The 71,917-nt window shown below is 39.9% G+C and overlaps 2 protein-coding genes, 1 non-coding gene and 1 pseudogene across 5 annotated transcripts; 1 reads left to right on the forward strand and 3 right to left on the reverse strand.

Annotated features, from left to right (window-relative positions):
• Positions 1-519: 519 nt before the first annotated feature.
• Positions 520-21,579, forward strand: CSTF2 (cleavage stimulation factor subunit 2). 2 transcript variants are annotated; one of them, XM_050775259.1, is made up of 15 exons: positions 520-626; positions 1,693-1,771; positions 2,415-2,584; positions 3,461-3,597; positions 4,055-4,174; positions 4,289-4,426; positions 6,882-7,005; positions 8,304-8,366; positions 11,053-11,112; positions 11,760-11,901; positions 12,959-13,134; positions 13,406-13,698; positions 17,660-17,770; positions 18,572-18,697; positions 21,358-21,579. In XM_050775259.1, the coding sequence occupies exons 1-14, from the start codon at positions 569-571 to the stop codon at positions 18,692-18,694; spliced, it is 1,794 nt and encodes a 597-aa protein (XP_050631216.1). In that variant the 5' UTR covers positions 520-568; the 3' UTR covers positions 18,695-18,697; positions 21,358-21,579. The 2 variants fall into 2 exon arrangements, with proteins under 2 accessions (XP_050631216.1, XP_050631217.1); XM_050775260.1 differs by lacking the exon at positions 11,053-11,112.
• On the reverse strand, positions 2,784-2,916 carry LOC126947026 (small nucleolar RNA SNORA9). The gene has a single exon (XR_007722880.1). It is a non-coding gene; the product is annotated as a small nucleolar RNA SNORA9 (small nucleolar RNA).
• Positions 21,580-22,804: 1,225 nt separating the features above from the next.
• Positions 22,805-52,916, reverse strand: NOX1 (NADPH oxidase 1). Its single transcript, XM_050775870.1, has 14 exons — positions 52,848-52,916; positions 49,082-49,195; positions 45,713-45,808; positions 40,407-40,517; positions 40,078-40,162; positions 39,591-39,742; positions 39,314-39,495; positions 39,093-39,225; positions 32,326-32,418; positions 31,296-31,531; positions 30,917-31,079; positions 30,427-30,573; positions 29,719-29,843; positions 22,805-24,740 (listed from the first exon to the last, which is right to left on the reverse strand). The coding sequence occupies exons 1-14, from the start codon at positions 52,914-52,916 to the stop codon at positions 24,614-24,616; spliced, it is 1,833 nt and encodes a 610-aa protein (XP_050631827.1). The 3' UTR covers positions 22,805-24,613.
• Positions 52,917-61,933: 9,017 nt separating this feature from the next.
• LOC126945971 (heterogeneous nuclear ribonucleoprotein A1-like) lies at positions 61,934-65,004 on the reverse strand (annotated as a pseudogene). The gene has a single exon (XR_007722566.1). The product of XR_007722566.1 is annotated as a heterogeneous nuclear ribonucleoprotein A1-like (transcript).
• Between the last annotated feature and the right edge of the window lie 6,913 nt (positions 65,005-71,917).

Raw genomic sequence — 71,917 nt, forward strand, 5'->3', positions numbered from 1 at the left:
CCCACGGACTACACCAGGACAGAAAGAGGTCTGTTTTCCCTTTACCTCTCCCATTTCTTCAACTATGCTTCTCTCGGCTAGCATACCCTTTCCTCATCTCACTCCATACACGCACAGCTTTAGCAAATTAATATGCACGCTGCTGGGACGCGCCCAAGCATTTCCCTCCCTTGATAGGGCGGAACTAAAATGCAAGCGCCACAGTTGTCAGCAAAAGACTTCCCTGTTACCATGGTAAAGCCGCTGCGCCATCTTTATTGTGGTTAACGAGTACTTGCATCAACCTAAGAGAAAATAAGAAGGAAGTCTGCAGGCTGAAACCCTTCAAATTAGCCTGGACTCGCCTGCATCTGGCTCGGAACAGAGTTAATCTCAGGGGTGGGGGTTGAGTCCTCCGGTGGACGCAACTCGCGCCTGCGGCTAACAGAAGGTCGCCAGGGGAGGGGCTCTGCGTCCGTTCCACCCAGGCACTTCCGGCTCACGCGCCGTACGGAAGCGTGCTCAGCGCTGGGCTTGTGCTCCGTACGGAAGTGTGCTTTGGCGCACCGGAAGCCGACTCAATAGAGCTATGGCGGGTTTGACTGTGAGAGACCCAGCGGTGGATCGTTCTCTACGTTCTGTGTTCGGTGAGAGGAATTCGTTGGAGCCAAGCTTCGGGGAGGGACTCCCCTCTGCACCTCCTATCTCATGAATCGCTACCGGAGCCGCTGACGGTTCGGACATGCAGTTCTCCCTGCCTATCCTGTAGGGCGTCCAACCTGGTGGACTCGTGAGCAAAGAGATGTTCCCATTCTGCCGAGGTCTCGTAGGCTTTCCGCAATATCACTGGGGAAGTTAGACTAGCGTTCAGCTTCTGTGCGTGTCTCCTTTCATGAGCTTTAATTATTCTCTAGAGGAGAGGGCGCATGGCAACAGCTCCTCACTGTCCCGTACTACTTCTCATCCTCTGCCCCAGAATACAGACTATATGCTGAGGGTATAGATCCTAGTGTCCACTTCCTGTTCTCTCGTAAGGACTTTCATCCTTTGCTTTTTATCCGTAACATTTTAGTTCATCAATAGTAGTAGAGGCCACCTGGTGTCCTGAGATGTCTTGTAAATGAATGAATGAATGAACTGTTAAGACCTCCTCAGAGGAATTTTAAAAAGGATCGAAATGATTCTGAATTATCTTTTTGGCTGAAATAAGTTGTTTTTAAAAATACGTGTGATTATTTTAGAGTGCCATTTGAAAGGGACATGACAAAGTAGTTCAGAATAATTTTTAAACATCCTTCACTACATTCATGGTCATTCTCCCTTAAATGTTGTATGTGTGGAAATACATATGAACCTGTTTTAAAAATTATATTAGATAACATTGATATTTTTTGTAGTCACTGATGAGACTTGCAGATCTTTAGGTAAATACCAGTGCCGAAGTATTTATTTTCACCAAAGTTAAGGAAAATCTAACACTTGTCAGATCAGTCTGAGAATTAACATTTAAGAGTACCTACACATTTTGTATTTAGTTTCAGTGGTACATTTCCTTTGTTAAGAGGTCTAGAGAAATACAGTGGAATTGGGATTGGAGAACACTATTTTGAGCCTTATATTTGATGATATAAGTAGATACTCTGTCATTTACTTTCTCACTAAAGATCTATGTTATAAACTCGGAATTTTAATGTTACCTGTTTTCTTCCTTAGTGGGGAACATTCCTTATGAAGCTACTGAAGAACAGTTGAAGGACATCTTTTCTGAGGTTGGACCTGTTGTTAGTTTCAGGTGAGATCCCCTTTTACTTCATGGTGGGAGCTTCTTAAAAATTACCACAGATTTGGCTCTTAGTAATGGCAGGTTTTCTTTACTGGTGACTTTTCACATACACTTTATTCTTGTAACAGCTTTATTTAGATATAATTGATATACTATACAATTGACATTTATTCTTACCTAAAATATGTTTTTTTCATTAAAAATGTTTTTTAGGCAGGGCGTAGTGGCTCTTGCCTGTAATCCCAGCACTTTGGGAGGCCGAGGCAGGTGGATCACCTGGGGTCAGGAGTTCGAGACCAGCCTGACCAATATGGTGAAATCCCGTCTCTACTAAAAATACAAAAATTAGCTGCTGTGGTATCGCATGCCTGTGTCCTAGCTACTCAGGAGGCTGAGACAGGAGAATTGCTTCAACCCAAGAGGCGGAGACAGCAGTGAGCCAAGATCGTGCCACTGCACTCCAGCCTGGGCAACAGAGCGAGACTGTATCTCAGGGAAAAAAAAAAGAAAAAGTTTTAAAAAATATTTCTGTGAGGCTGTCAGAGCTGTAAAGTTATTTATGTTACAGTGGGCCCAATTAAAGCATGGCAATGTTAGCAGGAACCCTGTATGTGTGTAACATTTGTTCCTGACGCTTGGTTCTGCTCTCCAGATTGGTATATGATAGAGAGACAGGAAAGCCAAAGGGTTATGGCTTCTGTGAATACCAAGACCAAGAGACAGCACTTAGTGCCATGCGGAACCTGAATGGGCGTGAATTCAGTGGGAGAGCACTTCGAGTGGACAATGCTGCCAGTGAAAAGAACAAAGAAGAGCTGAAGAGTGAGTACAAATCCAACTTGGATGCAGTGTGAGTTAGTAAAGATGTAACAATGAAGATTTTCCGTTTCTGCTATGTTTTAGAATATGCTGAAATGGTTAGCCACACAGCTTGTTTATTACTTGACTGATCTGATGTGCCTGAGTTAGGCAAGTATTATATATATCTTTTAAAAAATTTTTTATAAATTTTTTTTCAAGTAATTGTCTGAAATTTCTATACCCTTGCTCTGGATGGAGCAGGGCAAGGCCTCAAACCATTTCAAAACTGTTCTGGCAAGCACTGTAGGAATGCATAGGGTCACTGCAGACCTAAGCATGCTGGAGGCTTGCTAGTAAGTGTATATCTTTAAGAAACTGTAAAGTTGACATTAGAAATGCTTCAGTTGCTCCAGCCTGGGCAACAGAGTGAGACTGTCTCCAAAAAAAAAAAAAAAAAAAAAAACGAAATTTTTCCATTGTTAAGGAGTTATTTCCAGTTAAAGATGAATTCAAATTCATCAAGCCATTAGTAGTACTAACTATGGCATTAGTCATTCCTGTCACTGTTTTCAGGAGTTTTTGAAATTAGCATGTTTTTCTCTTTTAACATTTTGTTTCTGAAATGACTTGTCAAAAGAAGTCAGTGTTCCCAGTTCTCTAACTTAGGTTAACATTGTCCTTCCACGTGATCATGATCCCCAGCTTTCCTCTGAGAACAGAAAATACACTCTCACTTTCCTCCACAGAAACAAGAGGCTTTCAAATCATTTATTTCTCAGCTCTGGAGAATCTAAAATTATCAGCTGGTTCTTACAGCAGCCCTGAAAAATAGATACTTGAAATGATTTAGCTTTTTGTTTTGCCTCCCTAACTTTCTTGTACTTTCTTCTTGATTAGGCCTTGGCACTGGTGCCCCTGTCATTGAGTCACCTTATGGAGAGACCATCAGTCCTGAGGATGCCCCTGAGTCCATTAGCAAAGCAGTTGCCAGCCTTCCACCAGAGCAGATGTTTGAGCTGATGAAACAAATGAAGGTGGGAGGAGGCATTAGGTTATGAATAAAGCAAACCACATCAGGTTTTCAAGGAGTTAATTGAATCAGTTCCCTGAGCTCAAATAGAAATTGTCTGTAGACCACCATTTCTTGCACCTTCAATATTCTGTATGTACACAGTATATTTTACATTTTGTACAAAGAGCTTTCTATTTTTGTACACAAACACAGCTATCCAAACAATCCAGCTGGATTTTTGTGGCCCATAGATGTCAGATGTAGATATTAAAATTTGGCTTTTTTCCTAAATGATAGTATCACAGTATTTGAAATGCCTCTTTCTTCTCTTGCCTGCCATGACCAAGGTTTTTTTGTGCCATGCAAAAACTAATGATAAAGAGCCTCTTGAATATTACATTTCTCAGAGGGGAATGACTCTAAATCACTATCAGTTTCTAAGTCATAAGTATTAAACCTGAATCTGCTTATCTTCTCAGCTCTGTGTCCAGAATAGTCCCCAGGAGGCACGGAACATGTTGCTTCAGAACCCTCAACTGGCTTATGCTTTGCTGCAAGCACAGGTAGTGATGAGAATTGTGGATCCGGAAATTGCCCTGGTGAGTGCTTCTGGTTCTTTTATGGAAATGGTCGGGTAAACCTTGAGTGGGATAGGAACTACCTGATTGCTTTGTTAAACAGACAGCTTATAGGTTTGTCTTTTCACTTTTTAGAAAATTCTGCATCGCCAGACAAATATCCCAACGCTGATTGCAGGCAACCCTCAGCCAGTCCATGGTGCTGGGCCTGGGTCAGGATCCAATGTGTCAATGAACCAGCAGAATCCTCAGGCCCCTCAGGCCCAGTCTTTGGTAGGGCTTTATCCCTTAACATTTTTTTTTATCTGTCTTAGAATGTCATTTTCTTTTTAGGAGAATATATTGAAAGAAGAATGGTCAGGAACCAGAGATGATAATTTCAATTTCCAGGCATAAAAGCAATTTCCAGGTTGCAGAGCACATGACATCTGAATGAATATAGATTCGATTCCAAGTTTGTAAAACAAAGAGATCCTTCCTGTATGCCCTTTTCTTATAAGCTAACTTTGTGTGTATGTGCATGCCTGGCACTGTGGTTGGCACTTTGTTATTCCATATGCATTATCTCATTTAATCCTCAAAGCAATTGTATGAGGTTGGCACTCTTATTATCTCCATTCTTACCAATGAAAAAAGTAAAGCTTGCTTTCAAAGCATGACACAAAACCCTAAAGCCATAAAAAATTGATACATTTGAAAACTAAAAAATTTCTATATAAAGAAAAAAATAAGTATCAAAGACATGACAAATTGAGAAAAAGTATTTGCCACACATGTGATGGACAACAGACTAATAAAGAGCCCATAGTCATGCACAGAAATGTTTATTGCCTTAGAGTGAAAAATTGGAAATGTCCTAAATGTACATCAATGGAAGAATGGAGAAAATGTGTGGTACATTCATCCAGTGAAATACTGTACAACAGTTAACTACACGTATCAAAATGAATGACTCTGAAAAACATAATTCCATACAGCAGTTAAGATGAACTAGGATACATAATATCAACACAAATAACTCCAAAACAATAACATACGGACATGAAACTAAGTGAATGTGGATGCATTCCCGAAATGTAGGATATATGTTTCTGCATAAATCCCCAAAATATGTGGAGTGAGTTTCAAAATAATATATTGAGTATGTAATGATTCCTATAAAATTTTAAAACATTAGGAAGATGTCTTAGCGGTCATCTAAGGAGAAGAGAGCACAGGATGCAATTGGGGAAGACCATACAGGCCATTGGTGTATTTTATTGTTTATTTCCCAAGCTGCGTGGCTATTTTATTTCCTATATGATTTGTATATCTGTAATTTTTCATAATACATTTTAAAAGGCCTCCTATAAATTAGTAAGAAAATTTCCAATAACCCAGTAGAAAAATGGGAAATGGACATAAATGTTTCACAAAAGTAGAAATATAAAGTAAATATATAAAAATGTATTCAACCTCAAAATAAGATGATGTAATAAATTATTAATACATGTAATGTTAAAAGATAATGTAAATAGAAACTACAATAAGCTACCATTTTTCATCTCTCAGATTGGCAGAGGTATAGGGCAGGAGCCAGCAAACATTTTTCTGTAAATGATCAGATAGTAAATATTTTTGGCTTTGCAAGCCACAGGATCTGCCACAGCTACTCTGCCATGGTAGTATGAAATCAGCCATAGGCAATATGTGAACAAGTGTGTGTGGTTGTGTTCCAATAAAAGTTTGTTTACAAAACCAGGCAGTGAGCCCGATTTGACCCATGGGTCATCGTTTGCCAGCTCCTGCTCTAAATAAATAAATACGTTTTCAGAGATAGAAAAGAGAGGTTAGCTAGTCCAAAAATGGACACAATTGTAAGTGGCAGATATAGTTCTGAACCTGGTTTTATCTGACCTCATACCCAGTTTTCTCTTAACTACCTTCCTATACAGCTCTTCCTTTTCTGTTGTAGAGTTTTGTGTTCCTTAAACGTGTATGTAATTTTTTTTTATATAACTTGGCTTTTATTCTTTATTTATTGAGCTGTTTCTTTTTCAAGGGACTACACAGTTTTTTGGGGAATGCACAGATGAAAAGTTGACATTCTCTTTTTCTCAAAGAGTTTTAATGTAGCATTAAAAAAAAAAAATTCACATTCCCCCAGAACCAGAATTATGTCTAAGGACAGGAGTGAGAAAAGATTGGTTAAATTTAAATTTAAAAAAAAAAAAGAAGAAGAACATTTAATTTTAAAAATGTGGACTACTAGCAGTTGTTGTGTTTTTTTAAAAAGAGGCCCAGTCTCCTTTTTTCTTTCTTGGGTTTAGGGCTTTTTTTTTTTTTTTTTTAAACTCTTATTGCCAGGCCCCAGTCATGAAGTTAACAATAGGTGCTATGTGCTGCCTTGCCACACAGATAAGACTTGTCAATCTCTACATTGAGAATATCCCCCCCCCCCCCCCCCCCCCCCCCCCCCCCCCCCCCCCCCCCCCCCCCCCCCCCCCCCCCCCACCATTCCATCTTAACCGTGTTCCATATAACCAGGCTCATGATGTGTATTGCAACTTGCTTCTGTGGAGTTTAAAGTGTGTGACAAATCTAATGCTGCATAAGACATGCCATACAAAAAGGATGTTTGGTAGTATATTTGGGGCTGTTCATTTGAAGAGGACTTTTAAGGTCATAGACTTAGTATTGAGTCTCCACCGAGGCATGTACATACTCTGTTTTTTTTTTTCTTGGTCAGGGTGGAATGCATGTCAATGGCGCACCTCCTCTGATGCAAGCTTCTATGCAGGGTGGAGTTCCAGCACCAGGGCAAATACCAACCGCTGTCACAGGACCTGGCCCTGGTTCCTTAGCTCCTGGAGGTAAGTTTCATTTAGTCTTCGCCATTTCAGTACTCGCTAAAGTTTTGTCATAGGCACTGCTGCAGTGCAGCCAAATATGATAATGGGATCCTTAGGTAAAATTAATCCACAGCTAGAAAGTATATAACTTAGGTGGAGGAAATAGTAGATTTCTTATGTTAAATCCTACATGTCTAATTATAAGAACATGGAAAGGGACAGTAAAGTGAAAGAGCATAGTAAAACTTCCAAGTTAACGAGGGGGAAAATGGAATAACGAGGGGGAAAATGGAATGAGTGAAAACGAAATCAAGCCAGCAAAAATAGAGAAAAGAAAAAAAGGAAGAGGCAGTGTAAAATAAGTAGTAGTAAATGTAGAGTAAGATGGAAGGAATAAAAACTAATGTAGTTGTTACTGTGCTAAATATGAATGAACTATTGGGTTCAAAAGCTCATGAAGAAAACAGACAAAAAAACACAAGGTCACATTTGTTATATCATATTAAACTGACGTAAAATTGTATTTTAACAAACATAATCAGACCAAACAACAAAAGGGAAAAAGAGAAACTTAAAAGTTATATACATTTATTGAAAGTGTATAGATAGGCAATTAATAATAGTATTGCTCATATACTTGTAACTGTTCCTTGTTCAACAATTGTAACTAAGAAGATTGAGTGAAATAATGATTCCCCGTATGAAACATCTGTATGAACACATGATGTATTACCAATATTTGAAGTTTTTTTATGTAACAAACTTGCTTCTTGCTAATTTATCTAATCTAGGGTACGTTGAGTACAACACTAGTCATGGAGAATGATTTAATTCTAAATTGTCCTGTTCTGTAGAGAATCCAGTCTGCAGAGCTAAGTTGATGAGGAATGGAAGAAGAGATTTTTTAAAGAAATTTCTGCAAACTCAGCAATTTTTTGTATCTACTTCAGGATTGTTATGTATCTGCTTTATCCTAATAGAGTTATACTTATATTTAGATTATCTTTCATGAGAGGAGATCCATGAGTAGGTGATACTGTTTTCCTGTATTATAGAAGAGCTTCCTGCTAAGAGTTTGGTAACCAATGAGATGAATTTTTCTTATTGAACTCACTATTCTGTCACTGAAACATAAAGTACAAATTGTAAATATACTAACAAACTGCATCTTCTATCTCATTGCATTGTTGAATATCTTCCTTTGTAGGTTTCTGCTTGTGGAGCAGAATGAGGAAATTTGTAAACTCAGCCCCTGTTCTAAGTTTTCTTTTCTGCTGGTTCTAATTGGTGTTTTTTCTTGTCTGCCCTTTGTCTTCTAGGAGGAATGCAGGCTCAGGTTGGAATGCCAGGAAGTGGACCAGTGTCCATGGAACGGGGACAAGGTAAATAAATGTTTATGTCTAACTAATGTGAATTGGTCTTGGAAGTGTTCCACATCCACAGTATCTAATATGGCAGCCACTAACCACCCATGGCTATTTCAATATTAAGTTAATTAAAATTAAGTAAAATTTAAAACTCAGTTCCTTAGTCACAATAGCCACATTCCAAGTGCTCAGTGACCCTAGGTAACTAGTGGATACCACACAGGACATTGCAGATATAGACCATTTCTGTCATCGTAAAAAGATTTATTGGACAGTGCTGGTCTAGACTTTCCACCTGGTGATTCAGAGCCCAGCTCTACAAGAATTGATAATGAAGCAAGTGGATCCTTTGTTTCCTGATTCCTAGTCTAATAATTCCACTGACATGTTCTCTCTCCCTGTATGGGTATCTGTTGACTGATTAAGGAATTTTAATAATGAGCATGTAAATATGTGGCTGGGTATGTAGAAGACTAGATTTAAACCCCAGAGAAAACTGGAAGGGGATCATAGGTCTGTAAAGCCTACTTAATGAACATCTGTTGTGCCGTGGCTGTACTGCTGTATACAACAGTAGCTGCCGTTCCAAAATCTCCACATTATGTCTTCATGTTACTGGAGTTTGAAGGACAAGAAAGTGCAGTGGTTCAGTTGGAAACAATGTTAGGAGGAGAGATGGTAAGAAAAGAGAAGGAACTGAGTGCATACTATATGCCAGGTACTTTAATTTTCATAAATAATCTTGTGAGTTAGGTGGCAGCACCTCAGTTTTACAGGCAAAGAGTTGGAAGCTCAGAATAAGTTACTTACTCAAGGGGACAAGGTAAGTAAATATTAATGTATGAGTAATCTGGACTGGATTTGGTGCTCTTATTCTCTTTTCCAGCTAGTAAGTGGCAGAGCTAAGATTCAGAAGTCTTTGACTCCAAAATCTGTCCTCTTTCTGTCACTCCACACTGCCTGTTAACTTCCACTTACATTCCTCAGTGTCTTCTACTCTTATTCCTTGGGAATAAGATGATGGGAAAGACTGTTTTGGACAAGCATAGAGAAGCTTAAGGTTTTTTCTTCTGTAGCATATGGCTTATAAGTGGAACCCATTTAAAAAGCAAAATATTGGCTAGGTGCAGTGGCTCATGCCTGTAATCCCAGCACTTTGGGAGGCTGAGGTGGGTGGATCGCTTGAGCTCAGAGGTTTGAAACCAACCTAGGCAACATGGCAAAACCCTGTCTCTATAAAAAATACAAAAACTAGATGGGCAATGGTGGTGTGCACTTGTGGTCTCAACTACTTGGGAGGCCGAAGTGGAAGGATCACTTGAGCCCAACAGATTGAGGCTGCAGTGAGCCATAATCGCACCACTGCACTTCAGCCTGGGCAACAGAGAAATATATATATACACACATATATATGTATATATATACACACACATACATACATAAACAATATACAGGCCTGTGGTTTTTACACTGGGGTTGATTGCTGAAGTGACAGAATTAACTTTTTCTTGTTAGATGTCTGACAGCAGGACAAACTCCCTGGCCAAATATCTCATATTTTCTCTAAGCATCCCATGTTTTTGTGCTATTGTACGCCGCCCTATCCCCACCCCACCACTGTCAATAGATTATATATGTTCCCCAGAGTATTTTTGCAGTAATGAGAAGGTATTAGGGTTTCAGTCATACTTCTACCTGTCATGGGGCCAGCACTCAATCCATCAGGTTTTAGCTGTTTAATGCATACTTGCACAAGACATCTTCTTGTTATAGTTCACCTTTTTGTCAGAAATTGACAAAGGGAAATGACTCATGTTTTGAGGGTATTTCCAGGATGTCTTCATGAAGAGACAAAGTGAGATCAGCTTTCTTTTATAGTTTCCTTCAGTACCCAGCAGAGGAAGCAAGAGTCTTCTTTTCGTGTGTGCCTAGTTTGTGTTACTTTTCCTGAAATCCATGCTGCTTTTGTACATTTGTAATGCTGACAGGAGATGGAGATGTTTGAGAAGATACTTCTTGCTTCCCTGCCATGTTTGTTTAGTGTTGGTGCCCATGTCATCTCATTAGTCTTTGTTTGCTGTTGTCATGATGTTTATTATCAAAGACTTGCTGTGGCAGGGTATTTCTTGTGGAGTGATATTCTCTTTCATCACGTAAAGTTCATTCACTGCATTTCCCCATCTGATACGTTTTGACAGCAGAAATTTTTGTGCTTTAATATGTGACAAAAATAGAATTGCTGTACTTCAGTTATGGCCGCTTCAGAATGAATCTTGCCTTCCAGATTCAGTGCAGTTTCTTTTATGTTTTGCTTCTGAAACTACATTTATGTTCTTTGCATAACTAGAAGATCCAAAACTATCCTTTTTATATGTTTTTTTCCTAATGATTTCATAAGGAGACCTAAGGGAAAACTAGTAGCAGAGGTGAAAATCGAAAATGTCTGGTTATTCCCGCCTAGATCAAACCAGTGCCCCATGGGATTCCCTTTCAAAAGCTATCTGCTCAAAATGGAACTGTTTCAGAGACCCAAAGGAGCTAGTGTAGTTTAGGGAGATTTGTAGCCTGAAGCAAGCCAATGACCTGTTGGCTTTTTAACTTATATATGTAAATCTCAATCTCCGTGTATGTGTTTCTGCATGTGTGCGCAAGCTATTTTAAGTGTCTGCTCTTTCTCCTTTTGAACTTACTGCTTACCTAGGAACCCTACAGCACTCGCCCGTGGGACCTGCCGGGCCTGCATCAATTGAGCGAGTTCAAGGTACCCATTGTATCTGTGGGTTTCCTTTTGCTTGTGGTGTTCAGGGTGGGACGTTGAGAGGAAAAGAGCTGCTTGGCAGTCATCCTCGCGTTCAGAACCCAAAAGGGTAGTGTTTTTGGGTTTTTGTTTTTTAAATTTTTTCCTGTTGAGGCCACAAGCCTAAGATTGACCTCTTCACACAGGGCAGAGAACATGGATGATATGGGCATCTGTCCGAGGCTGTACTCCCTCCCTACTGGTGTCAGGAGGCTTGGATGGAATAGCAGTCTGTAAGGAGACAGCGGGTTCTTGCAGAGCCATGGCAGTGTTCACATATGCCAAGACTCTACCTCTCTTTTGTGACTCTGGTCCTTGAACTAAGATTGATTAGAAGGAAAACCAGGAGCATAAGTTTCTTCAGGTTGCAGTGCTAGTCCTTGGCAGGTTGCTCCCCAGTTTGCTCTTTATATAATTCCATCCATACCTCTGACATGGCACAGATTCTGCCTACACCCTGCTTCTGTTCTTGAGCTGCAAGAGGATTCTGCTGTGGTGAGGTTTCACCCACTCTAAGGTGTCTACATTATGTTGTCAGTGGTATATAGAGTCATTTCTTGTTTGCTTATGTGTCTTTCACAGCAGTAACTCCCCGTTTGTTTCCCTGTCAGTGCCGATGCAAGACCCCAGAGCAGCTATGCAGCGGGGATCCTTGCCTGCCAACGTCCCAACCCCTCGAGGCTTGTTAGGAGATGCTCCGAATGATCCACGGGGAGGCACTTTACTTTCTGTAACTGGAGAGGTAGAACCTAGGTAAGCACTAACATAGAAGGAAACAGTTGAAGAAATCAGAATTGTCCCTTCTTCCCTGAGAACAAAAATCTTTCTGTACCAGTTGTACCTGTTTGCCTACTTCAAAAGATATAGATAAATATTCATGGCCACTGTCCAAGGATAAGCACTTCTCCTAAGGCAGAACTATGTAGTCGAGTATGTCATTTTGAGCTACTGTATTTTCAGAAATTAGAAATTTTAGTATACATACTTGAACAGGGAAATTTAATAGGGCGGGCGCAGTGGCTCACGCCTGTAATCCCACTACTTTGGGAGGCCAAGGCGGGTGGATCACTTGAGGTCAGGAGTTTGAGACCTGCCTGACCAACATGGCAAAATCCCGTCTCTCCTAAAAATAGAAAAATTAGCCGGGCATGGTGGTGGGCGCCTATAATTCCAGCTACTCAGGAGGCTGAGGCAGGAGAATCACTTGAACCCAGGAGGTGGAGGTTGCAGTGAGCCAAGATCATGCCACTGCACTCCAGCCTGGGCAACAAGAGTGAAACTCCATTTCAAAAGTAAATAAATAAATAAAATAATAATAGCAATAATAATAATTGACATTAATGGGGATCATGCCTCTGACTCTGCTCTAAGTACTTTACTTAGATCATCTTATTAAATCCACAAGACCCTGTGAGATGGATACCATTATTAGTCCCATTTTACACGTGAAACTGATGTGTGGAAAAGTTAAGTAAATGTGTCCAATATCACACAGCTAATAAGTGATAGAGCCTAGATTTGAACCCATACAGTCTGAATCCAGAGCTCATGTTCTTATACATTGTACTGCAAACTCATACATATAATGAATATTCTTGATTCCTCCCTAATTATGAACCAAATACGAAATTCTAGAATACGTGGATGTATATCTCTGTAGCTTTTCTTCCATCTATTTGGTGTTATTTTCTTGTTAGTATTCATAGACTGTTTACGTCAGCTGTTTGTTGGATGTTTACTTACTGATCTTCTGGTTGGTATTTTGTTGTTTTGTTCTATTTTAAAATATAATGTTTTTCTCCATCTCCAGAGGTTACTTGGGACCACCTCATCAAGGTCCACCCATGCACCATGTCCCTGGCCATGAGAGCCGAGGACCACCCCCACATGAGCTGAGGGGAGGGCCATTACCCGAACCCAGACCTCTAATGGCAGAACCAAGAGGACCCATGCTAGATCAGAGGGGTCCACCGTTGGATGGCAGAGGTAAGGGGAGACCACATTGCAAATGTGATAATGAACTCAGCCGTCTTTGGCTCTAATCTGGGTTAAAGAATGCCGGAAACAGTAGGTTTGCAAGCATCTTTAAGGTTTATCCACAAATCTGAGAAACTAGGGAGGAGACATTAGTCTCATATGTTAATAGCTGAGGGAGCAAATGTGACTATAAGAGATTTCTATCTTTCTTGGATTGTTCATCATTCTTGCAGTACATGCAAGTGGCTACATAATGGTTTTCTTACAATTTTCTTTATAGGTGGAAGGGATCCCCGAGGAATAGATGCACGAGGGATGGAGGCCCGAGCCATGGAGGCAAGAGGGTTAGATGCCAGAGGACTGGAGGCCCGTGCAATGGAGGCCCGTGCAATGGAAGCTCGTGCGATGGAGGCCCGAGCGATGGAGGCCCGTGCGATGGAAGTCCGAGGGATGGAGGCCAGAGGCATGGATACCAGGGGCCCAGTGCCTGGCCCTAGAGGACCTATACCTAGTGGAATGCAGGGTCCCAGTCCAATTAACATGGGGGCAGTTGTACCCCAGGGATCCAGACAGGTATGTGTAACACTGACTTCTGGCATCCAAGTGAAATCTTGATCTATTCAGGAATTGATTATCGAGCCTAATTATTACTGCCTTCTGACTTGGTTTGTTTCTTAACTTGTTAGAAAGGGAAGACTCGGATCTCCCTGTAGCTTCTCTATCCCTTAGGGTGGTGATTCTCTGGCTATCAGGATTGTAGTTCAAAAAAAACAACTTTATCCCACAGTAAGTAGCTATTCATTCAGAGCAGAGCCCCTGAAAATTTAGGGGTTAGAAAGTAGTCTTCATTGGGGTACAAACCAACATCATGTACACGGTTTTTTCCAAAATATACTTGCCCAGATCTCATCCCAGGTATAACTCAGAATCTCTTATTAGTAGGATCTGAGCATGGATAGTTTGAAAAACCTCCCCCAAATGATTCTAATGTGAACCCTGACTGGGAACCACGGGGTTAGAGTATATGAAGAGCTGTTAGTGGCCATTTAGATAATCTTGGGTTTACAGAGACCTGTGTTAATTTATTGTCATCATATAGCCTAAGTGAACAGTGGAATGTGAAAGCCAATTTATTAATAATCACCTTAAAAGGTGTGGAACCAAAGTCTTGTCTCCTCTCTTTTATTTGGGTCTCTCTGCCTGTATGTACATGCTGGTCTGTGATTGTCATCACCTCCCTCTTTGTCTCCACTTGGTTGTGGAGAGGTGGTATGTGTTTTTCTTCCCTGAGTTTGTATATGTTGGCACCTTCATTTCCCTCTAACCGCTCTACCTTCCTTTTTTCCCCTTCCTCTGTGAATTCTCTCTTCTATTTGTTTATGTGTCTTCCTCCCCATGTCTGTGTATATGAGAGAGAGAAAGATAATGGCAGAGCTGGAATGGAACACATCAGTCGTCTAATTCCCTCAGTCTATAGGTTTGGAAATTAAGGCCCAAGAATTCAGGTGACTTGCCCAAATTCACATGACTAGAAAGTGGCAGAGTAAGGAACAGAAGCCACTACTTTTTCCACTTTACTACTCTGTCCTGTTATCTGCGCATTTGTGTGCGTGTGTGTATGTGTGGATATGTGTCTACCCCCTCCTCTTTAATATGAAATACAAATAGAGGGTTTTTTTTGCTATGTGTAGAATAAAACTGTTCTCTATTGTGTTTGAAGTGTTCGTGGGCCTTGATTTTTATTGTACTCTGTATGGTCAGTAACCTAGTAACAGAAATGGGTCTTATGCATTCATTCTGTCATTCAGCAAGTATTTATTGAGCACCTACTATGTACCAAACAGATCTAGGTATGGGGGATACTGCAGTGTGAACAAAAGAAAGCCCCTTCCCCCATGGGCTTATATCCTAGTTGGGAAGACAGATAACAAACAAATAACTATATAATGCACTTATGTAATTTTACTGGTAGTTCTATGGTGCAAGACATTGCAAGGAAGGATTGGAAGAACATTTCTGGGTAATATTTTGCTCCTTTCTCTCTGCTGGTGCTTGAACTTATTACCCTAATACTAGGTTTATATCATTTTCGTTAGTAGATTCTATAAAGCCAATTAGATCTGAGGCAAGAGAAAATACAAATTTTATCTTCAAACTTTAAAAAAAAATTTTAATATATTAACTTATAAATATATACATTCATTCATCTATAAAAGATATATATATTAATTTCAAGCCAGGCATGGTGGCACGCACCTATAGTGCCAGCATTCTGGAGGCTGGGGCAGGAAGACCATTTGAGCCCAGGAACTTGAGGCTGTGGTGCATTCTGATCGCACTTGTGACTAGCCACTGCACTCCAGCCTGGGCAGCATATTAGACTACCATCTTTAAAAAAAAAAAAAAAAAAAAAAAAAGCCAGGGTAGAATCCTTTAGTCCTAGCTCCTCTGGAGGCTGAGGCAGGAGGATCAATAGAGCACAGGAGTTGGAGGCCAGCCTACACAACATAGTGAGACCACATCTTAAACTAAAAGGTACCTTGCTTCCTCTCCTACGCCTGTCTCCCCTGTGGCCCCCTAGGTCCTGTAGATAATGACTTTTATTAGATTTTTCATGTTACTTTCCGGAAAATATGAATATACTTATTTTTCCCCTTTCACTGTTCTGTGCCTTTTTTTTTTTTTTTTAACTTAACAACATGCCCTTAATTCATACTTTTAAATTAGATTTTAAAATTAACTCTAGTCCACGTAGATAGAAACTTGTGGGCAAAAAGCTTATTATTACTAGGGTGATTATATAATTTATCAACTAAAGGAGAACATGAAAGAAAGTGCTGTTACTTTACTTGGAGGCAAAAACATAAACTGGGACTATCTTAGGGAAACCAAGATGTGTATAGTCACTCTTGCTAGTACTTATCTGCCTAGAACAAGCACACCTAGAAACTTAAAAGGGCCGTTATGGAGTGGTTAGATCACAGTTACAGTACCTCAAATTAAAGCTTCAAAAAGATTATACTCAGTTGCGAATTGTGCTGCTATAAACTCATGTAACCAAACACCACATTTCCCCAATAATCTATGGAAATACAAAATTTAAAAAAAAAAGATTATACTCATAGGTGTTTCAGACCCATGATAGCTCATTAATGTTCAGACTGGTCTCTGGGAACTTGTCTCTGGATTCAGTATTGATGATCAACAGAACAGTGATAGTATTCTAGCAGTCTGTACAAATCTCTACTAATGTTTCATCTGTCCATTGTCTTTGGGAAATGAGTTAATGCATGTAAGTGAATGTTCCAGATAATAGAACTATTCTACCAAGTTTTTTAACTTTTTAATAAAAAATTATAAGATGTATTTGATATTTCCTTTCTTGAACAGGATACAAAAAATAGTTTAATCAGTGATGACTACTCAAGGTCATCATTAAATAGATTCATTATTGTCTATACCGTAATGTAAAACATAGTTATCTCCTGTTTGGTTTCTGGTCTCCTTCACTGTCAGGCTGTCACCTGGCTCTTCATATTGCTGAAGTGGTATCTGCTCCTAACAGTTGTTTATCTGTATTTCTTTTATGTTTTGCTGCTTCTAATCTGCTGGTAATCTAAGCAGGTAACAAGTTTGTTAACAAAATGTATTTATTAAGAGAGTACCTAATCTGCTTCTAATCTAAGCAGGTAACAAGTTTGTTAACAAAATGTATTTATTAAGAGAGTACCTAAGCCCTGGGTGAATGCCTGAGTGTGAACATAATGCTTGTATAGGGACATTCTTATAGTTACATTTGGTACTCAAGAGGTCTTTTCCTTGGGTTCTGCTAGTCTTGCAAAGGGTTGAACTTACTGAAGATCTTAAATACCAGTAAGTATGATATCACTGTACTTTGTTCGTTCACTCAAGTCAGTCATATTTTTTGGTCTACATTTAGCAGAAAGCATCTGCCATATGTTCTCTATGGAAAGCTATAAACAGCAAATGTTGGGCTAATAGCAGTCTTTTGCCTGGAGGCCTTCCCATTGCCTTTCTAACTCTCTGACATTATGAACATCTCTGCCTCACTTGTGGGATAGGGCCCTTTGGGACAAACTACCTGTGTCTGATTGAACTAGAGTAGGGGGTGGCCCTGTGAATTTAACTTCCCCAGTGGACCAGAATACATTTTCTCTAGACTCTGTTGGCTTTCATTTGTGTTTCCAGTGAGCGCTAGTTTCCAGGGTGCTCTCAGTTCTCCCTTTGCTTATTTGGCTGAGTTTTCATTAATTCAGTGGTATCCAGTTGTGCTGTGTGGTATTTGTTGATGGTGCTGGAGCTGTTGTAAGCAAGTATGTCGAACTTACTAGTTGATCTCTGGCTAAACGCTGCCTTCTGCTATTGCTAACAGTAGAAAATGATCTTCAGAGTCATTAGTTTGCTGTTTTTACTCATATCTGTGTAGGGATCGTAATTTTTCACGTTATTACTGAATTCAGGTTAGCTATACATTAAAAATCCCAAAAATCTCTTTTTCTCTTTGTGCACATAGGTCCCAGTCATGCAGGGAACAGGCATGCAAGGAGCAAGTATACAGGGTGGAAGCCAGCCCGGCGGCTTTAGTCCTGGGCAGAACCAAGTCACTCCACAGGATCATGAGAAGGTAAGCAACACTGTCTGACTGCCTCCTTATGCACAATTCTAGCCTTTTTGATTCCTCTTTTCACAGTTACCATGTGGCGATCCTGGGTCTTCAAAGTCCCTTTGGAGGTGATGTTTATTCTAACTTAGAACTCTTTTATGATCTTGTTACCTGAAAATTTGTGAGTCTGGTCCTGAAGTTGCTAATGGATGTGAAGTTCTTGAGTGGATGTAAATGGCAGCTTATTTTATAGTTCAGACTCATCTGCCAATAGCAGGTTTTTCTTGTTCAGGCCAGAGTGACCTGAAAATCCGCACCCTTTTTCCTTCCCTTTCTACTTTATCCCTAAAAACAGTAGTAGATTCCCCATGATTATATCTTTCTGTTTTTATATTTGACCATTGTGGGGAGCTTATGTCTGAGGGAAAGGCTAAAATTTGTGAAAAAGAGAGACTTTCAAATCAGGATTAAAACCTGAAGGATTTCCAGGGCTCACAGATATCATCTTAGTCTCCAGGAACTTTGAGTTCATGAAGTTGTCTGTTTTGAATCGTCTAATCTTAGGTATTTTAATTTATACTTGTTCTTTTCATTGTAGCTTTTCTCACCAGTTTTGTTTTTTTTTGTTTTTTGTTTTTGTCTTTGTTTTGGAGGGGAGCTGTTGGTTTCTTTCTGTGTGAAATGTTCTTCCTTTTTCCATTTTGCTTCATATCCCACTACAGTAGCTTTTTGGATAGAAGCTGGTGGTGGATTTTTTGTTTTGTTTTGTATTTTTTAGCTGCCATCATTAAAACTGACTACCTTTTTTTTTCCTCTGCACAGGCTGCTTTGATTATGCAGGTTCTACAACTGACTGCAGACCAGATTGCCATGTTGCCTCCTGAGCAAAGGCAGAGTATCCTGATTTTAAAGGAACAAATACAGAAATCCACTGGAGCACCTTGATAGGTGAGCAAACTTAATCCCATCTGAGTAGGACTAGCTCCTTGTCTATTCTCGGTATATACTTTTAACCTTAACCAACAAGATTGTTCTCTCAGCGGCCCTCAATCCACTTAGCTAGACTCTTCTTTACCCTTCAGTAGGTTAGCTCCTGTAGGGATAGAGTAAGGCTATACAATATTTGTTCAGTTGTTGAATTGCTTATAATCTTTCCTAATGACAAAGGTAATGTATGATCAGTTTAACAAAAGTAATCGGCCGGGCGCGGTGGCTCAAGCCTGTAATCCCAGCACTTTGGGAGGCCGAGGCGGGTGGATCACGAGGTCAGGAGATCGAGACTATCCTGGCTAACATGGTGAAACCCCGTCTCTACTAAAAATACAAAAAACTAGCCGGGCGTGGTGGCGGGCGCCTGTAGTCTCAGCTACTTGGGAGGCTGAGGCGGCAGAATGGCGTGAACCCGGGAGGCGGAGCTTGCAGTGAGCCGAGATCACGCCACTGCACTCCAGCCTGGGAGACACAGCGAGACTCCGTCTCAAAAAAAAACAAAAAACAAAAGTAATCGTATATAGAAATGTAGAAAGTGAAAAGTAAAAAGCCCTGTTTCCTCTATCTTGTTCCCCAGACAAAACCTCTAAATATAGTTTGGTGTGTATCCTTCTACAATCAGTTGTATTATTTTATTCCAAACTGTCCTGTCAAAATGGAAAAAATACAGAGCATTTCAATAAAATGTGTAAATATTTTGTTTCCTGTATTTATTTTACAGTGAATATTTCGATGTTGAACTATTATAGCACATAATTTAAGGTAGTAAATGTCCATCATCACCATCAGTTTCTATATATTTTGGAGATCGCTGTACCCTGCTACCTTTATTTTTCTTGCTCATCATTTAGGCAGAAAGAATCCAGGGGCCAAGCACAGTGGCTTAGCCCTGTAATCTCAGCTTTGGCGGGCTGAGGTGGAAGGATTACTTGAGACCAGGAGTTCAAGACTAGCTTAAGCAACATAGTGAGGCTCCATCTTTACAAACACTTTTTTAAAAAATTAGCCAGGCATGGTGAGATGTGCCTATAGTTCCAGCTACTTGTGAGGCTGATGTGGAAGAATCGCTTGAGTCCAGGAGGTCAAGGCTGCAGTGAGCCATGATTATGCCACTGCACTCTAGCCTGGGTCACAGAGTGAGACCCTGCCTCAAAAAAAAAAAGAAAGGATCCAGGTAACCTGCTTCATAAATAATTATGTGACAACTTGATTACACATACATGTATCAGTGTTTCCTTTTAAAAAAAAAAATTTCCCCAGCATTTTGTATTTTATAAACAATTCTTTTTTCTAAAAACAGTTTAAAATTCACGTTGCCCCACTATCAGGTAGGACAGCACAATTTAAATTTCTACTTTTCACCCCATCCATATTATAATTCCTATCCTTATGTTATATAATAGTGAACTCATTTAACTATTAGTAATTATCACTCTTACAAAATATATCATTTTAATCCATATTTGTGATGTCTTTAAACGTTTAAACTGCAACTATGCATCATATATGTATTTAGACTTCAAATGAATTAATGAGAAGCTATCATAGATGGAGGGCTCTGTAGACTTTTGGTACCTTAACGTTTTATTCCACAAACCCCACATATTCTTTTTTTTTAAGTAAAAGTATAGACTACCTATTACATTCAGAGGAATAGATACAAATTATTTCTCTTTTACTAATTTACTTATGCCAGAGAAGGCATTCCCTACAATGTGAGAAAATTACTGCTTACTGTTTCTGGATAGTAGAGGTAGAAATGTTTCTGAAATTTCTTTCATTATATTTTTGCTTATAAGATGTTTAATTTAAGGCCTTGCATATTAACCACAGGGCAAAGTTTTTGTCTATTTTTTTTACCTTTTATTTTTAAATAATCATAGACTCAAGGAAAGTTGGAAAAATAGTACAAGGAGTCTCATATACCCTTCACCCAGTGTAGTACAAAACCAAGAAATTGACATTGGCACATTACTGTTAACTTGACTACAAACTCAGTTTTCACCATTTTAAAAAACCTGTCATAATTTGTGTGGTTCTATGCAATTTTTTGTGGGCAGGATTTTATTGTGTGTCTACTGGTGTTTGTGCATACCATGGCTGAAGTGTTGGCTTTTCCTTTTCCTTCATCCTATACCGAGCTAGTTGTGATCCATCTCTGCCATCACGGACAGGCTTCTATACTATTATCATTAGAGATGAATGGTTCTCAAACAGGGGCAATTTTGCCCCCTAGGGGACATTAGGCAATGTCTAGAGACATTTTTGGTCATCACAACTTTAGGGAGTTTGGCATGCTATTGGAATTGAGTGGGTAGAGGCCAGAGATGCTGCTAAACATCCCATAATGCACAGGATGGTCCCCCTTACCCACTTCCCAATAGCAACTAGTGCTCCAGCCCAAAATGTCAATAGTGCTGAGGTTGAGAAACCCTACTGCAAGGGATGATTACTTTGAGGAGGCAGGAGGTCGGAGACAGACACCTTGCAAATCTGTCCTGGTGATTTGATTGTATGCCTGTCCTCCCTCCCCTAGCCTTTTATTTTTTTCCTGAAGTTTTTCCTGAAGAGAGCTTTGTCTTCACTCCTAATGGCTTTCTCCTAACTTCTTCTTACAGGTTTTCAAAAATACCTGGCAAGAAATCTGGAAATTCTATAATTTTGTTGAAATATTGAAAAACGATGACCTGCATCCTAACCCTTGAATGACTCAAATCAGTGCCAGGTGGAGGACTCCCATCACCTTCTCTCAGAACAAAATCACTTCATTTTATTGTCTTAGTTTGTATATTTTCTGTGACTTGAAATAAACTTTGAACACAATTTTAGTACACTGCAAATTGATATACATGACCTTTTTGCTTTTAAAAAGCTTAACACTAAGGGTGAAACCTTAGATGTGTTTTCTACCCTTACTGCAGTATTGTACTTTAACATATTGCCATAGTTTTGTTTTTATTTTAAGTTAACCATTTATTCTTCTTGATGATATTTGAGCATTTCTCAGAAGCAATGTTTTCTGGAACTTGGTTTTTGTTTAGTTTGCTTCCAGTAAGAATTATTATAAGGCTTTGCCCTCTGAAAACATTCTAGGATTTCTGAGTCTTCTGGGAGAAAATAGCACGTGCTTAGAGCTATAAAATGGTCAGAAGGCTAACAGAGCAAAGAGCCTAGCACAGCCATGTGTTTAGTTTAGAAAAATCCAAATATCAAAATGCATTTGTTTCAATAGCAGGTCTGAACGTGTATAATTCAGAGTTAAGACAAAAATTGTTTTAGCACTGGTTTGAGTCTGTCAGCAACACAAGAGACTGTTAACATTTACTTGTGTGTTCTTAAACTTATCAGTCTAGGCAGTCAACTTTGAAAGTTTAAAAAGCCACTGATTTTTCACATGTTCGAGATGAAATAAAAACAAATCAAATGAACAAAATACATTTCATCCTATCTTCCAGGCAGTCCCTAACCTGCAGCCCTACCCTGTAACTACATTTATTCTGGGAACTTAAAACACAGAAAACCCTAAAACTTGTACATTCTTCTGATTTTAAGTGGACCAAATGTAGAATACAGTCAGATTGCTCATTAGGTCTGCTCCTGCCTGCTTCCTTGTGGATAGGTATGAACATAATTAGTGCCATTAGCTCTAACCTATGGGTCTTCTTGCCTAGTATTTCTCTCTCTCTCTCTCTCTCTCGCCACCGCCTCCTCCTCTCTTCCCCCACCCCACCCCACCCCACCCCATCTCTCTCGTAGTGGCATTAAGGAGGAACATGGTTTCTCTCCATCAGGCCAACCTCAAGAGGTTAAGAGTTGCCTTAATAATCAGTAAAGTTCTACTGGAACTACTTTTGAGCCAACTTATATTCGTGGAATCCTATCCTCTGGGTTAGGATTATGGTCAGGTGAATTAAAAGCCTGGCATAGGCTTAGAGAATGTAATAGCATATTGCTTACATGTCAAGCAAAAGAATGCAAAGATAATCAACTTTTTGAGTGACAATGAAATTGAAGGATTTTCTACTCATAAACATTTATAAGAAATTTGCTGATTAAGGTATTTCGTATTACAACTTTGCAAGAAAAACTTGCTCAAAGCAGATGAGGAGCTTTCTGTATATCCTGCTCATCCCCAGTTCAACTTGGATGTTGGCTATGCATAGGATTTATTATTTTCATTACCATGAATATAATAAATCGTGAATTTATGTTTACTTCCATAAATATTCAAGCCTTGGGATATTGATTTTGGCAGCCATCATATCTTGAAGTGAGTGTGTCAATATATTTAGACATGGAGACCAAGAGTGATGCCTTTCTCATTAGTAACTCATTATAAGTTTCAAGATTCCAAATCAAGGTCATTGAAGATGAAGTTGTCATTTGGTCAGTAGTTGTCTAATAAGAACCATGTCTTCAAGGTTTCATTGTGCATTTTCCCAAAGCCTTATTAAACCTGAATTAGCTGAAATCCGGGTGAACAAATTGGCAGCAGCAGTGGTATCCCTCCCTATGTAAACAACTGATCAGTATTTTTTTACTGTTGTAATAAATGAAACATTATTAGCCACCATGAGTTCATGACCTACCTTTATTGTGCTCAGACTAGTGACAAAAAAAAAGGTTTTATTCCTCAAGCCATAGAGGTTCCTAAAATATTAGAAACAACCATTTGTTCATTCTTGGTCACTTAATGGTAGAAAAAATAGATAATATAATGCTAATTCAGTAGAACCATTCTTCTAAATCTATAATGAGTTGAATTGTCTGGGTACAATGAAGTGTGAGGTTTCTCTCTTAAGAGCCCTGGGCTTCTCTCCTAGTGATTCACTGTGACGCCTAACATCCCAGAGCCAGTGTGGTCCTTCTAGGCTGAGGTTGGGTAGAGGGCAGAAATAAAAAGCATTCTGATAGAGAATGAAGGCGTTTTGTTTATGTCATTAGCTGAATTATTCCTTAGCGATATAGGTAGGAGTCCACAAAAATCTATGAAAATTATAAATTGTTATTTTTTAAACTAGACATTAATAAACTCCTTTAATAAAAATAGTGATAAAGAGCTCCTCTTGACTAAATAAGTCATCCTAACATGGAGTTCAGGTTTTCACAATCGCTTTTAACAGAATAATACAAGACGACAATATAGCTGACTTGCAATTGTAATACAATTTCAATTACAATTAGCATACTTTCTAGATTTTCTTTCCCAAATGGAGAGCCCAAAAAGAAGTAACAAAAGACTCATTCATCAAGCAAAGAAGAAAATCCTTTATTTTTTGACAAGCAAAAATAAGAATAAATTGCTGTTCACACTGGATAAGACCATATCAAAAGTAACAGTAAAAATGTACACTGTTGGTGTTATATGGGGATGGGGTTCTCAGTAATTTTGTTTATTATTTATGTTTATTGTTATGTTTGTCATTAATTATTCAATAAATTTTTATTTAAAAAGTCAACCTACTTAGAAATCTTCTGTGGGGATGGGAGGGACAAAAGATTACAAACCAAAATTCAGGAGATGGTAACACCAGAATTGATAAAATCACCTGGGGTTATTTGTATAACTCAACCACCAAACCTCTGCTATCAAGCCTTGCTACAGTCATGGCTGTCCAGAAAGGTTTACAGTTATTTTTCCAAGAAAGGATCCATGGGTTTAAGAACTTCAGAACTTTAAGAACTTCAGAAGTTCTTTAGTTGCTGAAGCTCAAGTAACGAAGTTGAATGCAATCAAAAAAAGAATACCAGGGAGTCAAGGCTTGAGAGGTACATTCTTACCCCAAAGTAACTGCTCAAACCTACCAGACCAAGTAAATTACTGAAGATACAAAGGAGAAACAAAATGCAGATTGCCGTCCTTATTCCTATAACTCAAAAATTTTCTTTGTTGAAGTAGAATTGAACTTTTCTAGGATCCAGACTGGAATATCGGTGACAGCATTTGCGCAGGCTCTTTGCCAAAGTCTGAGGGCCACATAAGAAAACTCCCACTACAGACCTGTAGGAACAGAACAATAGTACGGGCTAGAATGCAACAATGATAGAATGGAGAAACTGCCTCTGTTAGGCCTCTACTACTTCCAAGAACCTTGAATAAAAATTTGGTTGTTAACTCCCACGTTCTTCATGGTAGTTTTTTAACCTTTTCTGCGCACAAACCCCAAATATGCTCTCAGCCCCTAACACTTTCAGCACTCAGCCTTCCCTGTTTTGAGAACACAGATGAGAGACATAGGACAGTGCAGTGGCTAAGTGCCAGACTGTGCAGCCAGTCTGTCTGCGTTGTCTGGGCTCACATCTCAGCTCTGACATTTATCCCACCTGTGGGACTTTGGGCACATTTCTTTTTTTCTTTTTTCTTTCTTTCTTTTTTTTTTTTTTTTTTTTTTTGAGACGGAGTCTTGCTCGGTCGCCCAGGCTGGAGTGCAGTGGCACGATCTCGGCTCACTGCAACCTCCGCCTCCCGGGTTCAAGCAATTTTCTGCCTCAGCCTCCTGAGTAGCTGGGACTAATTTTTGTATATTTAGTAGAGATGGGGTTTCACCATGTTGGCCAGACTGGTCTCAAACTCCTGACCTCGAGTGATCCACCTGCCTCAGCCTCCCTAAGTGTTGGGATTACAGGCGTGAGTCACAATGCCCGAGAAGGGCAAATTTCTTAACCTGTCTCTTTCAGCTTTCCCACCTGTAAAATGGGGATAAAAGTAGTACTCACCACATAGGGTTGTTTTAAGGATTAAATAAGAACATGTAAAGAAATTAGAAAAATGCCTGCCACATAGCAAGTACATACGTATTAGCTCCCATTAAACCCATCCACTGTGAGCTTATCCCCACCTCAAAATTTCTCCTACTGGAGAGGTGGTGTTCTTTCTTGCCAAGGCTAATCTTTCCAACTATGCTCTGGGTCTCACCTTCTTCTTCCTTCTTTCATACCCTTCTCTCCCCCTCTTTTTTAAAAATCTAATCATGGTATAGTTTCTATACCACAATATTCGCCCCTTTGAAGTGTGCAATTTGTGCTTTTTCGCATAGCCACAAAGTTATGCAACCATCACCGCTATCTAATTCCAGAACATTTCCATCATCCCCAAAAGAAACCCTATCCACATTAGCAGTCCTTATTTCCTCCCAACTACCCTGTCCTACTCAAGACGATCACTTACCTACTTTCTGTCTCTGTTGGGTATGCCTATCCTGAACGTTTCACATAAGTGAAGTCATACAATACATGGCCTTTGGTGTCTGGTGTTTTTCAGCATGATGTTTTCAAGATTTGTCCATGTTGTAGCATGTATCAGTACCTTGTTGTTGTTTTTTTATAGCTAAATAATATTCCAGTATGTGAATATACTACATTTGCTTCATCCATTCATCTATTGATGGACACTTGGCTTGTTTTCACTTTGGGGCTATTATGAGTAATGCTGCTGTGTACATCATGTACACGTTTTTGTGTAGACATATATTTTCATTTCTCTTGGGTGTATAACAAGGAGTGGGATTGCTGGGTCATATGGAAACTATGTGATTTTTTTTTTTTTTTTGAGACACAGTGTCGCACTGTCACCTGGGCTGGAGTACAATGGTGTGATCTGGGGTCACTGCAACCTCCGCCTCCCGGGTTCAAGCAATTCTCCTGCCTCAGCCTCCCGAGTAGTTGGGATTACAGGTGCCCACCACCATGCCCGGCTAATTTTTTTCACCTTTTTTTTTTTTTTTTTTGAGACGTAGTCTCGCTGTCACCCAGGCTGGAGTGCAGTGGCACAATCTCAGCTCACTGCAAGCTCCACCTCCTGAGTTCACGCCATTCTCCTGCCTCAGCCTCCTGAGTAGCTGGGACTACAGGCGCCCGCCACTGCACCCGGCTAATTTTTTTTTTTGTATGTTTAGTAGAGATGGAGTGTCACCATGTTAGCCAGGATGGTCTTGATCTCCTGACCTCGTGATCCACCCGCCTTGGCCTCCCAAAGTGCTGGGATTACAGGCATGAGCCACTGCGCCCGGCCTAATTTTTTGTATTTTTAGTAGAGACAGGGTTTCACTATGTTGGCCAGGCTGGTCTCAAACTCCTGACCTCGTGATCCACCCGCCTTGGCTTCCCAAAGTGCTGGGATTACAGGCATGAGCCACCGTGCCCGGCCTAATTTTTTGTATTTTTAGTAGAGACGGGGTTTCACTATGTTGGCCAGGCTGGTCTCGAACTCCTGACCTCGTGATCCACCCGCCTTGGCCTCCCAAAGTGCTGGGATTACAGGCATGAGCCACCGTGCCCGGCCTAATTTTTTGTATTTTTAGTAGAGACGGGGTTTCACTATGTTGGCCAGGCTGGTCTCGAACTCCTGACCTTGTGATCCACCCGCCTTGGCCTCCCAAAGTGCTGGGATTACAGGCATGAGCCACCGTGCCTGGCCTAATTTTTTGTATTTTTAGTAGAGATGGGGTTTCACTATGTTGGCCAGGCTGGTCTCGAACTCCTGACCTCGTGATCCACCCGCCTTGGCCTCCCAAAGTGCTGGGATTACAGGAGTGAGCCACCGTGCCCGGCCGGAAACTGTGTTTAACACTTTGAGGAACAGTCAAAGAGTTTTCCCCAAGTGTGGTACCATTTCACATTCCCACAAGCAATGTAGTAGGATTGCAACTTCTCCACTTCCTTGCTAACACTATTGTCCATCTTTTATTATGGCCCTCTTAGTCCTCTCCCCTCTTTCATGTATTTATTTTATTCTATGTAATGGTCCCTGTTCTGTCTATAAATATGCTTAAGCTAAATAAACATTTCCTGACCCTGCTACTCTTCCAACACTATTGACCACGCTTCTCTAATATTTGCTCCCTTGGGTTCTGTGACACCGCTTCTCTGTGTACTCCTATTTCTTCCTTGGTTTGTCTTTTTCCCTTCCCATATAACCTAGGCAGCATTCCTTGGTACTCTGTCCCTTGCTAGTCTCTCTCTCTCCCTCTCTCTCTTTCTCTCTCTCCTGACAACCTCATACTCTCTCAAAACTTCAGTTACATTCAACAGGATAATTAGCATCTCTTATGCTTATATGCTGCTTTACAGTTTACAAAGCATTTTTTTCATATATTGTCTCACTTAATTGTCACAACAACCCTGCAAGTGAGTAGAGCAGGCATTCACTAATATGACCCTTGTCTTACAGATGAGGAATCAAGATCAGAGGGTTCAGAAGTTCAAGGTGTCATAACTAGACAGTGTCAGAACCGGAATGAAGGCCGGGCACGGTGGCTCACTCCTGTAATCCCAGCACTTTGGGAGGCCAAGGTGGGTGAATCACCTGAGGTCAGGAGTTTGAGACCAGCCTGGCCAACATGGCGAAACCCTGTCTCTACTAAAAATACAAAAAAATTAACTGGGTGTGGTGGCAGGCGCCCGCCTGTAATCCCAGCTACTCGGGAGGCCAAGGCAGGAGAACAGCTTGAACCCAGGAGGCAGAGGTTGCAGTAAGCCGAGATCGCACCATTGCACTCCAGCCTGGGTGACAAAGCAAGACTGTGTCTCAAAAAAAAAAAAAAAAAAAAGAGAACCAGCATGAGGACCCAGGATCATCTGAATCCAAGTCACTAAGTGCTCCAGCCACTGCCTTCCTGAAGCCTTTCTTAATCACCTCATGCCATGTGGCCATAGACTTTTCTTCCCTCTAGCGTCCATGCACCTGTTTCACGGAGTGCATTATTCTGCTTTGAGGTGATTGTGTGCATCTCTTATTCAAATGTATTCTCCTTGAGGGCAAGAACCATATCCTATTTCTCTTTCAACCTCCAAAGCTTCTAGAATGGTGAAAGCTGAGCTTATAAAAAGTAACCAAGGCTGGGCTCGGTGGATCATGCCTGTAATCTCAGCACTTTTGGAGGCTGAGGCAGGTGGATCACCTGAGGTCAAGAGTTCGAGACCAGCCTGACCAACATGGTGAAACCCCATCTCAGCTAAAAATACAAAAAAATTAGCTGGGCATGGTGGTGGGCACCTGTAATCCCAGCTACTCAGGAGGCTGAGGCAGGAGAATCGCTTGAACCTGGGAGGCGGAGATTGCAGTGACCAGAGATCATGCCACTGCACTCCAGTCTGGGCGACAAAAGCGAAACTCCATCTCAAAAAAAAAAAAAGGTAATCAAGAATATTTGTAGCATTGAATTGATCATCACCTGCCTACTTGTTCAGGGAATCTCAGCTTCATATCCTTCCCATTGGCATGGCTGATTTCATAGCACCAGGGTTTTTTGTGCTCTAACATGTCTCAAAACCCTCCAGAAAGATTGAGCTCAGGTGGCCAGTAAACTAGATAATACCTTTGTTACTTTAAGTAGAGATTATTGAGTCCCCTCCCCCAAAAAATGCATTTGAATTGCTCCAGTTCTCTAGTTTGTTTGGTAGGATAGATCAGAACTGATTCCACTTGCCTCACTGTTTGAATGGAGTTTGCTAGGGCAAAAAAACCTCTTTTCGTCAATTTCAAGATCATGACCCTATTTTTCTAAAACCCCAGATGAAATTTCCTCAATCTTCACCAAGAATCTAAGAATGGCACAAAAGGTTTCTGCCCCAGAGATCTTTTCTTAAGAGTGTTCAACATGCTGTAATACCTTTCCTAAATCCTAACTCCGCAAACTCATCTTTTTTTTTTTCTTTTGAGACGGAGTTTCTCTCTTGTTGCCCAGGCTGAAGTGCAATGGCGCAGTCTCAGCTCACTGCAACCTCTGCCTCCCAGGTTCAAGTGATTCTCCTTGCCTCAGTCTCCCAAGTAGCTGGGGTTACAGGCATGCACCACCTCACCCAGCTAATTTTTGTATTTTTAGTAGAGACGGGGTTTTGCCAAGTTGGCCAGATTGGTCTCGAACTCCTGACCTCAGGTGATCCACCTGCCTCGGCTTCTCAAAGTGCTGAGATTCCAGGCAGTAAGTCACCGCACATGGCCCCCGCAAACTCATCTTACTGGAGGAAAATATACTTACTTGGGGTGGGAGGTAGCTATTGTAGAAAACTCATTGTCCCACATTGGTCTCCCAAAGGAGGTTTTCTGTTTCAGACCTGTCAGGATGTCAGTGGCCTTATCAAAGTTTAATGCTGCATGACCAACCTGGATTCAGAGGAATAAAAAGTTAGAAAAACCAAGTCCTAGGCTGGGCGTCGTGGCTCACACCTGTAATCCCAGTACTTTGGGAGGCCAAGGTGGGTGGATCACCTGAGGTCAGGAGTTCAAGACTAGCCTGACCAACGTGGTGAAACCCCGTCTCTACTAAAAATACAAAATTAGCTGGGCGTGGTGGTGCATGCCTGTAATCCCAGTTACTCGGGAAGCTAAGGCAGGAGAATTGCTTAAACCCAGGAGGCAGAGATTGCGGTGAGCTGACATTGCGCCATTGCACTCCAGCCTGGGTGACAAGAGCAAAACTCCGTCTCAAAAAAAAAAAAAAAAAAAAAAAAAAAAAAAAAAAAAGAAAGAAAGAAAGAAAGAAAGAAAGAAAAGAAAAGAAAAGAAAGAAAAGAAAAACCATGTCCTGATAGCTGCCTCTTCCTTCTTTCCACCACTTTTAAACTTGTGTGTGAGTGTGAGGGCAGGTAGGAAATCATAAGAAATAACTTCTAATCCATATGCACTATCCTTTGTCTGACATTCGTCTTATGTTTACTAGGTGAATTAGTGTGTTATTTGGACTCACAATGTTGCTGTCCCATCCAGTGAGAAAGAGACGGTAGTTTAGAAAACCCACTTTGCCTAATTCCTCCATTTCCTTTTCCAGGGAAGTCAACAGGTCGTTGAACCAGGAAAAGGCACCTGTCTCCCTGCAGATCCAGTAGAAATAGATCTGAAATCAGCAAAAGAGAACATAGCCTTATTAGGTGACCTTAAAAGTCACATTTACAGAGCCGCAAACTTTAGGCAGCAGGAATGTTCAGAGTTCTGACAATTTTCCTTAGGAAAGAGCCTTCCAACATCTTTGGTCAGGGTTATCTTAAACTCCAAATAGAAAAGAAGACGCTGTTCTTATGATAAATCTGTTGAAGTGGATGTCCTGGCCAAGAGAAGTGGTCACTTATTCTCATAACCCCAGGGATAGCTTGCTCTTATCAATTGTAAAGAACTTAACCCAAGAATGCAATAGACTTGTCAGACCCAGGTCAGATAAAAAGTGATATACGGGATTATACCTTTTTTGTTTTGAGGTTGTGGTCTGCACACTGGAATTTGTACCAGATGGATTTCAAGATAGAAGCAAAGGGGGTGACCCCAATTCCTGCTCCAACCAGCACAGCCACTTCATACTGGAAAACATCCTCACTGGCTGTGCCAAAGGGACCATCCACTTCAATCCTAGCAGAAGACAGAAGATAACGGGCAACTGAAGACTCCCCTCCACCTCTAACCTCAAACATCCTCCCAGAAATATAGTTGTTCCCATGGTTGACTTCTGTGTATTTATTTTAATCCTATTCTATTGTACCAAACTTAAGGTTCAAGGAAGAATTGCTTTCTCTTTTCTGCCAGTCTGCATTCTGGTCTGGGACTCTTCTGGTCTCAAGGACCTACCTGGGAATTGGTGAATACTGTTGTTCAAAAGCCCTTATGAGATTTTCTGTCCAGTCCCCTGCTGCTCGGATATGAATGGAGAAGAAATCTTCCTCTGGAGCAGAGGTCAAAGTAAAAGGATGCCATTCCAGGGGAGAGATTGAGGGGCAATTAACAAAGATATACTGCCCCACTTCCATGCTGAAGCCACGCTTGTTCATCTGCAATTCCAAAACTTTGGATGGGTGCATAACAACCTAGTGAATGAAGCACATAGACCAAAGAAGGCAAACTCTAATGGCAACAAGGACAGGCAGATAAAGCGAATGAGTGAAGCTAGAGGGCTGGTGACAGTGGTGAACTACAAACACAGATCCTCTCTAAAGAGGGCAGCAGCTACTTAGCTCCAGACAGTGGTTGCAATATGGAACCATGACAATGTTATCAGGTTTTCTGATTCTTCAAGAGAAGCAAGAAATAGCTTTGAAAAAAAATCAAACAAAAGCTTCCATCCAGATTTTTAAATGCTAGCAACCAATTCAACTTTATAAACAAACATTGTGTGCACCAAACAATCATCCTGATGATTTCGGCGAAGCCCCTCTTTCCCAGTTCTGTCCAGCACTGTATGCCAAACCCAAGTTTGTTTTGTTTTTGTTTTTTGAGACAGAGCCTTTCTCTGTCACCCAGGCTGGAGTGCAATGGCGTGACTTCGACTCGACTCACTGCAACTGCCGCCTCCCAGGTTCAAGCGATTCTCCCACCTCAGCCTCCCAAGTAGCCAGAATTACAAGTGGGCACCACCACGCCCAGCTAATTTTTTTTAATTTTTAGTAAAGACGGGGTTTCGCCATGTTGGCCAGGTTGGTCTCGAACTCCTGACCTCAACAGATCTGCCCTCCTCGGCCTCCCAAAGTGCTGGGATTACCACCCACGGTGCCCGGCCTCCAAGTTCCTCTTTATTCCTTTCAGGGTGACAACATACAAATTTAGTTCTATAGTCTGATAGAAGAGAACTCATCACAGCAAGAGGAAAGTGCATATTCTTTACCTTGGTAATCACAACTTTCTGCTGGGAGCGATAAAACCGGAGGATCCTTTCACAGATATAAAGAATGACCGGTGCAAGGATCCACTTCCAAGACTGCACAGAGACAGGGTTAAGAATGAGATTACACATTAATTTCTTGTTTAGGACTTATTTGTGTAGCAGTTCATCCTTCATTCTTTACTGAGTTCTCCAATGTGTATCATTTTTAAGGTACTAATTTCACCAAATCTGGAAGACGGAAATAGAAAAAATAAAAGACAACGGTGTCGTTTGCTAATCTGTTATTCATAAAACAGACCAATTCCTGGAAATTTACAAGTCTGACCAAGAAGCAAGAGAAAAGCACAGAAATGGGACACATGGTAAACATCCTTATTCTTAGATTATATGTAAAATTTAATTTTAAGGCCTGGCACAGTGGCTCATCCTGGTACTTTAGGAGGCTGAGGCGGGCAGACTGCCTGATCTCAGGAGTTGGAGACCCAGCCTGAGCAACATAGCGAAACCCTGTCTCTACTAAAAATACAAAAAATTAGCTGGGCGTGGTGATGCATGCTTGTAATTCCAGCTACATGGGATGCTGAGGCATAAGAATCTCTTGAACCCGGGAGGCAGCAGAGGTTGCAGTGAGCTGAGATCACGCCACTGCACTCCAGCCTGGGCAACAGAGCAAGACACTGTCTCCAAAAATAAAAAAATAAAATAAAATAAGATTTAATTTTAAGAATCTAAGATTATCTTCGAGGACAGCTTGTACAATCTAAAAAACCAACAGAGAAAGTAGATGTGAAATAGAAGCAGATGATTAAAAACAAAATAAACACAAGAAAGGGAAAGTATGTGGCTGATGCTATTGGCTCATAAAACTCAGTACTTATCCATCACCTCCTTTCTCAAGTGCTTAAACATTTAACGTAGTCACTTTTTTTTTTTATTTTTATTTTTTACCTTGTCTACATTTTTTTTAAAGTCAGCTTTTCGGCCAGGCGTGGTGGTTCACACCTGTAATCCCAGTACTTTGGGAAGCTGAGGCGAGTGGATCACTTGAGGTCAGGAGTTCAAGACAAGCCTGGCCAACACGGTGAAATCCCATCTCTACTAAAAATACAAAAATTAGCTGAGTGTGGTGGTGGGCGCCTGTAGTCCCAGCCATTTGGGAGACTGAGGAAGGAGAATCACTTGAATCCAGGAGGTTGCAGTGAGCCCAGGTCGCGCCACTGCATTCCAGCCTGGGCGAGAGAGCGAGACTCCATCTCAAAATAAAATAAATAAATAAATAAATAAACAAACAAACAAATAAATAAAGCAGCCTTTCTATCCCTGAGATCTTTGCAAAGCAGCAGTTTGTTTCTACCTGTACAGGAACTACTAAAAATGTACTTCCTAGCAATACTAAATTATGTCCTTTCTTGCACAGTTGCTCAAGTGTTATACATTGGGACTGTGTGAAGTGAGGTTTCTTAAGCTGGTGCAAGTAAATAACTTCCTTGAGTATCTCTAGGGAAGGAAGAGGCAGAGATGGGATAAGTCAAACAGAGTGAACATTATGCAATTCAGTGCCATTTCTTATTTGAAAAAATTCCCTAGCTGAATTTGAGGAAAAATATATTTAAGAAATGGGTAATAACAATGTGAAAAAAATATTGGCCTCAGAAATAGTCAGAGTAATAAATATTAAAACAAGATACCGTTTTAGTCTCTCAAATTGAAAAACAACTTTAAGTAATAATGCCCAGCATTAACTGGGATTCAGGGAAATGGGAGTGTTCATGTGGGCATGCAAATTGAACATGCATTTCACATGGCTGAAAATGCAAATTGGCAACATCTTCCCAGAGAGCATTTGAGCAGCACATCTCAATAGCCTCAAAAGTGTTCTTTCTCTTTTACCCTGGAACTTCACTTCCAGGAAATGGAGATAAATAATTAAGGTGTGAAAAAGTATTATACATGAGTAAAGTAATGGCCACAATGTTTACTTTAAAAATGATTAAAATGGTATATATACCATACACATATTTCTTCAAAAAAGTACTTTAAGACCACATGGGAAGTTTTTTTCTAATACTGAAATGGGGGAACATGTTTCTAAATAAAATAAACCATCCCGAAGCCATAAAAGAAGAGCGTGAAATGGTGTGTCGTTGTGGTTTGGATTTGCATTTCTCTAATGATTGGTGACGTGGAGCATTTTTTCATATGCTTGTTGGCTGCATGTGTGTCTTCTTTGAAAAGTGTTTCTTTATGTCCTTTGCCCACTTTTTTTTTTTTTTTTGAGACTTTGTCCACTTTGTTATGGGATAATTTATTCTTTGTTGTTGTTGTTGTTAATTTGTTTAGGTTCCTTATAGATGCTAGATATTAGACCTTTGTCAGATGTGTAGTTCGCAAATATTTTCTCACATTCTCTAGGTTGTTTGTTTACTCTCTTGATAGTTGCTTTTGCTGTGCAGAAGCTCTTTAGTTTAATTAGATCCCATTTGTCAATTTTCATTTTTGTTGCATTTGCTTTTGGTATCTTCATCATGAAATCTTTGCCGGGGCCTATGTCCTGAATGGTATTAGGTTGTCTTCCAGGGTGGTTGTCTTCCAGGGTTTTTATAGTTGGGGTTTTTACATTTAAGTCTTTAATCCATTTTGAGTTGGTTTTTGTATACGGTGTAAAGAAGGAGTCCAGTTTCAATCTTCTTCATATGGCTAACCAGTTATCCCAGCACTACCTATTGAACAGGGAGTCCTTTCCCCATTGCTTATTTTTGTTGAGTTTGTTAAAGATCAGATGGTCATGGGTATGCAACATTATTTCTGTTCCATTGGTCTGTGTGTCTATTTTTATACCAGTACCATGCTGTTTCGGTTACTGTAGCCTTGTAGTATAGTTTGAAGTTGGGTAACATGATGCCTCCAGCTTTGTTCTTTTTGCTTAGGATTGCCTTGGCTATTTGGGCTCTTTTTTGGTTCCATATGAATTTTGAAATAGTTTTTTTCTAATTCTGTGAAGAATGTCATTGGTAGTTTGGTAGGAATAGTGTTGAATCTGTAAATTGATGTGGGCAGTAGGGCCATTTTAATGATATTGATTTTTCCTATCCATTAGTATGGAATGTTTTTCCATTTGTTTGTGTCATCTCTAATTTCTTTGAGCAGTGTTTTGTAACTCTCATTGGAGAGATCTTTCACCTCCCTGGTTGGCTGTATCCCTAGGTATTTTATTCTTTTTGTGGCTATTGTGAATGGGATTGCATTCTTGATTTGACTCTCAGCTTGGGTGTCAGGGTATAGCAATGCCATTCATTTTTGTATATTGCTTTTGTATCCTGAAACTTTGCTGAAGATGTTTATCAGATCTAGGAGCTTTTGGACATAGACTATGGGGTTTTCTAGGTATAGAATCATATTGTCTGGAAACAGGGATAGTTTGACTTTTTGTCTTCCTATTTGAATGCCTTTTATTTCTTTCTCCTGCCTGATTGCTCTGGCCAGGACTTCCAGCACTATGTTAAATAGGAGTGGTAAGAGAGTGCATCCTTGTCTTGTTCCAGCTTTCAATGGGAATGCCTCCAGCTTTTGCCCATTCAGTATGATATTGGCTGTGGGTTTGTCATAAACGGCTCTTATTATTTTGAAATATGTTCCTGCAATGCCTAGTTTGCTGAGAGTTTTTCATATGAAGGAATGTTGAATTTTGTTGAAAGCCTTTTGTGTATCTACTGAGATGATCATATGGTTTTTGTCTTTAGTTCTCTTTATGTGATGAATCACATTTATTGGTTTGCATATGTTGAACCAAACTTGCATCCCAGGGATAAAGCCTACTTGATCGTGGTGGATTAGCTTTTTGATGTGCTGCTGGATTCAGTTTGCCAGTATTTTGTTGAGGATTTTTTCATCGATGATCATCAAGGATATTGACCTGAAGTTTTCTTTTTTCATTGTATCTCTGCCACATTTTGGTATTGGGATGATGCTGGCCTCACAGAGTGAGTTAGGAAGGAGACCCTCTTCAATTTTTTTGCAATAGTTTCAGTAGGAATGGTACCAGATCTTATTTATACATCTGGAAGAATTTGGCTGTGAATCTGTCTGGTCCTGGGCTTTTTTTGGTTGTAGGTTTTTTATTACTGATTCAGTTTTGGAACTCAATATTGGTCTGCTCAGGGATTAAATTTCTTCATGGTCTGGTCTTGGGAGGTTGTATTATGTGTCCAGGAATTTATCCATTTCTTCTAGGTTTTTAAACCATTTCTTCTAGGTTTTTTGTTTTTTTTTTTTTTTTTTTTTTTTTAGTTTATATGCATAGAGATGTTCATAGTAGTCTCTGAGGGTTTTTTTTTTTTTTTAATTTCTGTGGGGTCAGTCGTAATGTCCTCTTTGTCATTTCTGATTGTGGTTTTTGGATCTTCTCTCTTTTTTCTTTATTAGTGTAGCTAGTGGTCCAGTCTTTATTTGTGTAGCTAGCACTCCATCTATCTTATTACAAAATTAGTTTCTAAATAGGTAATACATGTATATGGTACAAAATCTGAAAGTACAACAGGATATACAATAAAAAGCAAATCCTCCTTCCCCTCCAGATCCCCAGAGGTAATGTTATTATTTTGTGAATTCTTCTGGAGAACAGGCATTTAAATGATCTTTTCAATGCAAATGATAGGAGACTATATACACTGCCCTGCCTTTTACATTTAACATCTTAGAGACTGGTCCCTATTAGTGTCTATGGTGCTCTCTCTTTCGTTTTACTGGTTGCAGACTATTCCACTGCATGAAAGTTCCAAAATGTAACTAGTTCCCCATCGAGGGACACTTGTTTCCAATCTTCTTTTCTATTTAACAATGCTGTAATGAATAACTTAATGCATGTAATTTAACACATATTTAAGTATATTGGTGGAATAAATTGGAAGTCGAGTTTTAAAGCTTAATTGCTACTGCCAAATCACTCTCTACAAGCAGTTGTATAGGTTTACACTCTCACCAGCAATGCATAAGAGCATTTCTCCATATTCTTGCCAACACCATACATTAGCAGGTTTTTTATCTTTGCTAATCTATCAGGTTAACAGATTCTTGTGGTTTTATTTGGCATTTTTTCAATTATGAATAACATTAAGCATCATTTCATATATTTAAGATAAAGATATATCTCCATTTCTGAGATCATTCTGTTCATATCTTCTTTATCTCTTTTTATCATGTTATTAGGCTTTTTCTTATTGATTTCTAGGAGTTATTGATATATTAGAAAATTAGTCCATGGCCTGTGAGTTGTAAATACTTTTCCTACTTGGTAATTTTTTGTCTATCTTTATTTACAATGGGAATTTTTGTTTGTTTGTTTGTTTGTTTGTTTGTTTGTTTTGACACACGATCTCACTGTCACCCAGGCTGGAGTGCAGTGGCATGATTACAGCTCACTGCAGCCTCAACCTCCCAGGCTCAAGTAATCCTTTCACCTCACCCTCCACGCCACCATGCCCAATTAATTTTTGCATTTTTTTGTAGAGATGGGGTTTAGCCATGTTGCCCAGCTGGTCTCAAACTCCTGGGCTCAAGCAATCCACCCACCTCAGCCTCCCAAATTGCTGGGATTACAGGTGTGAGCCACTGTGCCTGGCCCGATGGGGATTTCTTTTGCCATGCAAAAATATTTCTTCTTTTATGGCTTCAGGATGGTTTATTTTATTTAGAAACATGTTCCCCCATTTCAATATTAGAAAAAACTTCCCATGTGGTCTTAAAGTACTTTTATGGGTTTTTTTACATGTAAATTTTTGCTTCATGTATCCTCGATTCATATTTTAGTGCAAGGTGTGAAATGAAAATATACCTTTTTTCCCAGATGATGATCTTCTTGTACTAAAAATTGTTAATTTATCCTTTTCCTGCTGAATTAAAATGCCAACTTTATAAGGCTTTTTGTTTTATATATTTTTCGTGTTCCAGATGAGAACTAAGCTATTGCTCTTAATCCTGAATCTGATTTAAAGACCTTAATCATTCTCAGAGTACTTTGAGGCACCACAAATCAACCTTCCCCTTCCATTTACTCCTCAATATAACCTATTTTTTGAGAAAGCAAAGGGAAATCATAATATCTGCAAGAATTACCCTGGGGCACACCTTGAGTTCCCTAGAACACAGTTTCATGATCGCCCAGTATCTAACAAAAATTTCCAAGCATAGTCTTAGAACACCAAAGAAAGCCCACTTCAAGAATGCTTTATTTCCCCCCAGAATTTGACTGGAATATCACAGCTGAGCTTTGGGGCAGTATAGTGGTCAAGAGTTCAAACCTTTGGAATCCAAAAGGCCTGGGCTTGTATTCAAGCTCCACTACTTACTTACTGTAAGAGCTTGTCAGTTTACTTAATCTCTTGGATTCCTGTCCTTTTGTTTCAAAATTTAGACAAAAAAGAAGTACATATCTCATAGGTTATCGCTATATATAAATGAAATAATCCATATTATGCAGCAAGGCTGGCAGATGATAAACACAATTAATAATGTGGGCTATCATTATTACCTTTGCAGAGGGTCTCACAACATGCAAGAACTATTAGTTTTTTCTCTTCAAGATCCCCTTGTAATTGCCTGTTGCCAGTGATATTGGAAGTTTCTTAAAGGTAGGAACCCCATGGATATCCTTCATAAGACCCAGCACAGGACTGAGCTAATAATGATGATAATAACAATAAGAGTAATAATAAGAATAATAACAGTAACAGCTCCAAACAAGAGTCTGTCCTTACCCATAGGGCTCTTACCTCAGGGGGCTGCCCTTCAAACTCAGGGCGCCTACAGCGGCAGTCATGATTATTCCACATCTCAAAATACTCTGCACACTTGTGAGGATGACCCTCATTTATGCTCTCCTCTGTTTGACCCCGGACAATTCCACTGAAATAGACAAAGAAGGATGGTTTGGGACAAAGAATTATGCAAGGTCAGGGGCTGGGCCATGAGAATGAGGGTTTGAGGATCTTACCCAATGCCGTGAATCCCTAAGCCAAGGATATAGAAGATAAAAAGGTGGTGAGTATACCAGAAGACCTCAAAATAACTCCTCCGGATGAACTCAGTAGCTGAAGTTACCATGAGAATCAAGGCTATTGTCATGATCACTCCAGTGAGACCAGCAATGCTGGTGAATGTCACATACTCCACTGTCTGTGAAAGGAGAAATATCAGCCTGACACAATGTCCACCTGTGCACTTCCTGCTCATGACCTGATCTCAGATGCTTTGCTAGAAAGTCAGCTCACCATGTTTCGGAACTGGATGGGATTTAGCCAAGAACCCCCCTTTGTCTCATCATGAGATAGGCTGGAGAGAATGGAGACAAGTGAGCCATCTGTGGCCTGTCGGCTTCTGCTATAGCGGTCAAAGTTAAACAGGTGTGCAATGATGTGAATAGCTAAATGGAAAGATGAAAAGAAATGTTAAGAGGCATCTCAGCAACATCACGGCGGGTGTGCTCCATGAGACTAGAAGAATCCTACATTATAGTGCTTAGCAGAATGCTGAGTGCGTAGAAGGTGCCCAGTAAACCCTTGATTGCAGAGATCTTTTTTATACTTACTCTGTTCCCAAAGGAATAGAACTTAAGCTCATGGAAATAGGCCAAGAACAGTGCTTGACAAATAGTGCCCAGTGCTCGATAAATATTTTTTGAATATGCATATGGATGGATGAATGAAGCAAGATTCTGAATGCCCTGGAGTCTGCAGATTCATGGATTGCCTGCATTACCTGTATGTAGGCAGATCATATAGGCCACCAGCTTGTGGAAGGTAAGGTTGTGATCCAATTGCTTTCTCAGTGTGCGACTGCAAAACTACAAATGTAAAGTGATCATGGTCAGATGTATCCAGCCAGCTTTATTAAATTCACTAACCCATAACCAATATGTCTTCTTGCACATAGCATGCCAATACTCACCCACCCTTACCCACCCCCTTAGCTACCAAAGGAGACTTCTGCCTTCCATTCCTAGGAGCATGGTGTTGGGCTGTCCTACTGAGGAGTCTGGGGTCTCCTTCTTTAATGTGAAAGTTGACTTAGGAGTGGCTGGGACTCACTGAGCAGGTGCCCCTCAGGAAGGACAGCAGACTGCGGCACACAGGAAGCAGGATCAGCATGCTGTTAAAATTCAAGCAGAGAGCAGACGCTCGGGCACAGGCCAATGTTGACTAGAGCAGAGGAGAAAAAGAGACCATTAGCTGCTTCATTTCACCATCTAGCATGTGAGCCACTGACCCAGCCCACTCGTCTGAGGCCTGCAAATGAACGGGGCTACAGCTGCCTCCCCTCTCTCTCAGTAGCTAACACCATCAGGCCAGGCTCTGTTTGCAGAATACATAAAATATACTGAATTTAATATTGAATTGAGATATTCTCATGACAGTAGTTTGGAAATGTTTGACTACATTTACTAACATGAAAGAAAATAGGATTTAATGATTACATGTTAGCAAAACATTCTATGGATGTAACATTTTACTTAATACTCTTAATTATAATTTTGTTATTTGCCACTTGTAAAAAAGTCCTAAGGATCATACACACACACACACACACACACACACACACACACACACACACACACACATATATATGTGTGACAAGGTCTGGCTCTATTGCCCAGGCTGGAGTGCAGTGGTGAGATCTCAGCTCACTGCATCCTCTGCCTCCTGGGATCAAGCCATCCTCCCACCTCAGCTTCCCGAGTACCTGGGACTACAGGTATGCACCACCGCACCCAGCTAATTTTTGTATTTTTGGTAGAGACCGGGTTTCGCCATGTTGCCCAGGCTGGTCTGGAACTCCTGAGCTCAAGAGATCTGCCTGCTTTGGCCTCCCAAAGTGCTGGGATTACAGACGTGAGCCACCATGCCTGGCCAAGGATCATATATACCTTTATTTGCATTTTAAATAAAGCTCATACTTAGAGGTATAATTACAGATGGTATTTTATTCTTTTCTGTATTTTCTAATATTGCAGTTATAAGCACATAATAGTTATATAATAAAAACCCCTAAAATTTTAAGCAATTCTATTAAAATGTCTTTTAAAATTGAACAAAGTTAGTCAAGACTAGCAAACCTCTTAGAGTAAAATTTTTAAACAGGTAGATATTTGAGAAGGGAGAACTTCAGAGGAGCAAAATTTTAAGCTGATTTTCTTGGGTGGCCAGGCAGCATAAATCAAGAACAACCTGATCCAGCAGTAGAAGCTGCTAGCAAAGGAGACAAGAAATCAATGCTTCAAAGAAGTATTTAGCCCAGAAAAACAGGCCTTACTAGGTATAAGCTGGACAGAATATGCTTAACTCCATGGCAGCTAAAGCTGACTTCTCTCCTCAACTCTGTACAACTGGTCTCTGAGTCTACTTCATGAACTTGGGACTGCTATAGAGTGTGACAATGTTGTCATAGCAGAGGAGCTGACAGCAGCAGCCAGGCAATTTTTTTGCATTTCAGCTGACTGGCCAGCCTTATATTGTGTGCATGTCAAAGACTTTCTAAAAGGAAGGGTATGGGTTAAGGTTAACAATTTCTTGGCCTTTTTCTAATTATCTATGAAGCACAAAATTGATTTTTCCTTACATCGTAAACCCAGGAACATGTGATATCAGTTTAATACACCAGGACAAGACCTGTCTAGTATCCATAATGGCTAAGAATGTCAGGCAGTGTGGTGAACAAAAGCTGCCCTACTGTTTTCCATTTCTGGCTTTTCCACATGACCTGTGTTTTCTCCCTCTGCTGAGTCATGCTCCGACTGTTTTCGGTACAGACAGCCTGTTCCATTTCTGAGTAAATTTCCTCTGCTCATCTCAGAGATCCTGCATTTCCACACTGGTTCCCACTACTTGCTTATTTGAATCACAGAGATTTCTTAAAGCTAAAATTGGCAAGTGAATTGAAAATATAGGACTATAATTTCACAGTTCCATATTCTGTGGTGGCTATCTGTATAGGATGAATTCTTTTTAGAGAAAACATTTTTTCCTCATTGCAGCACATTTAAATATGCCAATGTATGTTCATTTCTCTAGATCCCCACTCACTGGTGTTATAATTGAACTCCTGCTGCCATTAATGCATCATTGACTATGGATTTAAACTTCTTCCTCTGCTGCTTATCTGCTCTACTTCATAGTGAATCAAACTGCTCTCTATATTTTCCCAAGGAGAGCATGAGTTGAAAAAAATAACCTGTGAAATGTTTAAATAAATTATGGTATACCAATGTAATTAATTGTTATTCTCTTAAAAGGCTGAGAGCTCTATGCAGTGATGCAGTGATGGTAAATATTTTAATGACTAGCTTTTTGGGGAGAGGGGGATTCCTGATTTCTAGCATTTGCCAATTTTGATGATGTAAATACTCCTACCATGGCGGATTTCAAGACACTAACTTGATGTCATTGAACACCACTGAATGTAGAGTTGGGAAGAGATGCACACAACTGGCATTGCAACCTGATATGAGCTGGTTTCAGCACACCACTGGTTAGGCACTCACATGGAAAGATATCTGAGGCTGGGTGCAGTGGCTTATGCCTGTAATTCTAGCACTTTGGGAGACCAAGGCTGGTGGATCACTTGAGGTCAGGAGTTTGAGACCAGCCTGGCCAACATGGTGAAACCCCATCTCTACTAAAAATACAAAAAATTAGCCAGGCATGGTGGCGCGTACATGTAATCCCAGCTACTCGGGAGGCTGAGGCAGGAAAATTGCTTGATCCCAGGAGGTGGCGTCACTGCACTCCAGGCTGGGCGAAAGAGTAAGACTCCGTCTCAAAAAAAAAAAAAAAAAAAAAAAAAAAAAAAAAAAAGATATATGTGAGATATATTAACATAAGCAATTTCCAGCCAATATCTACAAAGTGATCCCTTTTTCGGTTAAAACAAAAAAACTGTGTGTCCTATTGTATGTGTTTACCCAAACTCATAGAACCGTACACCAAAAAACAGCAAATTTGACTATATGAAAATGAAAACATGAATAAACAATAGTACCCACCTCAAAAACAAATCCTATGTGTCTGATACATTTGTGAGCTTATGTCAGTGTGTGTGCATGTCTGTCTGTGTGTGTGTTTGTGTGTGTGTATCTCCGGGGAGTGGGGTGGGAGGGAGATTTTCACATTTTACTTATACCCTTCTATTAGGTTGGTGCAAAAGTAATTGCTGTTTTTGCAAACAGTTTTAATAGCAAAAATCACAATAACTTTTGCACCAACCTAATATATGGTTTGATCTCATTGCAAGCAGCATTATTGATAATTAATTTTTTAAAATAGGGCCTTAAAAATGAAATGTCCTACGGAGTAGAATAATGGACATTGGAGACTACAAAAGGTGGGAGGGTGGGAGGGGAGTGAGGGTTGAAAAATGACCCACTGGGTACAATGTTCACTATTCAGGTGATAGGTAACTAAAAATCCAGACTTCATCACTATGCAATATATGCATGTAAGAAACCTGCACTTGTGGCTGGGCAAGGTGGCTCACACCTGTAATACCCAGCCTTTGGGATGCCAAGGTGGGAATTTTACTTGAGCCCAGGAGTTTTGAGACTAGCCTGAGCAACACAGGGAGACCCCATGTCTACAAAAAAAAATTTTTTTAATTAGCCAGGCTTGGTGGTGCACATCTGTGGTCCGAGGAGGCTGAGGTGGGAAGATAGCTGAAGCCTGGGAGAGTCGAGGCTGCAGTAAGCCATGATCATGCCACTGCATGCCAGCCTGGGTAACAGAGAAAGACCCTGTCTCAAAATAAAGAGAATGAAAACAAAGAAGGAAAGAAGGAAGGATGGAAGGAAGGAAGGAAAGAAGGAAGGAAGGGAGGGAAAGAAAGAAAGAAAGAAAGAAAGAAAGAAAGAAAGAAAGAAAGAAAGAAAGAAAGAAAGAAAGAAAGAAAGAAAGAAAGAAAGAGAAAGAAGGAAAGAAAGAGAAAGAAGGAAGGAAAGAAGGAAGGAAGAAAAGAAAGAAAGAAAGAGAGAGAGAAAGAAAAGGAAGGAAGAAGAAAGAAAGGAAGAAAGAGAAAAAAGAAAGAAGGAAAGAAAGAGACCTGCAGTTATACCCCCTACATATATAAACAATTTTTAAATAATTTTTAAAAAACAAAATGTCCATGGGACATCAGCATAATTTATTTTTCTGCTGCTGACATTTTGGTCATGCAGTGATCAAGCTGTTAATAACTAGTCACATTTATTGCATCATTCTCTTAGTAAAAAGCTATTTTTAAAGTAAATTAATACCTCCTTTGGAGTTATTTTCTAAAGAAGGATCAAGGATGAACATTTAAAATGGAAAACAGCAGGGTGAAATAAACCATGAACAGAACATTCAAATTAGTTGTGATCTCAACATGGATTCTTTGATTATGGAGAGAGAAAAAAGCATTTTTTAAAAGGACAAGCTGTCTTTAAACATGTACATTGGGAGGATACTGAAAGCTACGAAGAAAAAAAAAAAGACACTGTCAAGATGAAAGTGATTTTAAAATCCTCTGTTATTGCATAATAGACTAGAGGTAGCAGTCAAATATGATCTTCTAACCAGGCAGTGTCCGGGTTCATCAGCCTGTGAGAGAATCATCCTCAACTCCACGCTTCTTCCTGGTCACCTCCACACCCATGTGCCCTACCCACTCCCTCCCTCTTCTGTTTTTGATCTGCCGCTTCCCCAAGCTTCTCTGTTGTGTAACCTTGACCTGAGCCCTCCTTTCTGCTGGCCTTGAATTCTGTAGCACCCATGAGACTCCCCTAAGTATCCCTCTTATTTGATAGAGAGGTACGTTTCCATGACAGCAGTGTTTTCAAGTTGTGTTTGTTTTTTCTTTTTTACTTTCCTTTTTTTTTTTAAAAAAACCAAACACTTCCTTAAAATTGTAAGCAGGTGTTCATAGATAGATATAGGCTGCTTTGGTTGAAACAGGGGCAGGAGCAGGAGCACTGCCCAGTTAGCCTTCCCCTCATACCCTGTAGGAACACCCGAGTTTCTGGAAACCAGTTTGAAAACCACTGCCTAATAGTTTTCTTTATGGCATGTTTCCTTTATTGGGTCTGGGTAGTGTGCCCTAGATGGGGTTATCAGATTTATTAAATAAAAATACAGGATGCTAAGCTAAATTTTAACTTCAGATTTTTAAAAATAAATATTTTCATATACCTGTGTTCCATACAATATTTAGAGCATACTTATATCAAAAAATAATTTGTCATTTATCTGAAACTCAAAGTCAGTTGGGCATTCTGTACTTTTTCTGGCAACCCTAGCCGTAGAGGATATCAGGGCATTGGGTCACAAAGAAGCCAGAATCAGAGATAAGGAAAAAAATAGGATTCCTCCATCACAACCGTGATACTCACCCCAAGGATTTTTCTTGTGTAGTAGTATCTGTCGGCCGTCTCATATTTCAGGAAGGCATCCACAAACAGGAAAACATTCAGCCCCAACCAAACAGCCTAGAGGAAGAAAAAAAAAACATGCAAGGAATAAAGTGAAATTTGAGTATGGGAAGGAGTAAATAAAGGATAGGGATAGGAAGAGTGTCACCATTTTGGCTATTTTGTGTTTACCTGTTTTCATCTTAAATGAGTACAATCCTGCCAGTATCTAACTGGCTTTCAGAGTGAGTCAGCACTTTGAGACATGCATTAGACCAGAGCATGGTCAGCAAACTGAGGTCCATGGCCCATGACCTGTTTTGCCACAGCCTGCAAGCTCAGAATGGTTTTTTATATTTTATATTTTCAAATTTGCTAATGGTTGAGAAAATCAAAAGAAGAATATTTTGTGGCATGTGAAAGTTATATAAAATTCAGATTTCAGTGACCATAAATAAAGTGGTATTGAAACTTAGCCACTGCTACTCATTTCTGTATTGTTTATGGCTGTTTTTGTGATACAATGACGGAGTAGAGTAGTTGGGACAGAGACCATATGGCTTGCAAAGCCTAAAATATGTACTATCTAGCTTTTTACAGAAACATTTGCCAATTCTTGGACTACAGCATTCAAACTGTTGCACCTAAAAGATGGCAATAAGTGAATAAATGGATATCTGAAGAAACAAAGAACAAATTTAGCATCTATAACAATACCTATCTGAAAAGAACTAAACTATTCCAGATGGGCCTGCCTTTTTAATTACACCCTGACATACATTTTCCTGTTTTCAGATTGTGAGTCTTTTTTCAAATTAATCTATTTTTCCTTTGGACTCATTTGAGCTCTTAAGACTGCTTTTGCTTGTCCCAAGTTCTGTCTCTGCACTGGCTAAACGTGAAATTTGGAACTCACTGCCCATTGCCTTGAGGACCAACCAACTGGTCTCTAGCTCAAGTGTGAAGGTGATTTGACAGTCTGTAATTCGACAGGTCTCCAGGGCGCTAGTATATATCCCTTGACCCAGTGTGAGTCAGAACCATCTCAGCACAACAGGCAAAGGACCTTTAGCCTAGGACATGGCCTATTCAGAATCCCTAGATCTAGACCACTCACACACCTTTAGTACTATAATATAGTGATTTAAAGTGTGATATTGGAGTCAAGTTGTAGCATCACCAATTAATAGCTCTGTAATCTCAGACAGACATGTGATTTAACTTTTCCAAACCTCAATTTCTTCACCTGTAAAATGAGGATAATAACAGGACCTACTTTATAGTAGTGCTATGAGGCTAACGTCAGATAATGAGTGTAAAGTGATTAATGCAATGCTTGGGGCTTAGTAAGAGATCAATAAGTGCTAGCTACAGAGTTGTGTCACCACCGAACCTCCTTTACCAATCAATTTCTTCCTGCCTCCTTTGCTCAGATACCCTTTTCCAGAGCTGAGTGTCTTCCAGAGAAACATCTTTGAAAGAAGAGAAAGTCAACAGTCACAGATACCTCCAGAATTTGGAAGACAGAAGAGAGAAGTTTATTTAGAGGGAGCAGAAATATTTCTGGATCACAAAGAGACACAGGGGCAAATAACTCTGTGTCAGCCCATCATCAATTGTAGGCAAGGCAAATGATGAAATACAGTGATAGCTAGGAGTAATGAATTCCATTCCCCATCTTAGCTGTCATTTCCTCCACTATGAACGACAAAGTAGGTAAACTACAAGACCTGGGAGGAAGGAGGAATAAAACTATTTTTAAGTAATTTATTTTTTATTTAAAAATCAGTGCATAGGAGTATATATCAGAGATAATGAGAAGTCTAAGCTTGCCAGCTGGTTTGGTGGGGGATGGAAATTCAAAGCTAGAGAGTTAAATGTGAGTCACCATCATAGCTGGTAACCTCTCCTAGCAAAAAATAAGAGGGGAAAAATGCAGGTAAATGTGGATTTTAGAGCTAGAAACACCCTTATATTTCTATCTAATCTAGTCACTTTATTAATCCCCTGCTCCCCTCCCCTGCCCAGTCCCCCCCACATACACATACAGGACCTGAAGTCTAGAGAGGATAAATAATTTGATCAAGGTCACCCAGTTAGTAGCAGAATTCAAAGTACTTGCCAGGTTCTCTTTCTCCTAAACTAGTGTTTTTTCCATTATTGTGCAAAAGAACTCAATATAAGGCATTGAGCATTTAAAATATGTCATGGGATAACCTGACAAAATAAGCACTTTTGTTAAATGTAAAACAAACAACCCTCCAGGAAAACTCACATATTTTTCCCTGGAGCACCTGGTTGGGGAGCGAGGGGGTGGACAGGAGAAAAAAGAAGCATCACATCTTCTCTTTTCTCCTGTTTCGCCTGTGGGACCCAAAAGCAAAATAGGAGAAAAGAGAAAGAGTAATGAATGAAGATCTAGGAAAGTGAGAAAGGACACAGGGAGCCCCAGGCTCACTTGTGGCTCAGAAATGGAAGAATGAGAGTAGAGAGAGGTGTTTGAGTGTTAGGAGAAAGGGATTGTGCATACATAGGGTGGTAAAGGGGTTCTGGCCTGAACGTCACTGGGGAGCTGGGTTCGAGTGATGCCTCTTCAGTCAATTCATTGTGTGACATCTAGGTCTTATTTTCCTTTGTACAATCAATAAGTTGGTTTACATCTGCACTATGCAATGCCACAGCCACTACCCACATGGGGCTGCTGAGCACTTGAAATGTGGCTAGTCTTCGCTGAGATGTGCTGTGGTATACATATCAGATTTGAAAGACTCAGTAAAAATAAAAATATGTAAATTATCTTATTAATATGTTCAATATTGAATACATACTGAAAGGATCTGTTGATATGTTGGGTTAAATGAGTTATATTGTTAAATATTAACTTCACCTGTTTATTTTTACATTTTCAGTGCAGGTATTAGAAAATTTAGGAAATACATTATGTGGTTTGCTATATTTCTGGTGGGTAGTGCTGGGCCAGATGATCTCTAAGATCACTTTCATCTCAAACATTCAGCGACTTTTTGAAATCTTGACGGGACCAGTATAGGAAAGATAGAGAGAAATCAGCACTCATGGTAGTAGTTAGAAGTGAGATGGAAGAGAAAGGGAGATGACAGAAAATGAAAACAGATTGAAATTCCAAATACTTGTGATTTGACAACATGAACAATTGCATGCTATTTGCCTCTGTCCTCTCATCTGACCCAGAGTTGTATTTTTTAACTAACTGGTCCTGAGGAACCCAATAATTGGCATGGAATCTTTCCCTTTCAAATTATTTTACAAATATTAACAAACATGATTTCTCCTTAATTCTTCCTGATTAATAGGAAGTCAAACATCACTTACCAGAAACAAAACTGAAAACCAGTGGTTAACCACCCAGTTTCCCATTGTCAAGAGGTGGTTTGGAGCCCCTCTAGGCAGCAGGGAAGATTCAGCAATCCGGATTCTGGAGCGGTCCTTCAGGAATGGGACATTTATCCAGCTCAGGGTCTGTGAGTCTTCAAGATGTGAAAAACGCACACCTACCCCAAGAGTCCCCGGGAATGAATAAGTTTATTCTGCCTCCCTTCTCTGGATGAAACTGTGCTATCAGCTTAGATAGACCAGCCCTACCTATGAGAACCACAGGGGTTTTCCCTGTGGGGTTTTTACCCCTTCAGGAAATAGCAGTATTCTTGGATGAAATATTCTCTCTCATCACCTTATCAACATAACCTAATGTGAAGCATTGCCTTCCTAGATAAAAGATTTGCTAAAGTTTCTCATAAAAAAGATAATTAGTCTGGGTCCATAAACAGATTACTTCAGGAGAAGTAGGGAGGGAAGCGTGTGTGGTAAGGAAGCTGTTTCAAGGTGGACTTTTCAAAGTGTTGCCACGTCTGCCGGCTGACATTTGGATTTCAGCCTGGCTGGCTCAGAAACTTTAGTATACCAGTTGCCCTGGAGGATGACCCATGCTTGACATATATGATGATGGCTTTGGGGAGAGCTTGACTGGCTGGAAGGACAAGTGAAAAGAAGGGCCAAATAGAATAAGAGAAAATTTAACAAGTATAAATGTACTCTTTGGTTCAAAATAAACAAGGGCAGAGCACTCAAAAGAATGGAGATGATTGCCTTCGAGTATGATAGATTAACTAGAGTTGTATGTTCAGCTCTGGGCAGATTAACTAGAGTTGTATGTTCAGCTCTGGGCACTGATTTTTTTTCCTTTTCTAAAATGGTAAAATATATACAGAAGAGTGTATACAACATATATATGTAACTTAAAGAATAATTTTAAGGAACAAATATCTATCTGTTCACTACTCAGATTAAAGAAAATAGACTATTTTTCTCCGGTATCTTAAAGCTCTTTGTGTTTCTCTCCCCGATCACATCTATCTTCTTCCCCTCCTCTACCCCACCAGATGTAATTACTATCCTGAAATTTGGGGTAATCATTCTGTTATTTTTCTTTATATTTTTACTAACTATAGTTGCATCCCTAAACAATATATTGTTTAGTTTTTCCTGTTTTTGAACTTTTTGTAAATGAAACCTGGCAGTGTGTATGTATGCTTCTGTGGTTTGCTTCTTTCAACATTGGGTTTTTGAGATTCATACATGTACATGTAATTACAGTTCATTTACACTGCTATCTAATATGCCATTGCATGAATGAATATACATTAATGTATTCATTCATCCCACTACTGATAGATATGATGACAGAACAATGTTGATCAAATGTCACACATATGCTACAGTTTCTCTAAGGTATATACCCAGGAGTGAAATTCCTGGGTCCTGAGATTTGCACATATTCTACTTTGCTATGTAATTCTAAGCCCGTTCCAAAGTGACCACCTAAATGTATACTACAGAGAGTTATGAATGAGAGTTCTACTTCCGCCACATGCTTACCAGCCCTCAGTATTTTCCAGACTTTTTTGTTTTTATGATTCAAGTAAGTGTGGAATACTATTTTATTATGATTTTAATTTGCATTTCCCTGATTACTAATGAGTTTGAGCATCTTTTAATTCAACTGCTGGCCATTTGAGTTTTCTCTTTTTAAAAGAGCCTATTCTGAGCCTATTCTACCTTATGGCCTATCTTTCTATTGGTTTATTTTTCTTTTGCTTATAGATTCTTAGGGTTCTGTTTATAATCTTATACTAATCTTTTATTGGTTATGTTTATGGCTTATCTTTTCACTCTCTTAATAGTGTTTGAGTTCAATAGAGTTTAAGAGTTCACTCTCTTAATAGTAAATGAAAGTTCTTAATTTTAATGCACTCTGATTACCAGTCATTTCTTTTATGATTTATGCATTTTATGTCTTGCTTTAGAAATCCACCACTATCCAGATATCAAGACACTCTTTTATATTTTCTTCCAGAAATTTTATATTTTTGCATTTTACATTTATGTTTTGAATCCACCTGGAGCTGATTTTTACTTATGGTATCCAATTTACGACTTTTAAATATGGAAAACGAATTGCTCCAGCATCATTTTTGAAAAGTACTTTTTTTTTTTTTTTTTTTGAGACAGGGTCTTGCTCTGTCACCCAGGCTGGAGTACAGTTGTATGATCTCTGTTCACTGCAACCTTTGCCTCCTGGGTTGAAGTGATTCTCATGACTTAGCCACCCGAGTAGCTGGGATTACAGGCAAGCACCATCATGCCCAGCTAATTTTTGTATCTTTAGTGGAGACAGGTTTTTGCTATGTTGGCTAGGCTGGTCTTGACCTCCTGGCCTCATGTGATCCACCCACGTGGGCCTCCCAAAGTGCTGGGATTACAGGCATGAGCCACCGCGCCCGACCATTTTTGAAAAGTACTTTCAAAAACATACTTTCTTCACTGATCTAAAATGTCAGTTCTATTATATATGAAATGTCTTTATACACGAGTTTGTTTCGGAGCTCTCCATTTAGTTCTTACATGCCACTGCCTTAATTACTAAGTCTTGACATCTGATAAGACAAGTTCTCCCACCTTGTTCTTTAAGAGTGCTTTGGCTATTCTTGGCTTTTTGTTTGTTTGTTTCTTTGTTTTGTGGGGGGGGGGTTTCTGTGTTTTGTTTTTATTCTTGGCCTTTTCATTTTCATGTAAATTTTATAATCAAATTCTTGCATCTCCTTTGTTATATTCACTTCTAAGAACTTTATATGTTTTCATGGGGTCGTAAATTATATATTTTTATTTTAATTTTTAATGATGGCTGTTAAAGAGACAATTTGTTTTTACATATTGATTTTTATATCCAGCAACATTGCTGAACTCACTTATTAATTGTAATAATATTTCTGTATTTTGTCTTAGATTATCTATAAACATGGTCACATTTTTTGCTCTAAACACAGTTTTATTTCTTTTTTCTAATTCTATCTTTTTTTTTTGAGGTGGAGTTTCCCTCTTGTTGCCCAGGCTGGAGTGCAATAGCTCACTGCAACAGCTCACTGCAACCTCTGCCTCCTGGGTTCAAGCGATTCTCCTGCCTCAGCCTCCCGAGTAGCTGGAACTGCAGGCGCCTGCCACCATGCTCGGCTAATTTTTGTATTTTTAGTAGAGACGGGGTTTCACCATGTTGGCCAGGCAGGTCTCAAACGCCTGACCTCAGGTGATCCGCCCGCCTTGACCTCCCAAAATGCGGTGATCACAGGCGTGAGCCACCGTGCCCAACCTTCTTTTTTCTAATTTTTATAACTTTTATTTCTTTTTATTTGCTTACTGCACTTACTAGAAATTCTAGTACAATGTTGCACAAAGGTAGAAGTAGTGATCCCCTTGCCTAATTCCCAATCTCAAAGGGGATGCTTCCATTTCACTCTTCCATACCAAGGGGATGTTTTGTACAGGTTTTGTAGATATCCTGCTACATATTTTTATTTTACTTTACTTTAGGCACAAAAGCAAATATTTATTTAAAATGGAAAAGAAATCACAGCACATTTTAAACAGATTTATTGAGGTATAATTTATATGCCATGAAATGTTCCCATTATAAGGAGTATAGCTCAATGCATAGTACATTTTATATTTATTATAAAAAGCTGAAAAATCTCTTCAACATCACCAAACCCATAAAAATAACATTTTCATTAGCTGCCAAACACACCTGCAATTTAGTATCATAATGCCAGGTGAAATTGGCACAGTGCGTAGTAGGAGTTTTCCTGGAAGCCATTTCTACACTAAGGCAGCTATCGATCAGTTAACTAGATATAGAAGTGGCAGTGAACCACATAATATATATTCTCCTAAATCCAAACTAAATATACCACCAAAACAATAACCTCTTATCTGTATTCCAGAAATGCTCATGGCCAGTCCAGCATCACTTGACCTGAGGGGAAGTGTGACAGAGGGAAGTTGGAGTGGTAAGAGACAGTCAATCACTAGCAATGAAAATATTTTACATTTGTAAATTTTACAAAAATACTTGCCCATGCCCAAGACCACATATTAAAAGAGAAACTAAATCCTGTCCATGGAAGGGTGACCAGGTTGATGTAATGATTTGAAAGCATCCTATATTAGAAGGATTTAAAGAGTGTAGGGAATTTGGCCTGGAAAAGGTTTATCAGGGACATGAGTTTATCTACATTTTTTTTTAGAAGATTTAGATTTTTTTGTATGTGACCCAAGGAGTCAACCAAGGAATGGGGGCTCTAAAGTAACACACTTTTGGTTGGGCACGGTGGCTCACGCCTATAATCCCAGCACTTTGGGAGGCCGAGGTGGGCGGATCACCGGGGTCAGCAGTTTGAGAACAGCCTGGCCAACATGGCAAAACCCCATCTCTACCTAAAATACAAAAATTAGCCTGGCATGGTGGTGCATGCCTGTAGTCCCAGCTACTCAGGAGGCTGAGGTACTTGAATCACTTGAACCCAGGAGGCAGGGGTTGTGGTGAGCCAAGGTCATGCCACTGCACTCCAGCCTGGCCAACAGAAAAAGACTCTGTGTCAAAAAATAAAAATAAAAATAAAGTAACACTTTTTTTTTTCAATATAAAGCAGAATTTTCCAACACAGGTGTTCAGAGAAGTAAAGAAGTAATGTGTTTCCTATTACTTGAGACTCTCAAGGAAAAATGGACAACCCCTTGTCAGCTTCTTATAAGGGGAATATCAGCACCAGGAGGATGGTTAACTAAATGTCCCTTAGATATACTCCAACATTGAGATCCTGTGATTCATAAAAGAATGATCTATAATCTGGATGATAATTTATGTATTATCTAAAGAATTATATATGCCATGCTGATCGGACCCTTATGTCTGTGAGGTAGGACCCCCATTCCCAATATCAGAGTACTATGAAGTCCGTTGATAAGTTGGTGATCACAGAATCTGAGCTAAGATAGTCAGATGATCTTAACGGAATATTACTATTAAACTGTAGCAGCAAACTCACTTGGCCCTTTTCAAGATAAGATTACACCAGCAAATTCAACTAAAATATTCATGCCCCAAATCTGAAACCTCCCTCTCTTGGGCAATGCTGGACACACTAAAAACTTCTCACCATCAATACATTTATGCGGCCAACAAACATATGAAAAAAAGCTCATCATCACTGGCCATTAGAGAAATGCAAATCAAAACCACAATGAGATACCATCTCACGCCAGTTACAATGGTGATCATTAAAAAGTCAGGAAACAACAGATGCTGGAGAGTATGTGGAGAAATAGGTATGCTTTTACACTGTTGGTGGGAGTGTAAATTAGTTCAACCATTGTGAAAGACAGTATGGTGATTCCTCAAGAATCTAGAACCAGAAATACCATTTGACCCAGCAATCCCATTACTGGGTATATACCCAAAGGATTATAAATCATTCTACTATAAAGACACATGCACGTGTATGTTTACGGCAGCACTATTTAAAATAGCAAAGACTTGGAACCAACCCAAATGCCCATCAATAATAGACTGGATAAAGAAAATGTGGCACATATGTACCATGGAATAGTATGCAGCCATAAAAAAGAATGAGTTCATGTCCTTTGCAGGGACATGGATGAAGCTGGAAACCATCATCCTCAGCAAACTAACACAGGAACAGAAAACCAAATACTGCATGTTCTCACTCATAAGTGGGATTTGAACAATGAGAACACATGGACATAGGGAGGAGAACATCACACACTGGGGCCTGTTGGGGGGTGGCAGGCAAGGGGAGAAAGAGCATGAGGACAAATACCTAATGTTTAAACTGTTAAGTAATTCAACACTCTCTGTTACATATTAATTCCTGGAAGAGGTGTACCAGAGTTGTAACTGTAAAGGCAACTTTGGGACAAATGAGGACAGACACAAGTGATCAGGAAGAAGACAAAACATGCAGGTCAGGGAAGGGCTGTGTGTTTACAGTTTGCAAGAATCCACCTTAAAAACTATATGGGCTTAAAAACTAGATGATGGGTTGATAGGTGCAGCAAACCACCATGGCACATGTATACCTATGTAACAAACCTGCACGTTCAGCACATGTATCCCAGAACTTAAAGTAAAATAAAAATAAGTTAAAATAAATAAATAAAACTTCTCACCATCAACTTCCCTTTTTTGTAAATTCTCCAAGAATTGCTTTCCTTCTGTTGGCTCTAGACATTATAATAGTCCCCTCCACCCTGTATTGTTTCACCTATTTTAATGTTTGCATTTCCCAGGTTTATGGATTATAGGGCATTGATTAAATTTCAGGTTGCTTCCTGGAGATCTCTAGGGAGTACTTAAACGTCATCAGTAACTTATTCATAGTTTTACCATAGACTGCAGTCTTTCGGAAAGATTTCCTGTAGACGGTTGATCCCACCCATGGTAGGTGGATTCTTGCAAACTATAAACACACAGCCCTTCCCTGACCTGCATGTTCTGTCTTCTTCCTGATCACTTGTGTCTGTCCTCATTTGTCCCAAATTTGCCTTTACAGTTACAAATCTTGTACACCTCTTCCAGGAATTAAGATGTAACAGAGAGTGTTGAATTACTTAATAGTTTAAGCATGTGCTTAGGACATCATCAGAAAAAATTGTTTTGAGAATACTTTTAAGAATTTATAAAAGAATTTAATGGCTGGTATTTCAAAAACAAAAATTTAAGTAGTCATGGGAAAAATGATAGTTTGTTTTACTTATTTTATTGTTTATAATTACTTTTAATTTGAATCCATAGAGGATAGTGTTGGGAGGACATTCGTTTCTTTTAAATCTTAGAGCCTTTAAAGGTATTAATCTGGTCTTGATTACAGCATCCAAAAATGAAACATCCCATAATGATACAAGGGACTGATACATGTGGAATCATTTGAAATCAATTCTTTTTACTACGTTGGAGCAGAACCAGACCTCACCAAAGTAGCACCTCATAAAGGCAACATGGTATGATGGAGCTGGATTTGACCTCCAGCTCCCCACTCATTATTAATGCTGCCTTGGAAAAGTCTAACTTTGCTCAGCCTCAGTTTCTTCTTCTGTAACTTAGCATACTGATCCCTCATGGAGAACGTATCCAAATTGTAGCCTATATTGACAGGCAGAAGGCAAAGTGGTGCTGCGGAAGAGATGGTAGAGCAGTATGGTATAGTGGTTAGAAACAGATTCCAGAGCCAGTCTACTTAGGTTTGAAGTCTGCCTCATTATCCATAAAATGGGTTGTTGTAAGAATTAAATGAGTTAAAGTATGGAAATCAATGAGAACACTGCCTGACATATAAAAAGCACTCCATAGTTGCTTGCTACAATGATGATGATGACGATGAGCCCTAAGAAAATATAAGCAGAGGACCTAAACTCAATACTACTTTCTTTTGCCATTGAAAAGGGGAGCAGAAACTATAGATCAGAGACCATTATTATACAAACTTTGTAAGATTATGAAACTTTTGTCACTCCCTTGTGTCTGTCGGTTTTACCCTGTTTTCTCCAGAGTTTAGTAAATTTTAAATGAGCCTGTGTGCTTGGCTTCAATAGTAGCAAGAAACTGGGAAGGTGCAGAGTTTGTGTCTCATTCTGCAGCTAGGCTTGGGAAGATAATTACCAAAGGAGAAAACAGGTGGTATCCCTATGGCCACAAGGAAGAAAGAACACTGGGGGTGGCCCTAAGCCTGGAAAGGGGCCCAGGGACTCAATGATGGAAAGGTTTATGTAGTTCCCTGTTCTCCTTACTCCCCTCACAGGGCTGTGGTGAGCATCGAATGAGCTGGTATGTATAACAGTGATTTTTAGGCCAATAAGTGTCATGGAGACATCACTAGAATAGCAGTAAGTACTTTCATGTTACATCTGCTACTTTGGAAATCTGCCCTCAAAAGTGTATATGTAAGACTTATTCAGCTCAGAAACAATGTTCAAATCTTGCCTTTTCTTTAAGACCGATTAAGCTCTGCCTCTTCCAGGAAGTCTTCTCTGACCACCTCAGTCATCATACCACACTGTCTTCTAATTTTTGTAGCATGACATAGCATGAGTTCCTCATGTTCTTACCTCTCTCATAGCCTGTGAAACCTCCCATTGTTATTTACCCTTTTCTGAACAAGTCCTGTCTTATCCAGATTGTCCCTTAAGGCAGAGCACAAAGCTTTCCATGAACAGTAGATGTTCAATAAGCATTTGTCATGTGGTGGTGTGGTAGGCAGAATAATAGACCCCTAAAGATGTCCACATCCTAAGCCTTTGAATACGTTACCTTGCATGGCAAAGGGGAATGAAGGTGGAATTAAGATTGCTAATCAGTTGACCCCAAAGTAGGGAGATTATTGTGGATTATATGGGTGTCCTAATGTAATCATAAGGATCCTTAGAAATGGAAGAGGGACACAGAAGTCAGACTGATGAGATGTGAGAAGAACATGACCTACTATTACTGACTTTGAAGACAGAGAAAGGAAGCCAGGAGCCAAGGAATGTGGGCTGGAACTTCTGCCATAGAGCCTCCAGAAAGTAATGCAGCCCTGTCAGCACCTTGATTTTAACCCAGTGAGAGCCAATGCAGAATTATGACATCCAGAACCATAAGATAATGATAAGTGTGTATTGCTTTAAGTCACAAAGTTTATAGTAATTTGTTACAGCAGCAATAGGGAAGTAATACAGATGGTAAAGAAAAGACTTTCCTGCAACCATATTTACTGGCTCTGAACTGACTACCCGTAGCCCAGGAAAGAAGATAGGCCGGGTGCAGTGGCTCATACCTGCAATCCCAGCATTTCGGGAGGCTGAGGTAGGCGGGTCACTTGAGTTCAGGAGTTCGAGACCAGCCTGGCCAACATGGTGAAACTCCATCTCTACTAAAAACACAAAAAATTAACCTGTCATGGTGGTGGGCACCTGTAATCCCAGCTACCTGGGAGGCTGAGGCAGGAGAATTACTTGAGCCCTGGAGGCGGAGGTTGCACTGAGCTGAGATCACGCCACTGCACTCCAGCCTAGGTGACAAAGCGAGACTCCATCTCAAGAAAAAAAAAAAAAAAAAAAAAAAAAAGGAGATAAAGCCACAAGATTTCAGAGCTAAAGGCTGACAATGTATAGTCCCTACCATCAACACAACGTGCTGTGGATAAATGCATTAGAACTATTTTGGTTGCAAGTAAAGCAATATGTAAACGATTGGCCTTTTAAATAGGAAATGCAACTGCTTTAAAAAAAAAATCCTTTTCCTTTGTTGTATTAGGAGCACTTAACACATGGGACCTCTCCCAGAACAGAATGCAAATATTTGCCCTCCCTTCTGGAGAGTACAAGATGAGACCATCTGAATTTTGAAGACTGAGCCCTCTTTGCAGTTAAGAAAAAGATTTTCATGGTTAAGACTTTGGACTCTGCTTTGAAGCTCTTCACCATGGGTCATCAAGGTCTCTCAGTAACAAAAAAAAAGAAAAGAAAAATAAATTGGTTGCTCCCCTTGCTTTGGAATTTCAACCCCTTTGGACATAACCATGAAATAACTGGTCATTTAACAGTTTCATGGTTCCATTTCTAAAATCAGACAATGTTGCTTTCAATGAGACCACAGCAGATGAGAGGCAGAGCAGAGTGTAAGCAAGTCAGATTGGCAGTTACCTAGGTAGGTTGTACGGATTTTTTTTTTTTCTGAGAAATTAGAAATTCTATTCCTCCTCTCCAAGCCACTAAAAAATAGCCTTTTCATTAGTGTGTTATAAGGCAGAAAAATTTTACCATTTGGAATTTTTCCTTTGAGAAAAGCTTTGTTCCTGAAAGCTATAGTTAAATTCCATCGTTAACTTGTGGTGGTGGAGGGATAAGTGGGCTTGGTCTTCTGTCCAAGGGAGAAAGAGAAATAACCCATCAACCCACGATCACCTGTTGCTCATTATATTTTCACCAAGAGTAGGGTCCAGAGAGAAACAGACCTAAGAGAGGTAAACTTGAAGGTGAAGTAAAAACAGAAAGATTTGTAACAGGGGCATCTGACAAGAACTAATAGTTAGAACAGGATACTGCAGCAGTGGACTTTGAAAAATAGGAGTGCATTGGGCATTTGGAGGTGGGCTGAAGCCAAAGTGGGTGCCCAAGTGGGGAAGCTTGACAATCCATTCGATCCATCCAACAGTGCCCTCCCCTGACCTACTGAATCAGAATTTTCATTTTAGCAGGACCACCAGGTGGTTCATACCCATACTAAATTTGAGATGCATTGCCCTAAGGTGTCTGCAACCCACAAGGGCTTAAAAACTACTGACTTAAGCAGGTTTGGAAAAAGATTAAATAGAAAAAAGTTGGAACCTGATCTCAGAAAACTGTTAAATTAAATTCTTTCCTCTGTTCCTTTAAAGATTTGTCTTTTAAGAAACAGTTTTTAAAAATCAACTTTTCTTTCCTCCTTTGCTTAAATCTTCACAAACCACAAATAAGCTTACTTTCGTTATTGCAGGAAAAACCTGAATTTACTTGGATAAACATCAAAGGTTCCTGTTAGAGTCCTCTTTTGATCATTAAGAAGATACAAAAGCAAACAATAACAAAAAATCCCCAAGAGACCTTTGTTTAAGATATCAATTTGTCTTAGTAATTGTCATAAGTCATAAAAGACCTGGGAGACAGCAGGCAGGAGGTCATTAGGTTCACCACTCAATTTTCAGGCAGGTCAGAACTCGAAGTGGACAATTATCTTTTAAAAAACTCTGAGGAACAAAACATGGCCATTGCTCTGACTTAAAGCTCTTACACTCAGAAATCTCAGTTAGAAGTCAGCTTAGGGCCAGGCACAGTGACTCATGCCTGTAATCCCAGTACTTTGGGAGGCCGAGGTGGGCGGATCACGAGGTCAGGAGTTTGAGACCTGCCTGGCCAACATGGTGAAACCCTGCCTCTACTAAAAACACAAAAACTAGCTGGGCATGGTGGTGGCATGCCTGTAATCCCAGCTACTCAGGATGCTGAGGCAGAAGAATCGCTTGAACCCAGGAGGCAGAGGTTGCAGTGAGCCGAGATCATGCCACTGTACTCCAGCCTGCACGACAGAGCAAGACTCTGTCTCACAAAAAAAAAAAAAAAAAAAAGAAGAAGAAGAAGAAGAAGAAGAAGAAGAAGAAGAAGAAGAAGAAGAAGAAGAAGTCAGCTTAGGCCATGCACAGTGGCTCACGCCTATGATTCCAGCACTTTGGGAAGGCTGAGGCGGGTGGATCACCTGAGGTCAGGAGTTCATGACCAGCCTGGCTAACATGGTGAAACCCTATCTCTACTAAAAGTACAAAAATTAGCTGGACGTGGTTAATACCTGTAATCCCTGTAGTCCCAGCTACTCGGGAGGCTGAGGCTCAAGAATTGCTTGAACCTGGGAGGTGGAGGTTGTAGTGAGCTGAGATCGCACCACTGTACTCCAGCTTGGGTGACAGAGCCAGACTCCATCTCAAAAAAAAAAAAAAGAAGTCAGCTTAGCTCCCTAGCCTTTTCTAAGCCTGTTAATCTAATGGAAGGGATCACCCTTTTCTCTCTCATAGGTGGTCCAGCCAGGCCCATGAATATGTGCCTATCGGGCCTGAAAAGAGCTAGCCAGGCTGGAGAGAGAGCAGGTGATAGACAATCTTTGAGTAAAGATTGACAATGTGTTTCTGTCTTGGAACTAACCTCTCTTCACTCTGATTTTTGCTACCATTGAGTAGTTCCCTGGTAGTACAAGAAGAGAGAGAAAAGCCAACTGTGGGAGAGAGGAGTATTTTATTGTTTTATACTTGGTCTCTTAGACAGGTGTAGTTTATTTCAAAGGGGGAAAATGAATGTCTTTAGGAGTTTGAAATAAGCTCTATTTTCTCAGTGGAAACTTGATTCTATTGGAGTGTTTAGAGACTCAATCAGAGAATAAAGTGAGTGTTCATTCATTCAATGTTAATTCAACATTTATTAAATATTTAATTTTGAACGGGCATTATGTTAGGAGCTAATGATACAGAAGATGAACAAGTTTCTTGTCCTCAAGGAACTTACATTCTGGTGGGAGGGACAGATAAAAACAACTAAAAATAAAAGTATTTCAGGTAGTAATGAGTGCTATGAAGAAAACTGAAACAGGAAAGGGAGAAGGGAATGATGTGTGTGTGGTAGAGAGGCTATTTATTTATTTTTTCCTTTAATGTAAGCCTCTTTATGTTCATTAAAATGCTTTCTGAAATTGGTCATTTTTAAAAGGCTGCCCAAACACTTCAAATCTGTGGGTTTATGGAGGAGCATTAGCCAGCAGCTAGTTTCTATTCCTAGCAGAGTTTTGAACTTGAATTGTGATAGAAGCATTCAACATTATCAGGGGTAGTGGGTAGGGAAAGTCCAAATCTCTGCCAGTCCCAAATCCATAGAGTTGTCATTTCATTTAAGAGAATTAAATCGTTTATTGATTACATATGATAATGGATGCTACACAAGCTTCATTCCCATCTATAATTTTATCTGGTACCATTATTCAACTTAGATATATTGCATAGGATGTGCCAGCAATCATTTTTATAACCAATAATTCCATGATTTTGCTTGGGTAGTCCCTTTTAATGGTGAACTTCAGGTCACAACAGTAACTGTCAGTTCAACTACACCAAGGTTTCTGAAGACAATGGCTTCTCCACCCAAGCAGGTTGTATATAGATTCCAAATAGAACCCGGCATCACCCTGAAGGAATTCTAACTTCAAACTGTTGGGGAAATTTACCAAGATGGCTTCAGAGTAGACTAACTTTACACAGCACATTTTAAAAAAAGACATTTATTCAGTGTCACGATCAGACTGTTACATTTAGCAATCAACAACATGGGTGCAACAAAATAAAACTACATTAAAACCCTTTGTTGGAATGCTTTACACTTTCCACAGAACAGAAAATAAAACAACCTGTTATACAATTAGTCACAAATACAATCCTTGAGTTTTTTGCCCATACACATGAATATTTGTCTAAAATATGTCTTCTTTGTAGCAGCTAGGCCCTGCCACCACTGTGCTTGGCTGAGTTCACAAATCTGTTGTAACCTGTAGCTTCCCTGTCACTTCTCTGGCTCTCCACTCCTGCTAAGCTTTGTTTCCTAATTAAAATCTTCTGCCACTGCCATAGCTACTGCTGCTACTGGAACTGCCATAGACACTGTGGTTCGGTAAAGTATTGGCCTCCACCACCATAGGGGCCAGAGCTTCTGCCCCAAAGTTTCCTCCCTTCATGGGTCCAAAATTTGAAGACTGATTGTTGTAATTGCCAAAATCATTGTAGCTTCCACCACCTCCAAAATTGCTTCAATCATTACCAAATCCATTATAGCCATCCCCACTGCCACCATATCCACCACCACCACGGCTGCCACCAAAGCCACCACGACCACTGACATTTCCTCCATGACCAAAGTTGTCATTCCCACCGAAACTACCTCCACAACCACCACCAAAGTTTCCAGAACCACTTTAACCTCTTTGACTGGAAGAAGCACTAGCCATCTCTCGCTTTGACGGGGCTTTCCTAACTTCACAGTTGTGGCCATTCACAGTATGGTATTTTGGAATGACAATCTTATTCACGGATTCATGGTCGTCAAAGGTTACAAAGGCAAAGCCCCTTTTCTTGCCACTGCCTCAGTCAGTCATTATTTCAATCACTTCAATTTTTCCATGCTGTTCAAAATAATCTCTTAGGTGATGTTCTTCAGTGTCTTCTTCAATGCCACCAACAAGTTATCTTTTTCACAGTTAAGTGGGCACCTGGTCTTTGACAATCTTCTCTTAAGACAGCTCTCTTTGGTTCTACAACTTTTCCATCCACTTTGTATGGCCTTGCGTTCGTGGCTGCATCCACCTCCTCCACAGTGGCGTATGTAACAAACCCAAAGCCCCTGGAGCGCTTGGTGTTTGGATCTTTCATTACCACACAGTCTGCGAGCGTTCCCCATCGCTCAAAATGGCTCCTCAGGCTCTCAACGGTTGTTTCAAAGCTCAAACCTCTAATGAAGAGCTTCCTCAGCTGTTTGGGCTCTTTAGGAGACTCTGACTTAGACATGACGGAAGGGAGAAGAGAGACTTTAGTGATGCTTCTTGGGTGGTGTCCACAGGCAGAAAGGAGCAAGCTGACAAACGTATCTGGAGAGGCTATTTTAAATAGAGTGATCAGGGAAGGCCTTTTTGAGAAGGTGGCATATGAGATAATATGTGTATGCTGAGAAGGGAACAGCCAGCCTTCTTTAGGGTTCTAGACAGAAAGACTTGCCATGTACAAAGGACCTGAAATGAAAATCAGTTTAGTGTGCTAGAGGAATAGCAAGAAGGCAAGAGTTATGTGTTGAATTGTGTCTCCCCAAAAAATCATATGTTGAAGACATAACCTCTAGTGCCCTAGAATATAACCTTATTTGAAAATGGGGAACTGGCTGGGTGTGGTGGCTCATGCCTGTAATCCTAGCACTATGGGAGGCCGAGGTGGGCTGATCAAGTGAGGTCAGGAGTTCGAGACCAGTCATGGCCAACATGGTGAAACCCCATCTCTACTAAAAATAGAAAAATTAGCTGGGCATGGTAGTGTGTGCCTGTAGTCCCAGCTACTCAGGAGACTGAGACACAAGAATTGCTTGAACCCGGGAGGTGGAGGGTGTAGTGAGCTGAGATTGCACCACTGCACTCCAGCCTGGGTGACAGTGCAAGACTCTATCTCAAAAAAAAAAAAAAAAAAAAAAAAAAAAAGAAAGAAAAGAAAAGAAAAAGAAAAAAGAAAAAAAGAAAGTAGGTACCTTATAGATGTAATTAGTTAAGATGAGGTCATACTGGAGTAGGGTGGCTCCTAATGCAATATGACTGTGTCCTTATGAAAAGGGGGCAGGTTTTTTACTTTTTTTTTTTTTTAATATTTTAGAGACAGGGTCTTCCTAGATCATCCAGACTGGTCTCGAACTCCTAGCCTCAAGCAATCTTCCTGTGTCAGCCTCGCGAGTAGCCATGATTACAGGTGTGAGGCACTGTGCCTGGCTAAAAACGGGGAATGTCTGAATGCAAACATGCGCAGGGGAGAACACCATATAACGATGAAGGCAGAGATCAGGGTGATGCTTCTATAAGCCAAGGAATGCCAAAGATAGCCAGCAAACCACCAGAAGATAGGACACAGGCATGGAACAGATTCTTCCTCACAGCCCCCAAAAGGAACAAACCCAGGCAGATGTGGTGGCTCACACCTATAATCCCAGCAGTGTGAGAGGTTGACGTGAGTGGATAACTTGAGCCCAGGAGTTTGGGACCACCCTGGGCAACATGGTGAAACTCCATCTCTACAAAAAAATACAAAAATTAGCCGGGCATGCCTGTGGTCCCAGCCACCTGGGAGGCTGAGGTGGGAGGATCACCTGACCCCAGGAGGTTGAGACTGCAGTGAGCCATGATTGTGCCACTGCACTCCAGCCTGGGTGACAGACTGAGACCCTGATAAGGAACAAATCCTGCCTCAAGAAGTATGAGGCAACACATTCTGGTATTTAAACCACTCAATTTGTGATACTTTGCTATGGCATCCCAGCGAATGAATACAACCAGAGTTGCTGGACAGAAGTGAGGGTAGGTGGGGAGAGGTGAGTTCAGAGAGGTAGACAAAAGTCAGATTACCTAGGGCTTTGCAAATGGACCTAAACTCATTGTTTTTGGTAGATTTAGGAAGCTTCTGAAAATTAGAGGTAGGTGAGGACCATAAGTCACCTCTCCTACCTCCTTACTAGGTAGAATATTATAATGAAGGTAATTGTCAGACTGAATTCTATGACACATACAGCTATTAGCAATCAGGGATCAAAACAGTCATACAGTCTCTCCTTGTAAAGTCGGTCAAGTACAGGTTGGTGCAAAAGTAATTGCGGGTTTTGCCATTAAAAGCAATGATGAAAACCACAATTACTTTTGCACCAACCTGATACATGCTCTCTGATCTTTAGGAACTCCAGCAAGCTCTTTGCATAAAAAATCTACATGAAATACTTGGCCTAATATTGTGGTAACAGGATCAACCTATCTTCTGGTTGGAACAGGAAAATCTTCTATTAAGAAATACTATTTATTTTATTTATTTATTGCTGTGTTACAAATTACCCCCAACATGTAGTGGCTAAAAACAACATTTATTATCACTAGGGACATCTGGCAAACTGGCTCTATAAAGGATCACACAGAGTCTGAGGCCTAGATGCCATTCCAGAACATGCTGAACTGTTGGGCTGGCATGCCAGATTTTTATCTTTTATTCATGCAAGCATTGAGGTACATGGACAAAATTTCTAGCCATTGCACATATTTTTAACAGAATTCAATTCATCAATGAAATATTATTTCTTACATCCTTTATACTACTTAATGGACTCTCTGGTACAAGGTTTCCTTCCCTGAGGTTCTGTGAATAGAATTTAGGGGGGTTCTTTGGACTTTGATGGGAAAAATTACACCTTTATTTTTATTCATTTCTAATTGAATGTAGTCAACAAATCACGGTCTTATTATCAGTGTCTGCAACTTTCTCACCAACATATATCAAAGATATTTTCATATCACGTTATAGCTGTTGCAAATATCTCATAAGATCAGTTATGCTCATCACTATTTAAAAATTGTGATGATTATAGACCTGCTCTAGTTGTGTTATTTGCTAGGTTAATAAAAAAAGAACACACAATATTGTTAAAATGTCCATGCTACCCAAAGTGATCTACAGAGCCAATACAATCCCTATCAATATTCCAAGGATATTTTTCACAGAAATAATAATAAAAAATACTAACATACACATGGAACCACAAAAGGCACATAATAGCCAAAACCATCCTGAACAAAAAGAACAAAACTGAGGAATTATGCTACCCAACTTCAAATTATACTGCGGAGAGATAGTAACCAAAACAGCATGGTAATGGTATAAAAACAGACATATAGACTAAGGGAACAGAATAAGAGCCCAGATATAAATCTACACATTTATGGTCAATTGATCTTTAACAAAGGTACCAATGGGGAAACGGTAGTCTCTTCAATAAATGATTTTGGGGGCCAGGCATGGTGCTCATGCCTATAATCCCAGCACTTTGGGAGGCCAAGGCAGGTGGATTACTTGAGGCCAGGAGTTTGAGACCAGCCTTGGCAATATAGTGAGGCCCTGTCTCTATTTATAAAAAAGAGAAGAAAGAAAGGAAGGAAGGAAGGAAAGAAGGAAGGAAGGAAGGAAGGAAGGAAGGAAGGAAGGAAGGAAGGAAGGAAGGAAGGAAGGAAGGAAATTTAAAAAAATTAATGATGTTGGGAAAACTGGATATCCACATGCAGAAGAATGAAATTGGACCCTTGTCTTATACTATGTTAAAAAAAAAAAAAAAAAAAAAAAAAAACCTCAAAATGGATTAAAGACTTAAACATAAAGCCTGAAACTGCAAAACTACTAGAAAAAAACAATGTAAATGCTTCTTGACACTGGTCTAGAAAATAAATTTTTGGATATGACCCCAAAAGCATAAGCAAAAATAGACAAATAGAATTGCACTAAACTAAAAAGCTTCTGCACAGCCAAAGAAATAATCAACAAAGAGAGACAATCTACAGAATGGGAGAAAATATTTGCAAACAGTATATCTGATAAGGGGTTAATATCCACAATATGTAAGGAACTCAAACAACTCACTAGAAAGAAAACAAATAACTCAATTAAAATAGTTTGAATGAATGAATAAGACCTAGTATTTGATAGCAAAACAGGCTGACTATAGTCAATAATAATTTAATTGTATATGTAGAAATAACTAAAAGAGTATAATGGGAATATTTGTAACACAAAAGTTTAAGGCTTGAGGGGATGGATATCCCATTCTCCATGATGTGATTATTACACATTGCATGCCTATATCCAAACATCTCATGTGCCCCATAAATATGTATACCTACTATGTACCCACGAAAGTTAAAACTAAAAAAAATTAAAATAAATGTAAAAAAAAATTAAAAATGAGCAAAGGATCTGAATAAACATTTTCAAAGGATGACAAACAAGTGGCCAACAGGGATATAAAAAATATAATGTCCAACATCGCTAATCATCATGGAAAGGCAAATCAAAACCACAATGAGATATCACCTCGTACTTGTTAGAATGGCTATTTTCAAAAACAGGAAAGATAACAACTGTTGGCGAGGGTACACAGAAAAGGGAACCCTTGCATACTGTTAGTGGGAATGTAAATTAGTACGGCCATTATGAAAAACAGTAAGTGGTTCCTCAAAAAATTAAAAACAGAATTACCATATGATCTAGCAATCCCAATTCCAGGCATATATCCAAAGGAATTGAAATCAATACGTTGAAGGCATACCTTCACTCTCACATTCATTGCAGCATTCTTCACATTAACCAAGATATGGAATCAACTGTCCACCAATGGATGAATGGATAAAGAAAATGTGGTATGTATGCACAACAGAATACTATTCAGCTTTAAAAGAAGAAAGAAATCCTTTCATTTGTGACAATATGGACAAACCTAGAGGATATTACACTAAGTGAAATAAGCCAGGCACAGAAAGATAAATACTGCATAATCTCACTTATGTGTGGAATCTTAAAAGTTTGAACTAGTAGAAGCAGAGAATAGTGACTACTAGGGATTGGGGTGGGAGAAATGGAAAGATGTTGGTCAACGTGTGCAAAGTTTCAGTGAGGATGAATCATTTCTGGAGATCTATTGTACAGCATGGTGACTATAGTAAATAATAATGTATTATATATTTGAAAATTGCTATGAGAGTAGATCTTAAATGTTTTCACCACACAAAAATGATAAGTATGTCACTGTTGGTGGGGATGTAAATTAGTACAACTTCTACCAAAAAAACAGTATGGAGGTATCTCCAAGAACTAAGAAGGGAACTACCATTCAGTCTAGCTATCCCACTACTGTATATCTATCCAGAGGAAAAGAAATTATTGTATAAAAAAGACACCTGCACTCATATGTTTGTCACAGCATTATTTATAATAGCAAAGACATGGAACCAACCTAAGTGTCCACCAACAGTTGATTGGATAAAGAAAATATGGTGGAGATACACCATGGAATACTACACAGTCACAATAAAGAACAAAATAATGTCATTTGCAGCAACATGGATGCAGCTGAAGGCCATTATCCTAAGTGAACCAACACAGAAGCAGAATATCAAATAGTGCATATTCTCACTTACAAGTGGAAACTAAACAAATGGCACACATGGACATAAAGATGGGGAAAATAGACTCCGGGGACTCCAAAGGAGGGAGAGTGGGAGAGGAGGAAGGGGTGAAAAATTACCTACTGGGTACAATGTTCAATATTTGGGTGATATGTACACTAGAAGCCCAGTTCTCACCATTACACATTTAATTCCCATGTAACAAACATACACATGTACTTGAATCTAAAATAAAATTTTTCAAAAAAATAGGCCAGGTGCAGTGGCTCATACCTGTAATCCCAGCACTTTGGGAGGCCAAGGCAGGCGGATCACGAGGTCAGGAGTTCGAGACCAACTTGATCAACATGGTGAAACCCCGTCTCTATTAAAAATACAAAAATTAGCCGGGCATGGTAGTGCATGCCTGCAATCCCAGCTACTCAGGAGGCTGTGGCAGGAGAATTGCTTGAACCCAGCAGGGGGAGGTTGCAGTGAGCCAAGATCATGGCACTGCACTCCAGCCTGGACGTCAGAGCAAGACTCTGTCTCAAAATAATAATAAGTATGTGAGATAATTATATGTAAATTAGCTTGACTTAGTCATTTCACAATACATACAGATATCAAAACATCATGCTGTACACCATAAATATATACAACTTTGTCAATCATACCTTAACAAAGCTGAGGGCGAAGAAGCACATGTTAATGTCATAAATTGTATCTTTAATATTTTGATGACTGCATTTGAATGTATTTATGTTTTTTTCAGCCTGTGGTGTAACCATAGCTCATTGCAGCCTCCACCCCCGGGGTTCAAGCGATGGCAGGGGAGTACTCAGCTTCCCAAGTAGATGGGACCACAGGTGCACAGCAACACAACCAGCTAATTTTTTTTTTTTTTTTTTTTTTTTTTGAGACGGAGTCTCGCTCTGTCGCCCAGGCTGGAGTGCAGTGGCCGGATCTCAGCTCACTGCAAGCTCCGCCTCCCGGGTTTATGCCATTCTCCTGCCTCAGCCTCCCAAGTAGCTGGGACTACGGGTGCCTGCCACCTCGCCCAGCTAGTTTTTTGTATTTTTTAGTGGAGACGGGGTTTCACCGTGTTAGCCCATGTTGGGATGGTCTCGATCTCCTGACCTCGTGATCCGCCCGTCTCAGCCTCCCAAAGTGCTGGGATTACAGGCTTGAGCCACTGCGCCCGGCCACAATCAGCTAATTTTTAAATGTTTTGTAGAGGCAGTAGGGATGAGTGGGATGGGATGGTGGGGTGGTCTTCCGGTGTTCCTCACGCTGGTCTCAAACTCCTAGCCTCAAGCAAACCTGCCACCTCAGCCTCCCAAAGTGCTGTAATTACAGGCTTATGCAATTGGTTTTGATTGTAATCCTATGTATTTTTTTTTTTGGGTATTAAAAGCATGACTCTGAAATGGGTTCACCAGTTGGCCAAAGGGGACCATGGCAAAAATAAAGTATAAGAATTTCTGACTTAGCGCAGGTTCAGATAGGAAAAAGTGAACATCCTAGAGTATAATTACCTTTGGGATGTAAACACCTGAGTAGGATCTTTCAAATGCTAACTAATCACTCCTGAGTATGTATTCCTGATTAGGATAATTTGAATGTTAACTAACCACCCCCAGAGTGTGGATTAAAACTAATTAACAATGAATTGTAAAACTTGTTGATCAGTATGAATAAACATTACCAGTTTCTCCTCCACTTCAAAGTATATACTAAATCCACCCCTTCTTCCTACCTCCACTGTCCCCAGCCTAGGCTGGTATTTCAAAAGATCATTTTGTAGACAGACACAATATTTCATTAAATAATTAATTCATGAATCCAAAATGTCATAGGTTGTAAGACTCATCATTCTTTTCTGCACCCAGAAAGACAATTTGCTGTCAATTAAATTATGACATATTATTAATGGTAAAATTCATCCTAATTTCAGAGGTGATTAAAAGTGAAAAAGATACGCATTTTAGAATAGATGAAATAAGGTATATCACACAGCTGATACTGAAGCATTTTGAAGCAAATTATAAACAGTATACATTGCACACATACAGTATAGCATGGTAAGGAGTTTGGATTTGATTTTCTTCACACTTAGGAAAAGTCGACATTTCCGTTCTGAAGCCTGCTGACCTGCCACAAGATGGCGAGAGCTCCAAGGAGTCACAAGGAGAGGCAGCGAATGGAAGGGAAGGCCAGCACCACAGGTGAAAGATCAACAACGAAAACAGTGATGGGTCTGTCTTGTGGGACCTCCACTGGGTCTATTTCAATGTTGGTAATAATGAACAGAAAGCAAGTACTTCAGAGAAGCAGAAAGATGAACAGTTGATGTTCCATTCTGCCTTGTGTATACTGGGTTATACCCTCCAGACGCAGGTTCATGGGCAAGATCACTTGGTTAGTGTAGGCAGCTGACAATGTAGACTCATTAGCAATCAGGCTGTCAGGGCTGTTTAACGTGTTTCAGAACCTTCCTCAGCCACAGGCAGCCAGGCAAACTTGAGAAGTGGCTCATAACAAGACAAGGCTTGCCACGAAGGGTTGCTCATTCCTGCTAGGCAACCCATTTGTTTTAAGCACAGGGTATGTAATAGGGAAAATAATAGGATGTGAGCTGTGGTATATCTCTGTGGGGTGAGTACTGAGGGAGGTGAGGTCTCTCCCAGGCCGTAAAACCCAGAGTTACCAATTTGGTCCACACTAGCTCTGTGGAAAGATGTCAGAAGGCCTGGATTCTCTCACACATTGCTGCTGGGAATGCAAAATGGTATAGCCCATTTGGAGGGGAACTTGTCAATACATAGAGCAATCTCACTTCTTGGAATCTAGTCCAAAGACATACTGGAAAAAATGCAGAATGACATATGCCCAGTGCTATTTATTGGCATTATTTACAATGCTAAAAGACTAAAAAACTCAATACAACCACATAATGGAGTAATACACAGTTGTAAAGAGGACTGAAAATAATCCTCATATATTCACATGGAATGATCTCTGGATTTATGAAGTGAAAACAGTCAAGGTAAAGAACAGTTTTTATCATGTATCATCTTTTGTGTACAAGAAGGGAAATAGACACATACATGTATGGCTCTCTATATATTTGCTTATATTTTTAAATAAGAAACATTAAAAGTGTGAACCACAATCTTACAAAACTGGGGGAAGGAGGGAACAGGATGAAGTAATAGGAACAGAAGCTAAATTTCTCTGGATGTATCTTGTTAGCTAGTTTCATCGTTGGAAGCATAATTAAATATAAAATGAAGTGACCAGGCACAGTGGCTCATGCCTGTAATACCAGCATTTTAGGAGGCTGCAGCAGGAGGACTGCTTGAGCCCAGGAGTTTGAGGCTGCAGCGAGCCGTGATTGTGCCACTGTACTCCAGCCTGGGAGACAGAGTGACACCCTATGTAAAAAAAATTACTAAAAAAATTTTTAATAATATTAACTCAAAAGGAAAATAAGAATCAATCCCTAAAAACTGAAAACAAACTGAAACAAATGA

This window comes from Macaca thibetana, chromosome X (genome assembly GCF_024542745.1).
Source record: "Macaca thibetana thibetana isolate TM-01 chromosome X, ASM2454274v1, whole genome shotgun sequence".
Lineage (NCBI taxonomy): Eukaryota > Metazoa > Chordata > Mammalia > Primates > Cercopithecidae > Macaca > Macaca thibetana.

Bases quoted from the DNA above. Each gene is read 5' to 3' on its own strand.
- CSTF2 (XM_050775259.1), top strand. From the start codon at position 569: ATGGCGGGTTTGACTGTGAGAGACCCAGCGGTGGATCGTTCTCTACGT. The intron at 2,585-3,460 runs GTGAGTACAAAT...CTTCTTGATTAG, and splicing joins GAACAAAGAAGAGCTGAAGA to GCCTTGGCACTGGTGCCCCT. The intron at 7,006-8,303 runs GTAAGTTTCATT...TTTGTCTTCTAG, and splicing joins TGGTTCCTTAGCTCCTGGAG to GAGGAATGCAGGCTCAGGTT.
- NOX1 (XM_050775870.1), bottom strand. From the start codon at position 52,916: ATGGCTTCCAGGAAAACTCCTACTACGCACTGTGCCAATTTCACCTGG. The intron at 32,419-39,092 runs GTAAGAGCCCTA...GTCTCTGTGCAG, and splicing joins TTGAAGGGCAGCCCCCTGAG to TCTTGGAAGTGGATCCTTGC. The intron at 31,532-32,325 runs GTAAAGAATATG...TTCATTCACTAG, and splicing joins AGAAAGTTGTGATTACCAAG to GTTGTTATGCACCCATCCAA.